At 36.5% G+C, this 72089-nt stretch overlaps 3 protein-coding genes and 1 long non-coding RNA gene across 4 annotated transcripts; 1 reads left to right on the top strand and 3 right to left on the bottom strand.

The window, feature by feature from the left end:
• Nucleotides 1–5561: 5561 nt before the first annotated feature.
• Nucleotides 5562–16148, bottom strand: LOC121420581 (protein sidekick-1-like). The gene is made up of 6 exons (XM_041615245.1): nucleotides 16136–16148; nucleotides 15039–15389; nucleotides 12119–12457; nucleotides 8438–8725; nucleotides 6685–6705; nucleotides 5562–5845 (listed from the first exon to the last, which is right to left on the bottom strand). Exons 1-6 carry the CDS (start codon nucleotides 16146–16148, stop codon nucleotides 5562–5564), a joined length of 1296 nt encoding a protein of 431 aa, XP_041471179.1.
• Nucleotides 16149–24134: 7986 nt separating this feature from the next.
• On the bottom strand, nucleotides 24135–44424 carry LOC121419804 (calcyclin-binding protein-like). Its single transcript, XM_041614266.1, is given in 7 exon segments — nucleotides 24135–24520; nucleotides 26039–26090; nucleotides 26093–26132; nucleotides 34123–34219; nucleotides 35161–35257; nucleotides 36031–36343; nucleotides 44329–44424. Coding segments are annotated over 7 exon segments (771 nt in total). The 5' UTR covers nucleotides 44341–44424; the 3' UTR covers nucleotides 24135–24360.
• On the bottom strand, nucleotides 30402–31432 carry LOC121419805. Its single transcript, XR_005970628.1, has 3 exons — nucleotides 31421–31432; nucleotides 30912–31031; nucleotides 30402–30441 (listed from the first exon to the last, which is right to left on the bottom strand). It is a non-coding gene; the product is annotated as an uncharacterized LOC121419805 (long non-coding RNA).
• Nucleotides 44425–55395: 10971 nt separating the features above from the next.
• Nucleotides 55396–70801, top strand: LOC121419803 (coactosin-like protein). Its single transcript, XM_041614265.1, has 4 exons — nucleotides 55396–55678; nucleotides 64230–64312; nucleotides 67722–67879; nucleotides 69653–70801. Exons 1-4 carry the CDS (start codon nucleotides 55599–55601, stop codon nucleotides 69758–69760), a joined length of 429 nt encoding a protein of 142 aa, XP_041470199.1. The 5' UTR covers nucleotides 55396–55598; the 3' UTR covers nucleotides 69761–70801.
• Nucleotides 70802–72089: the final 1288 nt, after the last annotated feature.

Here is a 72089-nt window from a genome sequence, read left to right as displayed (position 1 = left end):
AGTGCAAGAACTGCATTACCACTTTTGATACACAAATCAAATATACAATTAAGCTGACTGAAAATATCTAAGAGTGATTAATTTTTTAGAGAAAACTCCCCAATAACTTCGCAGTCTTTTCTTCATCCGTGCCTTGCTGCATTGAAACAGGGGCAGCTCCATGGGTGGATGGCAGGGAGGCCGCCTAATTGCCTTTCAAATAGTGACAAAACGGTGAGAAGTCAAAGAAATGGGGACATTGGGTGGAAGGAGAAAGAAGAACATAAAATAAAGAATTGGGTAGTAATACCTAATGATAGCTTTACGATCCTTATAAATTATTGGAAACAAAAATGACGTCACATTTGTCTTCACGCCACAAATTTCTGTAGGAAAACCCTCCCGTTATCCCTGTGGTTAGCCATCCTAAAGGCATTTATACATCGTAATCCCCGCCTTTGTTTTAGCGATCTTCATGCTGTAGCCACTGCTGTCTTCGACTGTATCTGGCGCAGCCTGCAGGGCGCCCTCTTGGTAAGAATGCTTTGTTGTACTGTACAGGTCGTTCGTTGTGTAGGCGTCCTGGAGACGATCATCCACATAGTTGTACTCCGGTGAAGGGTTTGTCTGAGGAAAAAAAGGAGACCACACCACCGTATTACTTAATTACAATTCGTTGGATACACATTAAAAGGTATGCACAATACAACGACCAGTAGGTCCCTCCGTTCTGCAAATCAAAATTTATCAACGGTCAAAAAGGCAAACACTAAACCTTTTGGTGGTAGGTCCTTTTAAAGCTCTGCCCAACGTCTTGGGAATACTCTTCCAGCTTCCCTTGGTTGTATCCCAAATATTACACCGTTTAGATAAAATTCAAAGACGTATCTCATGAAGAAAGCATATTTAACATTTATAGAACTAACATCCAACAAGCTATTACTATAAATACAAAAACACGCTTTATTTAGTATAAATTTTGTTGTATAGGAGAAAAGGAGATAGCGAGCATGTGTATATGTGTTTTATGTTCCATTGAAACGCAGTGATGCGAATGTATATACACGTCCTAATAACAGACACGTACCCTTCGCACGTTACGTCTCAAAATATTAACAGAAATCAATTTCTTTGGTATACCTCTCCTTCATCCTTGGCCGGTTTGGGTTGTGCCGGTAGCTGTCTCATTACTCGGGCCTTTTGCATACCACTGCGTCCTGTCTTAAAATAACATTAAAAAAGAAAATAGGGGCAAGTGTATTTACAATGTCAATGCCACGTGTCACCATATATTTCATCCACCATACACGCGAACACCGCCACACATTTTGTTAAAACACATGTACACGTTGGTTTTAATAATGTTAAGTTGTATATCATTTTCATTTTATATTTGATGCCATGGCCCCGTCTTACAAAGAGTTACGATTGATCCATTCAATCGTAACTCTATGGAAATCCATCAGTGTCATAATTTTTCTACAGGAAATTCGCAACATGTCCTCTGTACAAAAAGGAGAACACACCATATTGTCAAGTAATCAATGAATTTATGGATATACATAGTATGTAGAGACATTTTGAGCGAACATGCATTTTGATATGTTGACTTTGCTGGCTTTCCATAGTTGCGATTGATCGGATCAATCATAACTCTTTGTAAGACCGTCACGGTCCCCAGATTGAAGAGAAACGTAGATAAATTGCCTTGCTAAAGGGCCATGTCGGAAATCAAACCCCGGACTTTTCACCTTACGCACCATTACACACGCACGCACGCATCCAACCACACACCTTTACACAACCTCGCGCACACATGTATCCACACACCTACTCGGCGGTCGAGTGCTACAGGGCGATTTTGTTTTTATTTGTTAAATCATCCATTCATTCTATTATTTTGCGAGTGCTAATGAATATGACGATAAAAAGGTTGAAAATTGTATGTGCCTCTCCAATTTAATACGGTAGAATACAATATTTTGCTTACGTTTCTTCATTTTATAAAGAATGAAAATAGCAGCTATGGAAAGCAATATCCCTAAGGTGAGACCAACGATGAGACCGGTCCTCGCTGTAACAAGGAAAGAAAAAAAAAATCTCAGAGTGATTCTTGGCATTCATGGCATTGAAACATGACATGGGTAGGATCGAACAGATGAAAAGACAAGAATAAGTAAAGACATACCAGAATATCACCAGTGACATTATTTTGTACACTAACTTTTAAGGATTTGAAATAAATCCAGATCAATTGTGATTCATAGTGACCAGCCGCGTATGGGATTCATTTTTTTATCTGAAGGATTGAATTTTAAATCCACAAGGTTTAAATGTAAATCATATTATTCGGCTGGTCTCTATTCGATGTTGATTCATCTAACATGGCTTAAGTTCATTGACCCTTAATGACCTATAACCTTGATCATGTGACCTGAAACTCAGGTAGAATATTTATAATACCTGATTGACCTTAGGGGCCTATGTCTAAGTTTTTTTTATGAACTAGATATATATTCTTTCTTAAAGGCCCCACTCACACCCAAAGGCCCCCTCAAACATAACCGAATTGCCTGAAATATGCCTTGCGTTGGCTGGCGAAAGGCATTTTAAAAGATAACAAATTGCTGTCAAAGGTTCCTGATAGTAAATCATTACTATTTAAATTCGCGCGGAAATTTTGAACATGTTTAAAATTCATCGACGAATAAAGAAACGGTTGGTCATCTGTTTGACATATCGTAGAGGCCCCCTCACACCTAACCGAATTGCCTGAAATATGCATTGCGACGACTGGCGAAAAGCATTTTTTTTTCGTTTTCAATGGGAACTGATAGTAGATCGTATTTACCCTTCGTGCTCGGGTTCGTACACCTTCTGAAATAACTGCTGCGATTATTCAAATTCGCGCGGAAACTTTGAACATGTTTAAAATTTTCCGACGAATTGAAAAATCGTTGGTCATCTGTTTGAATTCGCATCTCTTATTTAGTCTGCGGTAATCGTTTGTTTATCGTTCGTGTTTTATTGTCGCGCATAGTCCCTTATCATGCGTATCGCGCTTTTGCCAAAGTGGACCGATCTCAAAAGAACCCTTAAAGGACAAGTCCACCCCAACAAAAACTTGATTTGAATAAAAAGAGAAAAATTTAACAAGCATAACACTGAAAATTTCATCAAAATCGGATATAAAATAAGAAACTTATGGCATTTTAAAGTTTCTCTTAATTTCACAAAAACAGTTATATGAACGAGCCAGCTACATCCAAATGAGAGAGTCGATGATGTCATTCACTCACTATTTCTTTTGTTTTTCATTGTTTGAAATATGAAATATTTTAATTTTCTCGTCATTGTCATGTGAAATGAAGTTTTATTCCTCCCTGAACACGTGGAATTCCATTATTTTAACATTTTGTGCTTCAGGCAAGGAGGTCCCAATCGTCAAATTCGTAAAAATTGAAATATTGTATAATTCAAACAATAAAAAACAAAAGAAATAGTGAGTGACATCATCAACTCTCTCATTTGGATGTAACTGGCTCGTTCATATAACTATTTTGTTAAAAATAAGCGAAACTTTGAAATGTCATAACTTTCTTATTTTACATTCGATTTTGATGAAATCTTCAGCATTGTGCTTGTCTGATTTTTCTTTATTGATTCAAATCAACTTTTTTCTGAGGTGGACTTGACCTGTAACGAAGCAACACGATGACGCAAACGTACAAGAACGCTCTATTCTCTCGTCTTCGCTTCTAATCGCACGCCATATCAGACAACTGCTCACTGTTCGTTCGTCTTATTGGGTTATATCAACCCTTTGCTCGCCTTCGGCTGCAGTTTACCCAAAGAGGTGAACCGAAAAATCCTTCATATGAGATCCTTCACATGATAAATTAACCCCTCGCTTACCGTTCGTTGATACAATTTGACAATAGTTACTGAGCGCATGATTTGACGGAAATTCGTTGATTTTTCGTGCATTTTTCCCATTCGTCACCCTTAGTCCGCCTACATTCAATCATGTGTGTGGGGGATTTAAATATTACAAAAACCTAACCTTGATTAAAGGGATGGTCCGGGCTTATAATATTTATACCTTAATACATAGAGTAGAATTCACCGAGCAAAGTTCCAAAAAAAATCATCAAAATCGGATAATAAAGTTATTTAGCAATATTTTGTGAAAACGGTCGTCATGAATATTCATTAGATGGGCTAATGGTGTCCCATCTCCACTTTTCGTTTTCTTATGTTATTACATAGAATCATATTTTTTCTCATTATTTCATACTTGTGTGGATAATATGTCTCTCTTATAATGAATAAGTTGCAGCAATGCACTAAATCAGTTGTCAATCCAATTTTCCTATTGCTTTGAGGAAAAAATTGAATGAATCTAATTTCATATAATAAAATGCAAAAGAACAAGTGGAGATGTGACATCATCAGCCCATCTAATGAATATTCATGACGACTATTTTCACAAAATATTGCTAAAGTCTAACATTTAATAACTTAATTTCTTATTTTTTTATCCTATTTTGATTTTTTTTGTGCATTTTGCTTAGTGAATTCTACTGTATTTATTAAGCAATACATACTTTCAGCCCGGACCATCCTTTCAAGATTTAAATGCTGGCGATGCCGTCATCCGAAAAGCGGCGCCTATAGTATCGCTCTGCTATTTAGTCGAGACAAAAAAAATTGTAACGATTAATTGACAGAACAAACAATCCATTTATGTCAACATAATGAAATATTTTCGTTACTTCCGGCGATACCGGATAGAAGAAGCTTTATCTATGATGGCATTTTCCTAATCGTTTTAGCATTACACCTACAATTGTCACCATTTTCATTAAGATTCCATTTCTAAATTTATATTGATTTAACAATAACATAATCTGTAATTTAAGGCCTGGTCACACCGCCCGAGTGTTGTTGGAGAGGTCGTGGAGCGGAGAGAAAAAAAATCATCACCGCTCGCTACCGTTCACCACCGTTTAACCAAAGCTGGCCTCCGTTAAGGCAACGCCGATGGTCTCTCCTACCGCTCCGAACGTTTTGAGCTGCTCAAAATATTGCGAGCGGTGAGGAGCGGGCAATTTTCCGCCCCAGCAAAGTTGACTACCGCTCTTACAACGCCTAGTCAAATTTTGGCACCGATAGACGAAAGTTCGTGAACGCTTGGGTCCGATAAGCCAACGCAGAAATCTTGAACGCCGGTAGTCTTGGTAGATGTACTTTTTTCTATCACAGTAATTGTGGCGAGTACAATGAGTAGCTGCATAAATAGTATACTCTCTTTGTCATCATGATCATAGTGTTAAACCCCATCAAACCGACACCCGCATGTGCAGAACTCCACTCTATCAACGCTCGAGTCACCGCTAAACCAACGCTCGCCATCATTAAACCAACGCTGGCTCCAGTGGTGCACCGCTAAGGCAACGCCCATGTTTTCCATTTTCCGCTCCCAAATTGTTAAGTGGTGACGAGCGTTGTCGAAATTCGACCCTCTCTCCCTACCGCTCCACGACCGCTCCAAACAACACCCGGGCGGTGTGACCAGGCCTTTAAAGATCCTTGCCTTTTGAGATACCAAGTATCTCCGATGGGGCACTCAGCGCAGTGTTGCCAAAAGTGACAATGGCCAATTTGTTCAGAGTCCACCCAGGTGGAATTGGTACGCTCTCATCAACGCCCACACATTCGCTTTCTTCCAGAGTAGGGTCGGCAGAGTTTGAAGACGGTGTTTGGACGAGTTGAAAACAGATACCTATGGGAAGTGGGTCGAGTTCACGGTGTGGCCGAGTCACGTCAACACTCATGTCGCTTGGATTGTAGATAGCCTTGATACCTGGTACGATGGTGGCCACAATCAATATTCATGAAATTTATTTTTTATGACGAAAATTATATTATATTTTTTTTTTACTTCACGACACAGGGGGTATCTGTTTTCATGTCACGTCACAAAAAAAAATCTTATTACTTTTTAATCTTGGATTGATTTTCCCTTGCAGGCGGCTTCTAAAGCAGGTCTTAAGGGTTTTTGAAGTGTGTCACGGATAAATAAAAAGAAGGAGTTAGAAAGGAAAAAAAAATATGTAAAATAATTAAATTTGATTAAGAGAATGGTAGGAGAAGGAAGAAGATGTTGACTATGAAGATGAAAATGATGAAGAAAAATATGAGAGAAAATTGTAAGCTAGCGGAATGAAAGAAGGCATAGAAAGATGGTAAGGATGATCAAGAACTCATGCACATACACACACATAAAAATCTAAAATAATGTCAGGGGCAGTGATGCAGGGGCGTTTCCGATCCCTCCATGATTATAGGTGAATGAAAAATAAAACTAATCAAGGGAAAGGGGAGGAGAGGGTATTACAAAAGAGATGTATATTCAAGTTAAGTTATCACTCCGAAATGGAATTGCCATTGGGACGTCCTGTGACCTACAAAATGATAATAAAATAGCTCTGCACAATACCATATCACATTTGTAAGAATCGGTATTTAATTTATTTTGTGTAGTGGTCAAAATTGTAGGGATTAATATTATATACGATATTGGGCGTTCATCTAACGTGGACGGCTTCCCTTCTTTAACAATAACAAATGTTTTCTTCGTTGTAGTCTTCTATTCATTTGAGGAATGTTTGGATGTTTTGGCATTCTTTGTTGGATACTTACCTAGTTCGGTTGGAGATAAGGCTATAAGGAATATAAAAGGTTGAAGATAATAGAGATAAATAGTAGTATCTGTAGGTTTTCATAAGAATACAAATCTTAAAGAACAAAGTCCACTATGGTTTATGATATTTTGATTTTTTATATTTCATATCTGGAGATAGATAGAACGAGAAAAAGAAAGAGAAACTGAGAGAGCACTGACACAGTAAAAACGCTGTTTAAAATCTTATCCAATGCTAACAGTAGTTGTTTAAAACAATTCAACAATTTTTTTTATTATTGAGAATTATATTCTAAGAATGTTAACGTTAATAGTTAAACTAATAAAATATCTACCACATTTAAACATAGGTAGGCTTATGTATCTGGAAGTGAAAGCACAATAAAAAAAGTTGGCCTTCGATTCCTCAGTTTGGCAAATCGCCTATGGTATCTTGTCCGCAAAATTGGTATGAATTGTACGGAAATATTTTTTGATCTTGGTGCTAAAAAGTTAGTGTACCCCACAAACAAGTTTTTGCCATCTTTTACCAGCTTAATTATGAAATCAGCCTCAGATTATAGAATATTTCATTCAATACAGTGCGTATCAAAAAAAAGTTTACACTTTGAAAAAGCCCTGGGAATTAAATAATACTCAACATGTTGGTATTATTTTCACATATATTCTTGGGTTTGAGTCTCATCTATCCAATGAAAGTAAAAGTTTTGACAGAATGTTACACTTTAGTGAGCACTATAAAGCTCGCAGAAGTACTCGTTTTTATGCTGTGTCAAGGGGAAAGGGCGAAATCAAACTAACCCCTCAACACTTAGTAAGCACAACTTTTACCCTTTTTTGTGCCAGCTGGATCTGAGAACATAACTGAATCTGAACAAAATTTTATATCAGACATCTCCAGCATTTTTGCACTAAGTTTTATCATTTGAAGTGGGTTTACATTTCATTTTTCATTTAATACTTGCTTCTCCACACTTTTCCCAAGCTTGACAATGATTAGCAAAATGAATATCAAGCCCAAGCCATTTCATGTAAATCACAGCTCAGTGTAAAACAAATATCGTCACAATGGCCTTGGTGTGTGGGGGAGTGGGGTGGGGCGCAGTACACTCTAAGAGGTGCTTTTAGCAAAGAAACAGATTAAAAAGGTAAAAGATATCTTCAAATCAGTTTTACTAGCTAAATTCCAAGTCTTCTTCATGATTAAGGTTTACCTTTATTCGCATATTTTTTTCAAAGCTCTGCACAAATCATTTTTCACTAACTTTTCAAAAGTAAGTGGTGCTCACTCAAGCGGAAATATTTTCGACAGTTACATCGTCATTTGCTTAAAATGGATCTTAACCAATGTTTAAATGTGGAAAAATCACCAGGATATTACCAATGTATAATTTTACAGGATTTTTTCTAAGTGTAAACGTTTTTTTGATACGCACTGTATTGTTTGTTTCTCTGGGCTTGCCGGACACTGTAGCGTTGCTGTTTACGTTTTACACTCTGCATAAGCTAGTAAGTGTATTTTCTGGTGGGGCTCACTAACTTTTTATCTCATTTTTATTTATTTAATGGTTACATGATCACAACTCAGCAAGACGAAAACAATTGTTGAAAAACGCCCATTGAGAAGGGTTATACAATGAGGGCCAGTCCAAATTAACGGTTTAGGGTTGTTTTAAGATCACGAGAGTATGGAGCAATATAGTTGAATAGCTCCCCCCCCCCCCAACCCTCGAGGTGAAGATAAAGTCTTACGTTTGGTCAACTGTATGACGATGGCATTATCTTCACTGGAGCCGAATATGCTCTCGCTGCTAACTTCAATACGGTACGAAGTGAACGGCCGAAGATTGTCGATCTTGACACGAGTAGCGACGATTCCGGAAATATCCAAACATTGTTCGAGCTCGTGGGTTGAGCAGTAAACGACGGTGTAAGTTTCTTGCTCGCCGTCAAAGGAACCTCGAAGCCATGCGAGAGTGAAGGAAGTCGGCGTGACAGACGCACCAACAACCTTGACATCTTTGGGGCTGTTTGGTAAACCTGTCATAAGTAAAATAAGATTAGTTGTTGCAGTAGTACTGTGGGCATATAAGTAGTTATTTTTTTCAACAGTAGGTATTTTTTCGACAAGAGCTTATCCAATCGTTATTAATCTCATCAAACCGCTAAAAAAAATCGTCAAATTACTATTTTGACAACATACGCATTTACATCATCTGAACGTTGGTTAAGATTAACTAATGTGAAAGTATCAAATGCTTTGGTGTCATAACTAAAAGACATCTACTGTGGGGTGAGCATGTTAATTCTGAAGGGGAAAGTGGGCATGGTGGGGAAATCCCGAACACGGGGGAAATCCAGAATACCTGAATATATACGAGAAGTGGTGAGGTGGCGCTCTCACGACAAAATAGCCGTAACACAGAATGTTGTCTGACCTCCAGTGCACGGATCAGTTGACTTGACTTGCCTCTTCCAATGAAAGAATAGCATGCAAATAACATATCTTCACTTTTTTTATTTATCCACAAACGGCTTTTGAGATAGCCCCGTGGCGCAGGAGTGTGGGGGTATTCTGCGTTTTGTATACCATAACTTCTCAAGGAATGTTTGATGTTGAATGTTGTTACAATCAATATTATTAGGCCATATCTGTTTTATCGAATTATGTACTAGTCTTGTAATAATGCTCACTTTCACTCTCAAGAATATAATTAAAAATTTATATATATATAGTTATGTAAAGTACATACTGAACATACGGGCAACCAGCGAGACACTGTCCGGTTGTTTGAAAATTTAATTTGAAACATGTTTTTCGTTTTACCTCGACATTTTGCATCTTTTGATTTTTCTTGATTTGATTTTATTTATTTCTGCATTCAAGATAATATATGCAACATAACAATAAGGTGATACATTTCAGTTTCACAAAGTAATAAAGCAATAGTCATAGTAAAGCAATGAAAAATAAATATTAACAAGAAGCAATATTCAATAAAAAGAAAATAACAGTTTAAATGAATGCAGGAGACCGCCATCGTGAGCGATTAAGCTTAAAAATGATGGCGGCCTCGTAAAATGGTACATAAATTTCTTTCTTCATTGATCAAGTGGGTGCAATGCACGTGCAGGTGCGGGTGCAGTAAAGGGTAGTTGAATAATTAACTTGAAGAGGGGGATGCATATGATTCAATGGTTTTTCTTTTAATAGTGGCTTTAAATGAGTATATTGTTGAACATGACTTAATATTGTCTGGAAAGTTGTTCCAAATATCAGGACCATAATGTCGAATTGATTTATGAGTTATTAATAACTTAGGGTTGGTGAGATGAAGGTTTCCTGATGAGCGGGTTGGGTAGGAATGAACAGACCTGTTAAACCTAAACATATTATTAAAGGACGGAGGAAGTTGATTATTAAAGTATTTGAACATAAAGATGGCTACTTGAATTGTATTGATATCAAATATTTTTAAAGTTTTGAGTTTATGAAACAATGGGTCAGAATGAGCCAAGTAATGTGACCCTGTGCATATACGGATTGCTCTTTTTTGTAATTTAAAGATAGAATTGAGTTTAAAAGAACCACAATTTGCCCAGACGACATTACAATATGTTATATAAGGGAGGACTAACGAATTGTATAACAAGAATAAAGTACTGTCAGGAAGAGTGAATTTTAACTTGGAAATTATCCCAATACTTTTGGAAACGGACATCGTAACGTGGTGTATGTGTTGATTCCAAGTCAAAGATTCATCTATAATTACACCTAAAAATTTAGATTGTTTTTTCTGTTCTAGAGGGGTGCCGTCAATATTAATGTAAATCGGTGTGTTAATGTTATGGGAATGGTGTCTGAAGTACATAAAATGTGTCTTTTTTGTATTAAGAGAGAGTTTATTGGCTTTGAACCAGTTTGATACTTTATTAATTTCACAATTTACGATATTGTTTAATGAATTAAGGTCTCTATGAGAATAAAATATGTTGGTGTCGTCGGCAAATAAAACGAAGGATAAAATAGAGGAGGTTCTAATGATGTCGTTAATATAGAGTAAAAATAAAAGTGGGCCTAAAATGGAACCTTGAGGGACACCACATCGAACTAAAAGAGAATCAGAGTCGAAACTGTTAAAATTGACATATTGCCTTCGATTATTTAAGTAGTCTTTAAAAAATGAGAGACATTGACCTCGTATTCCATATTGGTTGAGTTTGAAGAGTAAAATATCATGGTTAAGGGTGTCAAATGCTTTACTAAGATCGCAAAAAATGCCAATTACATGTTCTTTGTTTGCTATGGCATTTGTTATTTTGTCGTAAATTTGAAGTAATGCTAAATCTGTTGAGAATTTTTTTCTAAAACCATATTGATTACAATTCAGAATATTATATTTGTTAATGAATTTATAAAGTCTTGTGTAAACTATTTTTTCTAGAATTTTTGATATTGTTGGAAGTAAGGAAATGGGACGGTAATTACTTATTTCGTGAGGGTTGTCTTTTTTAAAGATTGGATTAACTTTTGCTACTTTTGATAAATCTGGAAAAACACCTTGAGATAGGGAATTATTAAATATGTGAGTGAGAGGGCTGGCAAGAGGGTGAATTATTTGCTTAAGAAGAGACATGTTAATGCCATCACAACCAGAAGATCTAGAATTATGAGGGGAACGAACAGTATTGATTATTTCGGAGGGTTTGTTGGGGTTAAAAAGAGAGATTCTTGATTTGGATCTGAGAGGTAATCTTTAAAATGTGCGTTGGGACTATTAATTTTGTTTGCAAGCTCGGGCCCAATATTGGTAAAGAAAGAATTAAATGAGTTTGCATAATTAGTTGGATCAAGTATTTCAGATCCATTAAGAGTGATTTTATCATTAGGTGGGGTGTGTTTTTGTACCCAACACTTCTTTGATAATTTTCCAAGTTGTATTTGTATTTCCATTGGCATCATTTATTTTATTAGCAAAATGCAATTTTCGGGATAATCGAATTAATTTTGTTAGTTTATTACGATATATTTTACATTTTTTTAAAGAATCATCAGTTGGATTGCGTAAGTGATATTTATTTACATGTAGGCGATTACGTGTCTGTATGGATTTCAGTAAACCTTTCGTTATCCAAGGATTTGAGGAAAAATATGAAAAACACAGACAGAGGAGAATCAGAGATTTTATTAATTTATTTTGACAAACAATTCTGACACTTTGTTTCGGAAAAAAAAATGAAAGCATTTTTTTTTAAATGCACAAAAATACACTGATTTGGAAGGGTAGCATAATGCTACTCTAGGTGGGGAAATTAAATTTAAAGTGAGTTCGCCATTGGTCCAGCGCACATCGATTCCGCATGAAAATGCATATATTGTATCAGAATTATTTGTCACTACTAAAGGGACAAAAAACAACAACAATTACTTACTTCCAACATTTAGAATGACATTCTTCTGAAGCGCTGTCGATAGTCCATAATGCTTTACAACGCAGGAGATTTCACCACCAGTATCGTCTGCAGTCGGGAAAATATCGAGAGCTCTGGTTGACGTCACAAACGGGACGTCTGATCCTACGCTCCGATTGGTCTGTTCGTGTACGGTGACATGGACGTCACCATAAGTCCACTTGATATTCGCCTCGGGGTTGGATGAGGGAACCGTGCAATTGATTCTGTTAGTGCGATCACGTACAACGTTCATCACATCCCTTTCAGTCAGTGCAAGTTGCTTGTTGATATCTAGAAGAGTTATATCAGTTGGCGGTCCTGTAATAAAAAAAAGACATTTCAAAATGACCACCCGTCATCTCTGTTTTATAGTCATATCAGCATCATTTTATACAGGCCTAAAATTTTTTTTTAGTCTATATTTGAAGCAAATGTCCCATGCAGTTGGGGGGGGGGGGAATAACACCTCATAATAGACTCAGGAGTGGGAGGTTAGTCAGGGACCTTTTCATGATAAGACTTTTTGGAATTTTCCCCTGACAATTAATGTTTTATTTGACAGTGAACATGTTGGGGAAAATAATACCAATAAAAAAGAATAAATGTTGATGAAACACTCATAGTCGCCCGACATAGTGAGGTCTGGTCACGCTTACGCCGTATCCATCCGTTAGTAAGCTATATAGGCTTACAGTGAGAAACAGTCACATGCATGGATGTCGATCGGTATTCTTGGTTGGGGGGGGGGGGGATGATCGACACAAAAGTTCTTGTGGATGGGGATCTTTCAACATTACCCCCATTAAAATCACAAGTTCAATCATGTTACAAGTAAGCCTATTCTAAACTCATACGAAAGAAAAAATGACAAAAATTGTCTTGACCATGTACAAGTGATCTGTTTATTGAGCATAATACACAGGGGTGTCGATCCATTTTTCAGATGGGGGGCAAAATCATGAATCAACGTTCCAAAGGCGCTCGATCATACAAAACGAACAAACTCACCCACACACCCCCCACACACATAGGACTATATTTTATATATATATATATATATATGACTCATGAAAAAGAGACACATATCTCACTCTCACCAACAATGCGAGCGCGAAGCGCGAGCTGAAACTTTTTAGTATGACATTAAAACAGGAAAAATGTACGTGTTTATAGTTTTGTTTGTAGTAACTCATGAGGAGCATAGATACATGTATCTCACTAGAGAGCGAGCTGAAATTTCTTTATATGACGTGAAAGCTTGATATTCTAAGCATTTTTGTTACCAGTGATTAAGATGTGTATCTAGAAGAACAATAGATGCGAGCACAAAGCGCCAGCTGAACATTTTGATATTTCGATCTGGAAAAAAAAGACAGTTTAATGGACGCTTTTAATAAAGAACAAGATATGTATCCAACAAAAGATTGAAAATCTAAGCGGGAGTTCTTTTGAGGTATAGAACTGAAAACGGGACATTCTATTCACCTATTTAATCATGAAAAGTATGGGGTTTTGGTAGAGAAATGATGCGAGAGCGAAGCGCGAGCTGAAATTTTTTTAGTATGACATGAAAACAGGAAAAATGTACGTGTTTATAGTTTTGTTTGTAGTAACTCATGAGGAGCATAGATACATGTATCTCACTAGAGAGCGAGCTGAAATTTCTTTATATGACGTGAAAGCTTGATATTCTAAGCATTTTTGTTACCAGTGATTAAGATGTGTATCTAGAAGAACAATAGATGCGAGCACAAAGCGCCAGCTGAACATTTTGATATTTCGATCTGGAAAAAAAAGACAGTTTAATGGACGCTTTTAATAAAGAACAAGATATGTATCCAACAAAAGATTGAAAATCTAAGCGGGAGTTCTTTTGAGGTATAGAACTGAAAACGGGACATTCTATTCACCTATTTAATCATGAAAAGTATTGGGTTTTGGTAGAGAAATGATGCGAGAGCGAAGCGCGAGCTGAAAATTTTCATATTCCAATTTGAAAAGCAGACATTTAGAGCACGATTTTAAATCAAAATCGAGTTGGTATCTCAATCTCGCTTGTTTCAGTGTAGAATTACAATCTTACTTTATTTTTTAGTTGCACATGCTTAATTATTGGGAGGGGGGCAAAACGATATGTTCCCCCCAAATATTTTCATTGGTGGGGCGATCGCCCCCCTGCCCCCCCCCCTGGATCAACGCCTCTGTGTATACAACTTCTCTCTTAAATCTAACCCGACTGGTTATATTTTTTTCTTAATGCATGATGATAACATGCAGATTCGGACCAATTAAGACTAGCACAAATTACAAACTGTGTGGCTTCTCGTGCGCCATCGGGCTTACCGTCATTCCATAGAGCTATCACAGTAATAGCTATATGGTCATTCCTTAGACTAATTTATCTTGCCACCCTTTTACTCCCGTTTATTTTTCCACCCTTTCGAATTAATTGATTTATTAAAATTAATTTATTCACCACTGGAGGGATGGAACACCCTATCAACAAAAGTTGTTTTTCATTGGGGTCCTTTTATGTCATGTTTTAAAAATATCATATACATAAACATTTCATTCTTTTTCATCTTGAACCTCCACCCATCTGTTTAATAGTCCTGAAAAAGAATGTTTTTATGTAATAACAATATACACAAATTGCGAGGGAAACAAACTGATTGATGGCATACTATAATCATCACTATAATCATTATGATCAAACTTTTCATTTTTTCATCATCATTATTATAATTTTTCTATCCTAAATTATTGGGGGGGATGATAATACAGGCCATCCCCCACTTGAAATATTGGGGGGGATATATCCCCCCATCCCCCCGTGATCGACACCCATGGTCACATGTCAGAACAAATAAATGGAACAGGCTAGTATTTATAAACTTACTCAACACTGCAAGCCTAATGCACTTGGACGGACTCCCTCCCAAGGTGATTGCTTTACACGTGTAAATCCCGTCATCATCTATCGTCACATCTCTGACTCTTAAAATGATATCAGACGCCAGATCGCCTGCCACGGAGTACTTTCCCGGTGTAGAAACGGAGATGTTGCACAAGGAGTTCGATATTTGAATACCTTTACATTCCTTGATAAGGGCAATCTTCTCTGTAAGATCATCTTTCGTCCATGATAGCCTGTCGAACTGCTTTGGGTTGGTACTGATATTGCACCGCAGCGTGGCTGTTTCACCGTCATTCACCGGGACAATTTCATCAGGAATATCTGAACCACGGGCTGAAAAAAGGAACAAGGAAAAAAAAAGTATCACTGAAATGGGCATATAATGGAGGAGTTCATTTGTTTAGGAGCTAGAACTTTATCGGCCATTAGATACTAGTCATACCTTCATAGTCATAATTATGAGGAAATTGGGAACCAACGTACAATGTAACAGGTAACGTTACAACATCAATAGATCACGATACAGTCCATTCACCTTGTGATGGTGCAACATTGTCCAACAACAAATGCCCCCAACGATGGTTGAAACCATCAATTGAGGCCTTGATGCAATGATGAAGCACCGATAGAGATGCATGCCACGTAATACATTGGGACTTATTTCTTCATCATTGTCAAGGAACATCTTTCAAGCGTTGCGCAAATGCCTTGCCAACGGTGTTCCAAATTTCGGCCAACATCTCAAACTAATACGTTTCATAAGGTTCGCAAGGCAGTATTTATTGTCAAAATGAACAAATAAATGAATGAATAAATAAATAGATAAATAAATAAATGGGAATTAACATTTTTAAATGGTATTGAACATACAAAACATAACCTAGAAAATGATCATATTTACAAAAAGTCAAACACTGACATATTGATAATTATAATAAAGTAGGCCTAAATGACTTTAACAAAGTCTATCCCCTATTTCTGTTTCTGTTTATGGCAACTCCCGTAGGAACTCGGCAGGGCAGCGTTTTGCTGGTAAACGCCAAGGTGATATATAAACAATTACCGAGAAAACATTTTACGTCGAGTAGTCATAGTGGCTGTCGTTATAGACTACGTATATTACTCTTGGGCCTTTTTATAAAAGTGGAGACAATGGCAGAGTGGGGATTCGAACTCACAACCTTCTGATTATGAGTCCAATGGTCTACCACTGGACCACTGGAAAAAGAACCCATTTCTCCTATCATCTGCAATTTTACATCCTTGTCATTGTATCATATATATATCCCATGTTACGGTTGATCAATTTAAAATGTTCCACCGTACTATTAAAAAAAAATGAGTTGAAAACTCGAAAATTATCGTAAGTTTGAAACAACGCTTTGTCATCGTTGGGGGTAACGTTTGAAACTGGTAAATTGGAGGGGTTCTATGAAACAGGAATAGAAGGACGTGATTAATTTGGAAAATTGTGAGATTGAACAGGTAATTATTGCACAGCGTTGTAAAAAATATTCATGGAAAATTTTTGGACTAAGATGTTAACATAAATTGTTTAGTTGAAAACTTGACGGCGAATTGACAATGGCACAACATTTAAAAGTGGTCGAATGGAGTGTGGTAATATTGAACGAGCCAATGGTAGGCTCTATGGCGTTCTGTCGTCGACAGACCCCCCCCCCCCTCAACGTTTCAACCTAATAAGTTTCCCACCTCGACATCATAGTTAGCTGTCCAACAATTATCAATCAAACAAGTTTTTAACGTCATTTTAACGTCACCCGTGCATCAACTTTCGAATCTAACCAGTTCCCAACGTAACCAACGATTTGCCACTGTTCTTTTTCAAGGCCCTTCCAAACTTATACATGTACTTCTACCAGTGATCAGACCTTCAAAACGCTGTCTACCAAAGTTCAGTTTACGGCATTGCGAGACTACGTTGGTTTGCTACCCCTTAATCCCTTTAAAGGGGAAGTTCACCCTGAAGAAAACTTTGTTGTAAAAATAGCAGAAAAAATAGTAAAAAATATTGGTAAAGGTTTGAGGAAAATCCGTTAATGAGTAGGAAAGTTATTAGAGTTCAAAGTTATGGATTTGTGACGTCATAAACGAGCAGCTGCCCCATGTGTTATTTAATATAAAATGCATGAATTTCAAATTTTGTATGGTTCCTGATGACTTAATTTTGTTTCCTCTTCATGATCGGGTGTGAAGTGATTTGTCTATTGATATACAAAAGGTGCAGTGAAAACCATTTTCAATTTTCTGAGAAAATGACATTTCATTGATTTTTTACCATTCGCTATGTAGGAATGCTGCTCGCATATGACGTCACAAATCAAATAATTGAAATTCTGATAACTTTTTGATTATGTGATGAATTTTTCTCAAACCTTCGGAAATATTTTTAATTATTTTTTCTGCTATTTTTACAATAAACTTTTTGTCAGGGTGAACTTCCCCTTTAAAAGGAGGACAAGAGCTGGATGGATCGCTTTTGGGAACTTCAATGACATTATGAAGAGCAATTATTTGCCTTGAAAGAAAAGTCTTTAATCAATGTGTTAAACCAGCAATGACCTATGGTTCTGAAACCTGGTCTGTAACAAAGAAAATGGAACAGAAATTAAAAACCACTCAACACAATATGGAACGTATAATGCTAGGGATATCGAAACGTGACAGGAAAACCATACAATGGATTAGGAGCCAGACTAAAGTAATAGACATAATCAAAGCAATTAAATCAATGAAATGGAGATGGGCTGGCCACCTTGCAATAATAGGTGGACCAAACGCATCACAGAATGGAGACCATGGCTAGGATCACGAAATCGGGGTAGACAAAAATTGAGATGGAGTGACGAGCTCACGAAATTCTTTGGCATAAATTGGATTGCATCAGCACCTTTGGCACCAACCTGAGGAGGCCTTCGCCCTGCAGTGGGCTGAACAGGGCTGGTATGATGATGAATCTGTAGCCTGATGAACCAAAATCTTTGAGGGGACCAGATATGGCCTACCGGATCAAATATATGAAAGTTTGCCTGCGAGCGAAGCGAGCAAGCAAAATTTCGCCTTTTAAAAAATCCGATTTCGTGATACATTTTTGACTAATATTCAGAATATCACATTTCACTCTCCTCTCTATCCCTTTCTTCAATTTTCCCGATTTCTTGGTCGTAAAAAAGTGGGGGAGGGGGAGGAAGCCCCCCCCCCATCTGTACGCCACTGCCTTCAATTTAGTAGTTGCAAATAGGAGCTTGAAATGAAAATACCCCCAAACTGCTTAAATGTTTCCAATACTAGTATATCAAAATGTTACCGCTCGATCGCTTTTCCCGTGAAAAAAAGAGAGCTAGAACAGATGAGAATACAAACAAAATTGAGAGGATGAATTTAGAAGAGCTAAAACAGTATAGAGAAGACAAGTGAAGATAGGAAGGGGTTGATAGAGAAAGAACTATAGAAGAGGAGGTAATAAAAAAAGAGGGTCGAGAGAAAGAATAAGAGCCATCAAAGCTGATCATAGAGAAGGAAAGTGTGTGTTTGTGTGTGTGTGAGTGGGCGAGAGAGAGAGAGAGGGAGGAATGTGAGAGAGAAAACAAACCAAGAGCAATGATCGATAGTGATTGATTTTCAACTTACCAAATCCAAACTGGAATAAAATAAAGATTATGCCAAAGGGCAAACAATTCTGATAAATATTCCGGAGCATGTTAAAGCAAACACGAACAAGGTCCAACCTTCAAGCGTTATAGATATTGTTCAAATGATGAATATCATTCGATAACTTCAAGTTGCACTGTTATTCAGTTGTCTAGGCATGTGCTGTCGAAATTGAAACTATGATAACTATCGCGAGATATTATGTTTTATTTTTTTTTGTATGTGACCTACGAACACTAGCTCGAAACTCTATAACTGTTATTGATTGATAAGGAGAACATTAATAGTGGTAATACTTCAGAATGATTTCAAATAGTTGAATAGTCAACTGCATCGCAAGATATTGTCTTTCTTGAATCATTGGACTCTAATAATGTACCATAATGACCTCTCCTAATGTTATCATTCGATACTTTAACACGTTTATAGTGTTACTTTCTGTCATTAAAGTCGTTGTATAATGACAAATTTGAACATTAATTTGTGAAATATCTGGACATTGTCTTACATGCAATCGTTTTACTAAAGGAAGCACGGTGGATCGTATTATATATGTGTGTGCGTGACTGGGTGTGTATGTATGTATGTATGGAGAGAGCGAGGAAGGGAGTTGGGCTTGCAATAATTTGCAATATGGATACAGGGGTCGCAATGAGGTGCAGATCACAAGTCTGCCCAAATGCAGAAATAGGGGGGTATACAGATTAGCTACAGATACAAGCGATGATATTTGTTAAGATGACACTTTTTAAGATGATGATAATGATAATCATAATGATACTACCATTGGCGGCGGAAGCCCAAAATTTTTGAACAAGCAAAAAAAAAGGTTATCAACCAACGATTTTAGGGGGGGGGGGGGGGGGGGGCGCAGGAAACAAAGTTGACAAGCAAAAAAAAAAAGGTTATCAATAAAAAATTTAGGGGAATCGCCCCCAACTCAAATTTAGGGGGGGGACACGTCACTCCCCCCCCCCCCCCGCCTATGGATACTACTGCTCCACCTACAATGATCACAATTTTAAGGAAGAGATAAATAGTAAGATATTTTTGTGATAGCTCCCCTGCAAAAACACCGGTGTTGATTTAACACCAGCCCGCTATCTTTATTGGTACACACCAGAGAAGCATTGAAACAACACCAGTTAAGAATTGAACCTGTACTGGTTCAACAATTATTGGGGTTGCTTAAATGCAAAATTGGTGTTAGCCTAAAGCCAAACCGGTGTTGTTTGAACACCTCTCTGGTACCGATATAGATACTAGGCTGGCATTGAGTTACACTGGCGTTTTGCAGTCTCTTAAATGAACAATTACAGGTATAAATCATGTCATTTGATTAGATTAAAAATAATTTTGTGTTCCAAACAGTTACCACTGCAGCAGAAAGTGGGGTCCTATGGGAATGAAGAGAAAGTAGCTGTGATCCTCTTGGTTCACATATATCAGTGTTTGAATTTTATGTCTGCTGTTATGTACAGTTACATACAGAAATATCCAACCTCTCATAAGAGAATGTATATGTTTGCAAAATTTGGGATTATTACGGGATGAAATACTCATGTACCATCAACCAAATGATGTTTCAAATTCAATACAAAACAATAAGCTTTGATTTAATAAAGCTCAGAAAGGTTGATTCATTGATTTAGCTCATTTTGTTAGGAAATGAAATTAATTTCCAAGTGGATCATATGGTCAAACCATGTCCAAATTCAATGGAAGTATTTTCACTTGAAGTTTACTTCTCGAAATTAGTAACACAAATTAAAGAAGAATAGTATATCTAATGAAGGTATGTGTCATTAATCAGAAACCTGTATGAACATGATGAACAAGCCAATATCTTTAAGTTCTGCTGTAGTGATCATGTAAAGGTCTGACTATGTTGATATTAACAAAGGTTATTCATCACTTTCTCTTGAGTTGACATTATAATGAACCAAAACTTTCAAAATTCACAGACATATAATAATAATATAGGGTATTTATATTGCGCACGTATCCACCTTGTATAGGTGCTCAAGGCGCTATATTACCCGGCTAAGCTAGGCGTTCATAGCGCACACAGCTTTTTAAGGAATTACTTCCTACCGGTACCCATTTACCTCACCTGGGTTGAGTGCAGCACACTGTGGATCAGTTTCTTGCTGAAGGAAATTACGCCATGGCTGGGATTCGAACCCACAACCCTCTGTTTCAAAGTCAGAAGACTAATCCACTGGGCCACAACGCTCCAATATACAACTGCTATGAAATAGGGATTTAATAGTTTCTGCATGAAAGAGAGATAAGATACCACTAACATAAATGATATGGTGTTGCTGTGCTATTAAACCACACAATAAAGATAAAAGGTAATTACTTTTACAAGGGTATGACAAGTTTAATCAATCATTTAATGACTGTAATGACATCTTAAAAAAAAAAACTTTGTTCCACCATACAAACATTCAACATGGAAGTGTACTGGAAACAGTATGGATCCATGCCAATTACAAGGCAAGATAAATGAAAGATGGAGAGAGAGCAAGAGTAAGAAGGGAGTTGTGCTAGTCACATCAGCTTAACTGACTAATGGTTTGGCATTGCCAATAACAGGGTCCTATTTCAATAAAAAAATATTCCAGTAATTCCTATGTAAAATTTACTATCATCCAATACGGAAGAAAGATTTCAGTAGCTTTTAACAGTTATTGACATTTTTTTTATTGTAACAAATTTTATGAAAACAGACCCCAGAATACATTTGGTGAGTATGGGCTGGGTTTCGCCAATGCTGCCGTTTTATAATTACAGCTTGTCTCTACCTCCCCTCTCCTCACAATGGAAATATTGAAAGGATACTTCACTAACATTTTCATCTTACAAAGACTTTCAAATAATACCATTTCTCATGAACATAATATAATAGTGAAGGGTAGATTTTAACCCTAATAGGACAGGGGGAGGGGGCATGATCCCCTCAACAATTTGCTCGATCATTCCGAAACGAACAAAGATTTAGCCGAGAAATTTTACAAATTTTTCATCAGAATTCTTGCACAAATTTTGAGACCACTTTTGATACGTAAATGTACAAGTATATTAACGCGACACCACGTGACCTATGAGACAATTTCATGCCAAAAATCTCTCGATCAAGGTCAGAAGGAGCTGTGGCATCATACCCCCCCCCCCTCCAGCCGTCAATACATCTCAAATAGCCCAGTCCTTTTAGGGTTGAAATATTGAGAATGATTTCTGTAGTTCAAAACCTGCTGAATGTATGAGATCCTAAAATCTGAGATGATAAATGATCATAAAATGGTGATACGGATCCTAATCTAATGCTTGACAGCATGTATTATGTTATCTGCCATTTATCTCAATTTTCAGGCTAATATGCTAATGACTAGTACTAATGAATCCAATATCAGTATTTCATAAAATATATCATACTACAGATTGGGTTGCTCGGGCATTAGCATAATCACACACACACATTTGTTACCTTTGAATCAGTCCAAACACCTTCAGCTACACCTTGGGCATAAAGAACTGTTCCAAAGGTACCTGGTGTTATAATTCTTACCAATGCCCTCGATAATGTGTAATATTTTTATACAAAGTCATGTCACAGAATTACAGCATTTTCTTGCGACTAATATCATGATAGAAAGGTATAAAAATATTTCATACAGTATACATATAATATCAAAACACTTCAGATTTCCAATTACATGCTGTGTGAAGGATATCCACAAACAAAATCAATTTCACAAATCTTTCGATTAATCAAATTCATACTATGGAATGACCTTTATAGGAACATGTACCTTGTCAAAAAGTCTGTATCAGGACTTTTAGCAGGAGCCCTGCTATAAAGGCACTATGCGTCTTTTCATAGCGTCTTTCATACATTCCCACTCCAAGTTTCTTTTTCTGTGATGAAATGCAAAAATTGGAAATGAAAAGCCATTTGCGGAATTCCAGCAAGAAATACGCGACTCTTTACTTTAAACAATTTATCTCATACACTCTAGTTGAGCTCTTATTGTGACATCACCCCCTTGGATATCCTCAAACTTTCCCTTATCCGATTTAGCCCAATCGTAGTGGTCTCTTTAATATGACAGAAGATAGGACAACTCTAGGGGGTGTTTCACAAAGAATGAAGTATGACTTAAAGTGATTGGTTAACATTGGTTTGACTTTTAAAAAATATGAGCTAGGTCACACTTGTCACCTGTGTCTGTGATATGTTAAAAAAAATGAAGCCCAGAAAAAATTGCGTTTGAAAATAATTATTTACATGTGTGCTTCAAAAATTGAAATATAAAGTGACCGGAAACACCATCTTACTTTCATCCCATACACTTATGTGTACTATTTAGGTGTCTATAAGATGCCTATTTATAAAATCAGGGTTTGCCTTGTAGTTTTAGCTTTTCATTTTCAATAATGGTTGTTTTCAGGGTTTATTAGTTCTAATACATGCACTTGTACACATGTTTCATCTTGGTTTGAGAATTTTTTAATCGGCTGCTCACAAAGTAAAACAATACCTTTAAAGTCACCTTAGTGCAGACGGAAACAGGATTATTTTAGCCGCAATATCATTTAATAATATGCAGTAGCGCGAGTCCTATTTGACCAATGCAGTGATGCCTTACATTCGGCAAGCTACTGTGCGACTCAGTCATACTGGAACATTTGTGAAACATCCCCCTGAAATACCACCCCTGGTTAACATGTATGGTTTATAAAATAGCTAATTCTAATAAAGCCCCCTTATTAATTCTTCATGACTCTTTACTTTCAAGTCTAATGCAACTTTTGAAATCGAATTTTAGATTAAATCAGACTCAAAATTTTTGACTTGTGAAAACAGAAATTGAGGGTTGATTTAATTGCATTAAATTCTTGGTGCCAAACACCTAAATGCAGCATTCATAAGAAATTTTCTTCATAATTGGAATAAGGTTAGTGCAAATTCAGTCTTGCTTTGTTAAAATAAAAACAGAGAAAGAAATTTGTGGCATATTACACAAGAGCATGTCACCAGTTGAGTATTAACCCATCAGGGACGAAACATGCATTTACATGTATGCAGGATGGAGTCTATGGAAATCATGTGTTATAGCCAGTATCATTCGGTCTTGACGGTTTCCATTGCATCTTACTGACATGACAAGGAGCTTTTGGGAATACCCCCCCCCTCACCAGGTCTATGCTGGTTCCACATGTATATGCACAGGTTACAAAAAGGTAAAAGAAAAATGCCCCCCCCCCTGAAGAGAAGAAAAAATGTCTACAAACATTATTTGCCCTTACATGATACAACAATGAAAGATACAAAGCATAGGAGTTTATAACTCTATGACACACATTCTGTTAGCCTGTTAGCTTTTTTTCCATTTCAAGTCTACTTGTCTACAGTCCAATACCAATAGGGGTAGTATGAAAAGGGTCTGCAATGTAAGACTAGGAATCAAAGAAATTACACGTATCCTTGCAGGCATAATTGTTTCTCCTGAGAACTCATCCAGAGGCGTACACATTTAGGCTTGATTCAAAGCTTCATTTATAATTGTTCAGTCGACTGTCTCAAATAAAGTCTGTAGGCTTAGACTATATTGGCATGGTGTTATCATGGGAGCTCCATCGTGTCTTTTTTCTCGCGAGCTTGCGTCCATGCCTGGGCAATCGTTCGCTTCATGTCATCGTCGCCGTCATCGTACATCTGCTTCATGAGATCCATGATGCCCGCTGAGGGGTCTGCGGTGTCTGTTTTAGGGGGCGTAGGTTTCCTATGAAATCGAAGAAAAATATTAAAATCAATATAAAGAACACAGCTAAATCTTATTTTATTTGTGCCACTAATAAATTTCATCCAGCCAATCCATCACTTCAGACGAAGGTTTCATGAATTTTCTGCGCAAATCACGGAGAACGTCATAATCTATTTGATACACCCAAACTTTATTCACTGTTTGTAAAAAATACATGTAGGGACTAAAATGTTGCAAAGCCAATAGCATATTCATAAATTCTGTATGCATGGTCAGTATAGGAAATTTTTGGAGAGGGAGAGAGCGAAGGAGACAGATATTCAAAGGAGTGCTCCAGGCTGAAGATATTTATATCTCAATAAATATTGTAAAATTCACAGAGCAATAATATGCTAAAAATTCGATCAAAATCGGACAACAAATAAAGTTATTGAATTTTAAAGATTTGCATTATTCCAGTGAAACAGTTCTAGGCATGTCTTCATAAATATTCATTTGGTGGGCTGATGGTGTAATATTCCCACTTATTCTTTGTATTTTATCATATGAAATTAGGTTTATTCAAAATTTTGCTAACAAACACTAAAATAATTGGATTGACAAGTGATGAAGTGCATTGGTTATTTATTGCCGCAACTTATTTCATCATAATGGAGACACATCATTTACACATTTATGAAAAAATGAAACAATTATGATTGAATGTAATAACATAAGAAAAAGGAAAGTGGGGATGTGATGCTCTGGCTCTGTGAATTTTACTAGCTATTTAGATATAAATATCTTCAGACCGGAACATCTCTTTAAGCTTCAAGGTTTCAACAACAAAAAATAATACAAATGCTGCACTTCACTATCTTAAAGTTAGAAATCATATGGGGGGTGTTGGGTTAAGAAACAGGGGGAGGGGGGGAGTTGAAATGGGTTCTATAATTCGAACATGAATCCGTGCTAGTACACATTCTCTCAAGATACACCCTAAACCATCCTCCAAAGTCAGGGTTCCCTAAACAATATTTAGTCAGATTTTTCTCTAAAAGCACCTTGAATGTTATATTTTCATGATGGGTGGAAAAGTATCTTATCCAGCCTATTGAAAGTGTATCATCATCTGCTGATTTCGGTGATTTTCATACACTCTTCACTGTACGTACATCCAGTGTCAATTAAAAACTATGCTTTCCAATTTTTTTATAGTGTTGTATGAGGGTGGTATTCAGGTCGCAATGATAGTGCCCCACTACAGCATTCATACACTGGTGTGTTGGCTCAGTTGGTACAGCGCCCGTCTCACAGCCGGGAGGTCGGGGGTTCAAACCCCGGTCGCGTCAGACCAAAAGACGTTAAAAGATGGTAGTTGCTGCTATCCTGTTTGGCATTCAATGATTAAAGGGTTAGAGCCTTGTTGATCTGGCGCTGCACAGCAGCTGCTGGGCCCACGGTAAATTTGGCAAAGCAAATATTCAGAGTACATGTATTTCATTTTTTTCCTATTTCCAACAATAAAATATCGAATTTCAATTTTCATATACATACCCTTTCTGTTTGGCCTTCTTTTCAGTTTCTGTCAAATATGCCCAGTTCTTTCATCTCTCTTCTTTAATAGGATTACTAAATTATCTGTCTTGACCTGAAACAAAAAGAGACAAATGTATTTTTTTAAAACAGGACTATACAATGACTATACGTGTATGCAGGTGCGGACCCAGCCGGATCTAGACACAATACCATGGGAAGGGGGCACATTGTTTTTGAACAATACCTGCCTCCATAACTATTGTATCTAACCCAGCTAGATCCGTGCTTTCATGTATGCCTGATAGTGCTGCAACGATTTGCATCATAAATTTTGATTCAGTTTGATTTGGGATTGCCTTATATTTTTCTTTCCAATATTTGTTTTGATTTTGATTTGGGATCATTTTGATTTTGTTCGTCAGAATTTGCCTCAGCATGCTTGTTTCTATGTTTCTACTTCTTAAGCACACAACATGAAACAAATATACAAAACATATCAAAAGAAATTCTTAGGTGGGAATATGATCATAAACCAAGACTCTCGCCATTATTTGGGTTCTGAAGTTTATATACAATACAGGTTACATTTGTAAAGGAAACCAAAACCCAAGAAGAGAAACAATCTTATTGGAAAGAGTAAAATGACAGGACAATTTGAAACAAGTTTCTTCAAAATCGGTTATAGAATAAGCGAGTTACGGAAGTTTGAAAAATCTTTTGTGCTTTCGATGGGGATTCTCAAATTGGTTAACATGCTTCAAAATGGCTGATTTTGTGGACAACACTCCATTTGCTGTGTACACATATTTTCAGATTTTCCCCTTTATTTTACATATTTCACAATATCTCCTCCTGACCTTGACATGTGGTGTGAATTATATTTTCCCATGACAAATGTTATGCTCCATTTGAGGCAATATGCAATTTTAAAGATAATAAGGAAATCTGAAAAATTATGTATGTATACGCACATCCTAGTCAGTATGCAAATGAGGAGACTGATGACATCCACTCACTATATCTATTGTATTTCATTGTATGAAATATTCTTTTCCTCACTGTCAAGTGAAACAATGATTAATTCATCACTGAACATTTTGAATTAGAATTGTTTGATACTACATGGTTCAGTGAAGTTGGTCCTTTTGTCAAATCTGTAATAATGATATATTTTATAATTCAAACAATAAGAAACAAAAGAAATAGTAAGGGACATCATCAACTGTCTCATTTGCATACCACTGAGTTGTGCATATCACGGTTTTGTGAAAAATAAGGGAAACTTTAAAATGTCATAACTTTCTAATTTCACATCCGATTTTGATGAAATTTTCAGTGTTATACTAGCTTGATTTTTCTTTATTTATTCAATTCAGCATTTTTCTGATGTGGACTTGACCTTTAAATATATTCTGGTGGGTTGACTAGCTTTAGAGCACCACTGTACATGTACATGCAATACATCCAGCCCCGATCTAACCCCATCTTAACTTTCCGTTCTTGGGCAACTGAATCAACACAAGACACTTGTCTCTGGATCAAAGACAACAATTTCAGAACCCGAATAACATCAATATGATTATTCAAATTTTGAATTTAATTTTACCGAGCATGGTGGCCAGGCCCCCGAAGCTACCGCCATTTTGTTTAATCCATTAGAAGCTAAAATAAGCCCCCATTAATATTAATTTCGTACGATGCTCCCTCGTCAACTGTGGTTTTGTACGTGTATTAGACAATACGCACATCAGCGCAATGACAAAGGTCAACTTGGAAAATTCATTAATGTATTCATTTTGTTACGCGCTCGTGACGCGAAGGATTCAGCGAATCAAGCAAGCGCAAATCTGAGACGATACGTTGCGCTTTATAAAGTATCGATATCACAAGCGATATCACTTAAAAACAAAACAATGTTTTTATTGCGTCTTATAGGCCTATATGCTAATTCTAAAAGGGAAGATGAAAAGAGTAGATCAAGTCGCGATTAGGTAAAAAGGTGGGGGTGGGGGCAAATCATGGTTATTACAATGATTGTATTCATTATCACTGGTTGAGTATGAATACTGAAAAAAAATAACTTTTACCACTAAAAGAGCCATTTCTTGTTACAATTTTCGAGAAGTGAAAAAAAAATCTTCATGGATCCCCGTGCCTGCTTTCTTCTGGCGTCCGTTTCATAATGAATTACACTGAGCTATTTAAACATCGCTATTATTGTGATAACCGTGGGAACCTTGATTATGATTGGTATTCGTAGTTACCATACTTGTAACTCATGATGAAACGGGCCCCAGTTTATCATGTTCAATATGTTTCCTGTCTCCTTTATTCTCCAGCATTTCTTACTCTGTTTTTTTTTCATTTAATCATTTTAACATGATGTTTTGTGCCGCCTTTCTCCTACATATGAAGAGCTCACTTTTAAAAGGGGTTAGGTCCATTTTTAATCAAATTTGATTTTTATGTCTTAATTGATTTTTAGTAGCTCTGTAAGATGATACCATATAGAAAAGTTGAAATTCCCATAAAAAAAGTGAACTAAAAAAAGAAAATTCACTTTTTTTCAAAAGGGGTTAGGTCCATACATAATTTTTCTGGAAAATAATATCTTAAAAAAATATGAAGATAAGTAGATTTCTTTTATACCCAATTTTAAATTTCTAATGGTAGGGTATCATGAAAATTCATTTTCGCATAAGAATATTGCAATATGGGAGAATAAAAAAATGATTTTCTTGGAGTGGCCCTAGCCCCTTTTGCAACTTAACTTTTCATATATTTCCTTCTTATTTTCCCACTTGTTATCTGTCTCCTGGTTTCCAAAAATCTCGTCTTATTTCTCTTCCACCCTTTTGTGCCTACGTCCAACATCAGCTCTCTCACCACTCCCTCTAAATTATCTCTTCATAATTATGTGCCCCTCCATTCTTTTCTCATCACTCTTTCCCTCTCTCGATCTCATTTTGAATTTTGCCAATTCCAAATCCCTTTCATTTTAGCTCTGTACAAATACTATATGAACACAAATGAAAGACATGAAGGAATTCTCTGGTTAGTGGTGAATTTTATTAATTATCCAGAAAAAAAAATCACATTATCAGAGGATTAAGCTTTACCTTTTTCTTAAGCGTATGTTAATACTTTGAACCAAAAGAAATTTGTTTTTGTATGCTGGGGGGGGGGGGGGGCGGCACAATTCCCCCTACTTTTTGAAGCACTGAAAAGTGCCTTTTTATGCAAGAAAATGCCCCCTCACGAACGTGTACTGTGTCCCTTTCACCTGATGAGAACCTGTTTTAGGTAATACCAATTAGTGCTCTTCCTTATATGCAATTTTTTACCCAAAAATGCCCCCCCCCCCAACGTGTTCTGTGCCCTTCCATCTGAGGGCCCGTTTCACGTGTTACAAAATGCCCCCTCGCCTTCTTGAAAGTGCCCTTTCTTGAATCACTGCCCCCTTTTACCAAAGAAAAGTGCTCCTAAAGAACTTGTTCTGTGCCCCTTTCACCTGAGAAGGATCTGTTTTATGGTCACCATGACAAGTGCCCTTTGAAACAAGAAAACAATATTTTCATTTCTATAATATACTTCTGAAGGAAATCCTTTGTGCATTAAGTTTAATAATTCATGTGAGTGGAGTATATAAGCAGTTTCGTACAGATGGAGGGGAGAGGGGCTTGAAGGACTCTTGCCCATAGGCGGCGGAAGCGGGGGGATAGGGGGACCTGTCCCCCTAAATTTGAGGTGGGGGACAGTCCCCCCTAAATTTTTTGTTGAGAATCTTTTTTTTGCTCATCAATTTTTTTTCCTGCGTCCCCCCTAAATTCAGGTAGACCCCCCTTAATATTGTTGTGGCCCCCCCTAAAATTGTGGTTGACAACCTTTTTTTTTTGCTGGAAATTTTTGTGGTCTCTTAAGATTTAGGTGGATAAATTCAGGTGGACCCCCTAAATTTTTTGCCTTCCGCCGCCAATGCTCTGCCCCCCCCCCAGAAAAAAAAAATCACGACTAAGAAAAAAAAAAAGAAAAAGGAAAGCAAAGGGTGAAATATATCATTTTGAATATTTTGTCAAAATCTATAACAAAATTGGATATTTGTTTTTAAAATGTCAAAATTTTGCTCGCTCGCAACTTTTTTAAAAATTTCACATAAAACAGCATTTTCCCTGTGCCCCCCCCCCCCCACTTTCAACTTCAATCCGCCGCTCCTATTTGTATGTTTATAGCTTCTCTTTTTGCAACCAGTTTTAATAAAAATCAATAAGAAATTTCATACGTCATGAATTTGGGTTGTGATAATATTTTTTTTTTTTAAATTGGACTTGGAAAAAAACCTTTTCCATCTTCATCACGTGGTTCCCAAGTCTTCAATGTTGACTTGTTGGATTTCTTGAATGAAAACATCTGTTACACCAGTCCTGCAGATTGAAAAAATAGAGAAAGAAAATCAATTAAATTGTCATGATTAATAACACATAAATGTTTTAAGAAAAGTGAGACTATGCATATATATGTTTCTTCAACACATAACATAGGAAATCTTACTTCTACTAATTATAAACTTGTACTTCTATAAAGCATATCACTTAAACATGTTCTCCGCAGTTTACATACCACTCTCCATTCTAACTACATGTATACTTTGAAAAAATGTCAGAGATTTCTTGTAAATATCAATATATAAATTAACATATGTAAATTATATGAATTGTAAGAATTAAAGTTGATATGTTTTGTTGCACAGAATATTTTGATCTGTAATTAAAAACGACACTAACTATAATCTAAAAACAAAATTGAAATGGGTTTTTCAAAGGCAGGTCTATTTGTTGCCAAAAAATGTGAACAACCTCCATTATCAAAAATAATCACTAACTAACTCACTCACTCCTATAACTGCTGTAGTTTGTATTTCTCTTTGTGGTCCAGTCACTGTTCTATTAGGCCTACTTCACCAATTATTTATCATCATCAATCACCTCCATGGAAATTGTCAAACTGCATCATCCTATTAGACAAAATGTAAAACAAAAAAAATCATAAATCTACAAATATGAAATATGAATATCACACTAAAGAATCAATAAAATGAATTTTATAAAATGTAACTCATGAAAAATAAATATTGCTCTGTTCATAAACAAATAGGAAATAAAAAGGCAATTTAATTACTAGTAGATCAAGGACATGACCTTGTTTTATAAATTTGCCCAAGGTACATAACTTTTGACATTGGTTCTACTTTAGACTCGAGAGCCTGTATATTTAAGAAGTGTATATTCAGTACAGATCCTACCTCTTTGTGACTCAGGTTATTTTTATTTAATGTAAACATGGTTAACATTCAATGCATGTAATGTATCTGTAATTTTGAATGGGTTAGTTTAACTTTTATACCTGGATGAGAATCTGCAAATGATGCATGCACTAATGATCATCATCTTGAACCATATAGGTAGACCTCTATACTGTTTTTCTTGTCCTTCAAACTCAACCTGTTTTTCTTGTTCTTCAAACTCAACCTGTTTGTGAAAGAAAAGAGAGTACAATAATAAGGAGTGATATTTTTCATGGCCGTATGTATAGGGGAGGGATTTGGGTAAGAGCTGAAATGTGAAAAACTTCATCAAAAAAAGAATTGCATGACATCCTTCAATTTTATTTTAGAAAATGCACAAAACGGCCATAGGTATTGGTTACTTCTGGCCCTGACTTTCTGAATTTTAGGTTTCTCTAAATTTTTTCACATGTCAGCCCCCCCCCCCCCAATAAAAAGAAACATCTGCATCTTTTTATTTCCGAATCTTATTTCATTTGACTTTAACATAATTTCATCTCATGCACTAGGTCTAGATCTATTTGTAAGAAAGTATAGATCTAGTCCAAGACTCAGAGCTGTGCAACAGCATTTGCGTATCTAAATTACTCGTAGGTCTAGATCTAGATAGTAACGATGGACTCTCGATCTATCTAGACCTACAAAGTAAAGCTTTGGTTCTAAACCGAGATCTAGGCCTATATGGATTTGATGTCTGACTCTGACTTTTATTCCAGGCTAAAAGTTTAAACTTCATTGCCATTATTGACCAAGATTAGATCTAGTCCTTGGTCCACTGACACTGACAGGCATAGGCCTAGGGCCTACTCGTAGTCGTACACGTAAATGGAGTCGTTTAGGCCCAGACCTACTTCTAGGCCTAAATTACAGACCTAGGCCTAGATATGCCCTGGGGGTAAGTGTCGCGGGTTGGGAAAGTATAATTTAGATGACTAGATTTGAATTAGGTTGGCCTAGAATTAGAAAGCATCGATGAATAAAAGTAAAGTACCGTAACGGCATAAGTCTAAAATAATAAGCAACACAAGATCCTCTGTTAACCAAGTTAGAAATTAGATCTAACGTTAGGCCTATCTAGATCCTAGATCTATTGATAATAAGACAAACATGCAGAGCTGCAGCATATTATTTCTTAGACAGGAATAACCGTCGTTTCTGGGGATTTATTCAACAATTTTTGACATTTTACTACGTTCAGCGGAACAACCAAAATAGAATGACTGAAGCTTTTGGTCTAGTTATTTCTAAGACAGAGTCTAACTATATTTATAAATAACAATAAGTTAAAATGGGTGGGGGCTTAATGCAGAAGCCTGAAGTTATGCAAAATAAATTTGATATCTGAAACTGAAAGTGAGGATTGACACAATGACAGGCAATATAAAAAAAATTATCTTCATCCACACTCCACTTCACAGTTTATTCCTGACTGGGTCTCGATCTACTGAAGATAGATGCAGATCTCCCTCCATCTCCCTCTAGATCTAACGTTACAGTGTACAAAAAGAAGCTTCATTCTTCTTGTTTTAATCAATCGTGGGTTGGTCCTTGTTAATTGGAGGTGAACCAAACCGGCCCGAATTTCTCTCGATGCCCAATCGGCTAGGAGCCCGTACAAAATACATGTGGTTAACACAGCGGCATAACCGCAACACTGCAAGCAACCTACAGGCTGCACTGGGCGACGATGACAATCTAACTTCAATTTCAAAGACCAAATTCTGCTTTCCTTTAACAGAAGAATGATAGCAAACTCTCTAATTTGGTAGAGAAATAACCTATGATCACAAAATACAGTGTGAAATTTGTAAATAGTCCACTGAATTCATGTGGTTATATCAGTTTATACGTACTCACCGGAGTGTTCGTAGGTCCTTTTTTGTGTGGAAAGAAAAGTTTCAGAATGAATAAATTAGATGACGTAATGAGGTCAAATGAATAATTAATTCTGTAACACGATACCACTAGTATCGATGACAGAGAATCGGGGAAATCGCGTATTAATGACGCTCTTAGCCAATTAAAAGGGTGGGTTATGAATATATTTACGCTCATGAATGTCAATGGGGGCTTATTTTTGTCTTCAAATGATCGCGGTAGGCGGAGCCTAATCTGATTTGTTTTGTGTTGAACGCGCGCGCAGCTTTCGGTCTAGTAATATATTATAAGGTCTTTGATGGTGGCTCAATGTTACAGCACCCGCCAAGTGAATCAGAGCTTGATTACCCGGCAAAGTCAAACCACAGACTTGAAAAATTAGACCTTCTGCCTTTTTATCAGGGACCTGACTTTTGAAAGTGGAGAAGGATAATAATAACATATATGATGTTAAAGCAGGACCTGCTTGAGATCAGCTATTAAGTGAAGTGGCTACTTTGGGTGAATAAGAATTATCATTATTATTTCATTTCTTTTCTGGAGCTCTCCCAAATCAAGCAACAGAATTAGATCAGGCAAAGATTTGTTTAAAAAAAGACAAATTCTGACTTTAATGTACACAGGGGCGGATCCAGGATTCTTCTAAGGGGGGGGGCACATTTTCCTGAGGGAAGATTTGACCAAAAAAGGGGTTTCAACCAAAAGTATATAAAAAAAAGGCTTCACTTTCGAAATGGGAGGGGGCACACTTCTGTTTTAACGGTATTTACATTACAAATCTTAATTGTGCCTCTCAAAAAGGGGGGGGGGGGGGGCACGCCCCGGCACGGGCCGGCTGTGCCCCCCCCCCTCCCCCTGGATCCCCCAGTGAATGTACACATACCTTATGATGACTTTTATCTGGAATGATTTGATGTAGAAGGCTATTGACAACAAGCTGGTGAATACAATCTGATTTCTTTACTCTCAAACTCATGGAACTGAAACAAAAAAACAACAAAATATTCATGTCATTTTTGCTTGCCAGGAGGGAAATACTTAAAGACAGGCTAAGCAATTTGCACGCCTAAAATTTCACTTGAAATAATCCCAAAGTAAAGGTCTACGTTCATAATATAAGCTGGAATTTCTAGCTATAGTGACGAAAATTCATATTACAATATAGTGCAAATCTAACATCATAGACCACTCAGATATATAGAAAACATTTGGTTTGATTACTAGCCATGGCATGCTTTCCTTCAGGAAGAAATTTACCCACATTGTGCTGCACTCAACCCAGGTGAGGTGATTGGGTACCGGATGGGTGTTTCATACAGCTGTTTGTAAGTTAAGAACGAACTGGTGAACCTTACACGCTAAATAATCACAAATGATCATTTAATGGTGAATATAATTTACCACACGACCAGTCATTCTTAAAGTTACTCTAAACTTGCAAACAGCTTTATAAAACTGCTCCCTGGTAGGAATTCATTCCTTGAAACACAGTGCGCAGAACAGCTGCTCTGCTTAAGGAAGGGTAATCATGCTGCGTCATTTTAGAGCGCACTTCTGATATAAAGTAATAATAAGCGCTATAGATATAAGCAGTATGATCATTCATTGTCATTATGAAAGTTCAAGTTTGTGGAGCGTTGTGGCCAAGTGGATGAGTCTTCTGACTTTGAAACAGAGGGTCGTGGGTTCAAATCCTAGAATTTCCTTCAGCAAGAAATTTATCCACATTGTGCTGCACTCAACCCAGGTGAGGTGAATGGGTACCTGGCAGGTTTAATTCCTTAAATGCATGAGCGCTGAAAGGCAGCTCGAGCTAAAGCCAGGGTAATAATAATAACAACGTGCCTCGGAATAGGATATTTCTAGATAGATGGCGCTATATAAATGCCTATTATTATTATGAAAGTTCAAAAACACTTACCTAGATGTATAGTTGACAGTGATGTCATCTTTAGCTAGAGATTGGACACCATTAAGCGTGACATACACCTTGACAAACTTAGGAGACTGATCCCAACCTACAAACAGAGGAAACAAATAACTACAAAGAAGCATTGCCACAACCAGTGTTTCATATTAAACACAGTGGCCTGTATTCTGAAGTTGGGTTTAACTTTTAGACCATGGTCTAACTTGGTGCTATAATTATGGGAAGCCAAAAGCGTTAAAATTTGTATTAAATTGTATGTTTCTTATTATATCATTATCATTATGTATACTTCCTATACAAGTATGAATGATTTGAGAGTCAACTGAGGTGAAATATTATATCTCTACTGTTAGTGATTTATGAACAATTGGCTATCCATACTTAAACCACAACTTTAAACCTGAGTTAAACCCAACTTCAGATTACGGGCCCGTATATATGTGTTTATGCTGTGTGACTTAGGGGGTGTAGCAAGAAAATATTTGTAATCAATTGCCAATTGCAGATGCAAATATACAAGTGATAGACCAATTTTAACTAAAGCATATGAATTTATATTTGTTGATGCAAGAAGCAGACCGGTGACCAATTGCAAATTTGCTATGACACGCAAGGTTTTCAATGGACTTTTAGACCTGAAAATGACTTGCTATCCATTGCAGGTTTCTTGCAAAGCCCCATTACACCCTTAGTTTGAACTTTGAAGTCACTCCTTTGCATAAATCCTGCAGCTGGGTGGGGCAAGAACACACCGTCCCGTAGGATCATAATGTACAAAATTTGAATTTCCTCCCTCCCCATATTTCACACCAAATTGATAATCCTTCTCACTGAGATAATACTAATCTTCTTAGTCCTTACCATACGATGTGATGGTCTTTGATGGGAGTTTGGAGACCAGTACCTTCTGAGACTCGCTTGGCTTAGGTATGTCTGGAGCAGTTGTACCTGTTGAGGATGCAACAGGTTTATCATCGTTGGATACTGCCCCCTGCTGACCCTGGCCCACCTCTTCTGTTACCGCATTAGCTTCCTTGTGGTCTTGCCCATCGGGTAGTTTGGAGGCTTCCAGTGGTTCCTTCAGAGCCTCAATCTGTTTGGATAGTAGGGTCCTCACTGAATCTCTGGTCGTCAGTGTTGACAGTCTTTCAAGCTCCAGGCAGTCAAGTTCAAGCTTGGAAAATATATTGAAAGAGAGCAACTGAATCCATACTATTCTTGATTGCAGGGTCAGCATGCGACCATTGGCCCGCATTCTGAAGTCGGGTTTATCTTAAACTCAGATTTAAAGTTGTGGTTTACGGTAAGTATGGATAGCCAATTGATAGAAAAATGACTAATAGTAGGGATACATGTATATTTCAGCTCATTTGGCTCTCAAATCATTCATAATTGTCTCGGAAGTATAAGTAGATGATTGCCTTCACCATCGATGAATCAGGAAGAGTAGAGTAAACATAAGAAACATACAACTTCAAAATTTTGACACAATTGGCTTCCCATAAGTTCAGCACAGAGTTAGACCATGGTCTAACTGACTTACTTCAGAATACGGGCAAATGTGTCTGTGTTCATTCTACATGTTTGCAATGCATCTAAACTTGCCCCATTGTGTTACGTCACCCAAACATAATGATAAAGTGCACCTATTTAAGTACAAAAATGATCATAACTCTAAAAATATTCACCTAATCTATATACAAAAGTATATTCTTTATGAAAGAAAACTTCATGAATCAAAAAATGGCATCAAAAGTGAGGTAAGGACAGCCATTCATTTATGAGTAAAAATATTTAGCTTTTAAAGACCCCCAATTAAAACATCCATATTTTTGTTTGTCTATTCCAATACCATTAACTACTTACCAGATTTGTATTGCTCATGAAATCCCCTATCACATGATACAAAACTGAAGCGGATTCAATAGTTTTGAGGTAATTTTGATAAGCAAATTTGTATATTGATTTAAAATATCCTAAACCAACATTTTAAAATTTTTCATCTTCTAATAAATCATAATAACTGAATGATGTGAAGAGAGACGTATTTGTACAAGTTATATTTAGCTGTAAATTGAGACCAAAATCAAAGGAAAAAAAAACCCCTTAAAAACCAAAGTTACCCAGCAATTCAACAATCCCATAGTGCAGTGTTTAGGGTTCAAATAGAAATTTGAAAACAGAATTCCATGATTTTTCCATGACTTCCTGTGATGTCCCGGGAGTTATGTAAAATTTGGGATGTCACAAAACTGGGAAAATTGGAAATCATGAACACCAATTATACTATAAGAGTATGATCACAGAGTATAAGAGCTGTGAGACACAACAAACTGGAAAACTGCCACAGCCAAGAGGTAAGTGCAATTCCCTGACTTTCCCTCACCACAAATTTTTACAGGATTTTCCATGACTGTGGTAACCTAGTCTGCAGGCACAGACCCTGATTGGAACTTTGATCAACAAGTGCGCCTCCACGCAAAGACTAGCTCATACAAAACTTGCTGTTCCAAGCGGCAGGGCCTTCAGTACACAAGGCATGAGTAGGCTGCACATTCAGGCCCTTAAACTCGAGTGAAGGGATTGCACAGCAGACTCGTGGGAACCCTAGTGTTACGCTTCCATCACCCCTCTATCACCTTTGTTTTTATTTATTTCATTGAGCAAAGTATGACAAATTGATATGCATATACAGTGCATATCAAAAAAAGGTTTACACTTTGAAAAAGACCTGGGAATTAAAAAATATACAACATGTGGGAAATTTTTTCACTTATAATCTTGGGTTTGGGTCTCACCTATCCTATGAAAGCAAAAGTTTTGACAGAATGTTACACTTGAGTATCCATTTTTGTAAAGCTCGCAGAAATCTGTTTGCGCAGAAATGCTCGTTTTCACTCTGTGTCAAGGGGAAAGGGCGAAATCAAACTTACCCCGCGAAACATTTCTCATACATTTTCCTGGTACTTTTAGTCAATTGAAATAAAATGGATACATTCAAGCATTTTGTAACAATTTTGCCACCCACATTTTTTACCCTTATGTGCCAGCTGAATCTAAGGACATACCTGAATCTGAACAAAAGTTTATATCAGACATCTCCAGCACTTTTTCATTCATTTTTATTTTCATTTAAAGTGGGTTTACATTTCATTTTTCATTTAATACTTGTTTCCCCACACTTTTCCTAAGCTTGACAATGATTAACAAAATAAAAATCAAGCCTAAGCCATTTCATGTAAATCACAGCTCAGTGTAAAGCAAATAACGTCTCGATGGCCTCGGTATGTGGGGGATTGGACTGGGGCGTTATGCACTCTTATTAGTGTTTTGGGCAAGGAAACAAGTTTTAAAATGTAGAAATATCTTTGAATCAATTTTACTAGCTAAATTCCACGTGTTCTTCATGATTAAGGTCTAGTTTTATTTGCTAAACTTTTTCAAAGTTCTGCGCAAATCATTTTTCACTAACTTTTCAAAAGTGGTGCTCATTCAAGCGGAAATATTTTTCGACAGTTATATCGTCATTTGCTTAAATGGATCTGTACCAATGTTAAAATGTGAAAAAATCTTCAGGATATTACAAAAGGGTAATTTTACAGGATTTTTTCAAAGTGTAAACTTTTTTTTTGATACACACTGTAGCAGGCCTCGAAATAGGATTTTTGGGGGGCAAGGCCACTTTTTTGAGGGGCACTTTTTCACTGAGGCCAGGCAGCAGAGGGCACCAAGGCCATACAGAGGGGCACCAAGGCCACTTTTTAAGGGGCATGTAATAAATTATTTGTAGGTGTTACAGTTTCGCGGCGTGGGGGGGGGCTTTCCATAGTCGATGTTATACATCAGATTCATTACCAAACCACATTATTTACTTAAGAAAAAATGAACTTTACGCACGACTGGTGATACCTTCTTGAGCTACATGTAATTAAATGTGAATCTGATTAGCACCCAAGAAAGTATCACCGGTCGTTCGTAAGTTGTTCGTAACTGACGAACAGCTTTATGAAACACTACCATTCAAAGTACTGTACTTACGCATCGCGCGCGCTCGCCAGGACAGTACAGCGTGCGCGACATTTGTGTAGTACACATACGGAGCTCGCGCTCGTCCATTCTTATGCTGCAGCTTACATAGCATATGTAAAGCGCGCTAGCGGCCGGCCGGCCAGCTGTGTATAGCTAGCTCATCGTTCGGCGCGGCTTTGGACTAGACTGCATACATGCACTGGACGTCGCTGGTAAAGCTAAGGTATTGAATACTTTTTGAGATCGGAGAAAAGTTTTCCTCGCTCAGAAAAAAAGGTGCAGACTTTCAAAAGGGGTACATTACATTGTACATATCAGAAAAAGGCCACATTTATGAGAAAAAAGGGCACCACGGCCATATAAAAAAGGGCATTTTTAGTGGCCGTAACTTTTAGCAAAAAGAAGAAGGGCATTACGGCCAGTAATGGGGGCATCGACGGCCATGGCCGTCGATTATTTCGAGGCCTGCTGTATCAACCCAAATACAGCCATTCCAGGGAACATTGGGATCTCAATAAGGTTGAAAAAAGCTGGTAGAGAAGTCAGACTGTCAAGCATGATCGTACAAAATCAAGGTATTTATTCAAAATTCTTACGTTGGATATATATTGCGATATCCACTACACTGAAATAGTCTACACAATGAATACCTAATGATTTCACACAAAAGAAAAGTTCATAAGGCTTTTGTTTGGCCTCATCTAGGGCTGTGTGGAATCCATACAAAGTAAAACATATTGATATACTTGAGAATGTGCAGAGAAGATCTAGTTGCAACGTCCCATCAGTTAACTTGAAAGGGCTCTCGTAGTCTCGTACTCTTTCTTTGGGTATGAGCCTACTCTTGTTGAGCTAAGGCTGACATCATTCTAAAAATGACTGCCCAAGGTTTTTTCCAATTTCATATTGTCGATAGCAAGTAGGCCTATTTCTTTCAAATTGTTATTAGATATTTGGCACACTAACTCATAATGATGTCCGGAACGGCAAGACTTCCATATGTCTAGCTAGGCGGCTTCTTGAGAGTAAAAATCATTTACTGCTTACTCTCACTGAAGCCAGGTATTCCCATACACGTGCATGTAGGCCACCAAAACCTGAAACTTTCGCCCCCGAGATTTCTACTTTCCTTCTAAAAGATCTAGCCCTTATGGTTGGAACTACCCCTTATAGACCACCTAATCTTCTAAGCATATTATCTGCGAAAAAATTCAATTTTAGCCAGTTTTCGTCTCATTTGTGCAGAAAATTGAGCAGATCAGATTCTCTTATTTCACTCGGCGACTGCGATTCAACCCGCGTATATATCGACGAACAAGGAAAACAACGATTTTACATTTGCTTATTTGCATCCGTCTTTTGAAACCAACCACCCGCGGTACACTAAGTTTACAGCCGATTCTAGTCGCGGTGGCAAAATATTTTTATTCTTCCAAATCATTTCTATGATGTCAACATACTAAATGATTGTCTCACTACTTCAACTGCGAGCTCCGGCACATGATTCGACGATTGACGAAGGATATTTGTTCTAAAGCCATTTCCTATCGTATTTCTTGGTTTTTCAGCAGGGTTTGGGTCTGGTCAATACAATTTTGATTAATTCTACTAAATTTTTTCTCTTAGTTGCTTCATATTTTTCTCGTAAAATCAATTCTTACCGTTTCTATGGACACTGCGCCTACTCTCCCGCACGTATCATTTGTAATAGGCAATAATTTTAACGCATGCAAGGTGGTCAATATGTGGAAGTCTCAGTCACTATACATGGCCACATGGGATGCAACTTCATCACTGAGCCAACCGGTGTGCTGGCTCAGTTGGTAGCGCGTCCGTCTCACAACAGGGAGGTCGGGGGTTCAAACCCCGGCCGCCTCAGACCAAAGGACGTTAAAAGATGGGAGTTGCTGCTAACCTGTTTGGCGTTCAACGAGTAAAGGGATAGAGCCTCGTCGATCTGGCACTGCAAAGCGGCTGCCGGGCCCACCATCAATTGGGCAAAGCAAGTTTTCGGAGTATTTCATTTCATGTCTAGGGCAAGTCCAAGAATTCGCGCGCGTTACGTATGGGACATTTCAGAGGCTTCAATGACCTGAAAAATAGTGTTAATTGACTTTGATTAGATTGAATACCCTCATGATGGTAGACATCTAGGAGAAGAATAATCATGGAAAAAATGGTGTTATATGACCTCGACCTTGACCTTTTAGAGAGAAAAGATGGGCCGTTACGTATGGGACGCAGAAAAAAGACAATTTTTAAAACAATTTTTACAAGTTGAGAATTCTCTGAAAGTATTTCATTTGACAACTTGTAACTCAGTGTGATAGAAGTCACAATACTCTAGTATATCTAAGGCAAGTTTCATGTCATAAGCCAAATCCCTCTAATTACAGACTCTAATTAAACAAATTAATGACATGTTACGTATGGGACAGTTACGTATGGGACATTTTGTCCCCATAGAGAATGTACACAATTTCCCCCATAATTAAAAAAATTGAAATAATTTAAAATATGGAAATAACAAAAGAGTTTCTGTCTTTTAAAATGTTCTATTGAGACATATTTGATATGACTGACAAGGAAATTAGCCATTTCCACATTTTTTCCTTGTTTTTCATGGTTTCATGAATTTCTTATGCATTTCTATTGTTTTTTATTTTATTCATATTTTTCCATTTTCACAATTTTTTCGCTTCAATTGTTTTCATTACTCAGTATTCATAACAAATCAGTCTTTAAAAACTAAAGAAAAGGTAAATAATCACTTTTTAGAGCACTCTTGAAATTTGTTTTTCTCCATTCACTTTGTACACAAATCTCCCCATTGACATTGTGTGTAAATGTCCCATACATAACATGTTGTCCCATACGTAACAATTATTTAATTAACTTTTAATTAAAAAGTAAACTCTATTTTTGAAACTTTTTGGGGTATAACATTTTCATACTTTATAAATTAGAACTTCCCAGAGATGCAACAATACAAGTATTGTATTATGAGAAATAACTTAATAAAAAACATCCTCAAAATGTTACGTATGGGACATTCCGTCCTTGGACAAGACCTAATTTGCATAATTAATTAGATGACATCACTTCTTTTCCCAAAAAAGTAATAAGATGTTAGGGGGTCCATGTCCCACCTATGACTAAATCTCACAAGTTTTGTTTTTATTTTCTATGAGTTTTTATAATTGTCCCATACGTAACGCCCATTTTACCAATTATGCAAATTAGGTGCCCCAAATTAGCATAAATATGCATATTATCAAATTTTTCTTAATGAAATTTTAAATTTCAACATTTGGGCTTTCTTACCCCACCAAAGATAACTTTTTAAATCAAAGATGAAATTTTGCCTTGTAGGGTGACCTTTTCTTGGACTTGCCCTCTATTTCGAACAATAAAATATGGATTTTCATTTTCGACATTTCTGCGCCATCAATTTTATTTTCAAATATGAATTCATAAAAAAATTGAGAAAAACATCATGACAAGACTGAAGAGACTTGCCTGATGTTTACGCCACCATCTTGTTTCCTATTGTTCTTCCCCATTGTTACAGATGCGTGCGTCGCGTAACATTGGCAGAGAACAATAGGTTCTAACTGGCGGAAGAAGAAGAAAAAAAGAAGAAAAAGAAATCGAAAGAAGGGGGTTTTGGAGAAGTATTCTTTTTAAATTAGTGGAGGGGACATAGTCATAAGAAAGTCTTGGAAAGACTTCAATATGTCCCCTCCACTAATTTTAAAAATACTTCTCCAAAACCCCCTCCTTTTCTTCTTTTTTTCTTCTTACTTCTGGTTGAAACTTAGATTCGAACCTCTCGCTGCTGATCGAGGCATCTTCTGTCTGTCGCCTTAAGTTACCTTGTCGCCAAGGTACGATAATACGCCAGTGGCGGACTGTACCAGACTGGAAGAAGAAGTTATCTCACTGAGCTAGCTGGAATTATTGATGAAAGCCAAGGCATGAGTTTTATAACGTTCGGTTATCTGTGTGTGTGTGTATTTGAGTTTTGTCAGATGTGTATCAATCAGATATGATTATTTACGTCTGGGACCGACCTTTAACGTCACCATCCGAAAGACGCAGAGCTACCAAGACCAAGTCTCACGCATTATGCGTGAGACTCAAGCATTTTTTACTCTTGTTCATCCCCTCAAATCTCTGTCTCACGCAACTATCACAGCCTATCCCCTTATATACATTTGTACACAATGTCTGTGATCTCACTCAGATTCACAAAAAATCTCACGCACATAATATCATAGCTGGTCTTTGAATTTGGCATCTCTGAAGACGTGACCAGGGCCGGGCTCGAACCTCTGCATCAATTTGTAACTTCCACACAGCTTAGATTACAGGCGCACGCCACAACGCCCAGTTGATATTATGACTAGTCTACTCTCCAAGACTAAGTCAGAGTACCGGTATTCGTATTGGGTATTTTCTGACCAAATAAACCGATGCCATTGGGAATTACACACACTCAAATTTTTGACGGAATAAACATAAAGCCATATTTTAGTATGTATCCAACTTTTCCTTCTTAAATCTTACTACCTGTATAGATCCTAGACTAGATCTAAGATCATCTAGAATAGATCAATGACAAGTCAATGTTTGAACTTTGATAATTCTTGAGAAACCTCCATATTTTTTTTTCAATTTTACAAAAGTTTTAGTGGAGCTCATGGAGGGGAAATATGGAAGTCTTGCCAGGGTGTTTCCTATTAAAGGAACATTATCAAGTGAAAGATTTTGTGAAATAAAAAAAAATTCACGTTAAATCTTAACTCAAATCGTTAGGTGCGTAGATTTAGGGACCATTATCATATGCATCCAGATCCAGAAAATCACGGAACCGTGATTACTAGCCATTCACTTGCATGCGTAATAAATCACACACGATGAAGATCAGTTGAGCCGACATGGCTCGGTGAGTGTGGGAATTCCCGATTATCCGATATATTGCGCAACGCGAATGCGTCGTGCTGAGGCATCGTGTAATAAAATCGATGCCCAAAATAACACCCTCAAATGAATGGACGCTCCTCTAAAAATACCTTTACTTTAGTCTCAACTAGCCAAATTGTAAAAGTAATATATATCTAGGCCTACCTCATTAGCCATCTTGACAAATACTTCTGAAGATTCGTACGTTTTTGTCGTAATTTTACAAGTAAGAACCCTAGCTCTCGAGATGCACGTTTCTATTCCAGTGTGGCCAGCGCTCAAAATGAAATTATGCTAGGGAGGACCGCAAAATTATGCTAAAATTATGCCAAATGAAATAACAACATGGAGCAGCAAAAAATACTAAATTACGCTAAAATTTATGCAAAAATGGGTGAGATGACTTAACAATTTTTTGAAATCAAATGAAATAAATAAATAGGTCTATATAAATAAAAAAAAAACTATTTAAAAAACAAAAAATTGAAAAATAAAATTTGATTTTTTTTTGAAAATTATAATATCAAATATAAAAAAAATAATAAAAAAAATTGACAATCTAATTACAATAAACAATTTGCTAAGTAGATACAAAAATGCAATGACTTGCACGGTTCTCATGCACTGGGAGAAGCCTGAAAGAAGGGGCGGGGGGTATGAAAACCTGTATGTATCTTGTCCAGATTGTGAAGACTTAAAAAAAAAAAAATATTGGCCTGAGCCCCCCCCACACACAAAATGCATCCAGCCTTGCATCGCCACTCACACCCTGCCTGTCTTTATTCTAATCTTTAATAAACAAAATAGTCAAGCTTGCTGAAAAGGGGTATAGTTCTATATTCAAAATAAGTTTTTTAGATCCTGCATGGGAATACTTGGTTGACATAGTAACCGAGGGGGGAAACTTTCTTGTCGTAAGCATGTAAAATTCATGTTATATCTTTTTTTCTGTATGATGCTGCAGGAATTGCTTCAAATCTATAAAAGACGATTAACAACATTATTGAATATTTCTGTCTCAAATTTTGTGACTGCTTAAAATGAAATTTTAAAAGGTATATTTTTTTTCTCAACCCATTTGTTCTTTAACTGCGATTATGACATCATGAATCAACACCTGTCATGCGCTATGCACAACTGAATTACAACCAGAAGCTTAGAACAACACAAAATGACGCATATATTTCCATATATGTCTGGTATAATTATTGGCATCTGCAGCTTATTTGTGAGGTATTTTCACAGAGACCCTGAGTCAACATAAGTATTTTGATATAATCTATAATGTGTGCATGCACAAAATGAAATACCTCAGACTTCTGACCTTTAAACTCATGACTTAATATCAAATCTATACAAGCATAACAATGCATCTACCAACATGTATAACAATTACATAGCTACCAAAATTCAGAAGCAGATAACAGTCTTACTTCATGAAAACAGGAGTACACATGTACTTGCCAACTGCATACATTTTACATGGGAATTGACCGACATATAAGCTCGATTCTGCAATTCGCACACTAACGGGAGGTACCTCTTTTTGGTTTTGAATAGAATTGGTTGTAAGGCTATGCAGTTACTTAATAAGGTATAACAAGGCATGTATATTTGTTAGTTGTCAAAGTTTGCAAAGCATATGAAAATAACTACAAAAGTAAAGTTTGAGGTATAACAAGTCATCAAGTTTGAGGTATGGCAAGGGATCTCATAGTAAAATTCAAGTGTAATGTATAAAAAAGACAAGTGGAAAGACAGCAGCAAGTTTCATGTATGTACCCGGTATATCAAGGTATCTGAACACACGAGTTTCAAGTTTAATGTATAAAAAGGCATGTGGAAAGTGAAAACACAGAAGTCAAGTCAAAGGTCCAAGGCATCTGATGACACATGTACCTAAACCATTCAAGTTTATAAGGTATATCAAGGCATCTGAAAACACCTACAACATTCAAGTTTAAGGTTTAACAAGACATCTGGAAAAAAAAGTTTAAACAAATTTCGAACATCAATTCTAAAAACATATAATTAGACTTGCCAGTGGCGTACCGTGGGTCACGGCATGGGGGGGGGGGGGCACCAGCAAAAATTTCGGGTCACTTAGGGAGCTCAGTTGTCAGGTATACTGACCTAATAGAGATATTTTAAGGACATGCAGTGCCATCAAACGAATATGTATCTCACTGATTAAATAATGCGAGCGTGAGCTGAAAATTTTATATATTGAGGGCTAAAAATTGACATTATAAGCGAATTGTTTTGTAATCATGATACTTAACTGTCTCGTTAAACAATGCGAGCGCGAAGCGCGAGCTAAAATTTTTGTATATACTGACCCTAAACAAGGAAATTTTAAGGATTATATGTTAGAATCCATTAAGAGTATAAATATCTCACCATAGTCATCTAATGCTATAGTGCCATCCTTTGCTGATTTAAATTGTTAGAAGTACATCTAAACACAGTCATGAAGCACCTTTTGTAGTCATGTAATCGTGATTATCATACGTATCTTACTAATCAAATACTGCAAGCGCGAAAGCGCGAGCTGAAAATTTAGGAAATATAGACCTGAAGAGGGGCATTCTAAGGACTATAGTTACGAATCCATTAAGTCAGAGTATACATATCTCACCATAGTAATCTAATGCAAGTGCCAAGCACTTGCTGATTTTGTTAGAATTATATCTAAACACATGGAGCACTTTTTGAAGTCATTGTAATCATGATTATCATACGCATCTCACTAATGAAATACTGCGAGCGCGAAGCGCGAGCTAAAATTTTTTGATATTCAGATTAGAAAAATTGACATTTAAGGACTGATTTTAGGAGTTCATGAAGAGCATAAATCTCACCAATCCACTAATGCGAACGTTAGCACGGACAGAAAATGTTTTATATTAAGACCTTAAAATAGGGCAATAACTTTCAGTAGTCATAAAAAAGAATATATTACTACTTAAAACAATAATAACTCTAATTGAGAGGAAATGTATTATTTTGTTGTACATTGATTTGAAAACGGGAGGCTTTAGTACAGCAGTTTTATATATCTCGTTAAAAAGTCTATGTGAGCGCCAGGAACAATGAAGACACAATTAAGCAAAAAAGTAAAGTTGTGAAAAAATGCTTATGTTACATAACATAATATAGTGAGTGATTGTATTACCGACCGCCTTGTATTACCGAACGCGCGCATCATATGCGTCAGAAAATAATCAAATACGCTCAAACCTTTGCAACTTCCTTCCAAGGGAACTTAAATAGAAAAATGATGAAAAATTATCAAAAACACAATTTCGAAGTCTTTATATCCTCAAAACAATAAAATATGGTCAAAATAGCTCATCAGTGACTTTGTTGTTTTCCCAACTTTTCCCATAGAAAACACACGTTCGGTAATACGATACCTTTTCAAGTGACCAAAATATTTCACTTGCGAAGAGGGGTCCGATTGGAAGCTGATGTCGTAAAAATGAAAAACAATTTTGGCAAAATTTCTGCATGTTTATATTTTGTAGGTATTTGTGTATTTATGGTGAAAGTTTGGTGAATTTTATTGGAATAATGTGTTTGATATGATCAAATTCATGAAAAGTGTTCGGTAATACGATCCACTACCATACTATGATAAACAATTTCTTCTTCCCCCACTACGTTTCTCTTCCTTTTTCCCTCTTTTTCTCCTTTTCCCCGTTTTTTTTTTTTTGGCCAGCCGATTGGGGGGGCACGTGCCCCCACATGCCCCCCCCCCGTAATTACGCCACTGAGACTTGCTATTGTATTTCATAAAGTTGAATTTCGCAGAATCAAAAAGAACGACACTTCGCACTGATATCGTAGGGAATTGTGGGACGGAAAATAATGTTTAATGCATGAGGACATGAATAAAACATTAGCGTTTTATCCAATCATACAAGTGCATTATGCGTATTTTGACGTCATTATCATGAATTAAACATTGACCTTCCAAAATCAACCTTCAAATTGGCCAAATGGCAGCCATGTTTGTTATGTATAAAACCTTTGGAAAATCAAAACCGCGCGAAAAGAGTTGCCTCTCTAGCTCCCTTCGGGAGCTTACGTACACGTAAGATCCATAGAGATGTTTTGGACAACTCACCCGGTAGACAACTCAGTCACCCCGAGACCGCTCATCCGGCCCACAGAAATACAATACACGGCCTCGGTTCAGCAAGGGCGAGTTGTCTCACATTTTGTAGGGTCGGGGAAAATGGTTTCACCAAAAAAGTCCAAATTATGCTAAAATTATGCTAAATTTTGTCAAATTATGCCAAGCATAATGCCAGATGCTGAAGCGGTCCAAATTATGCCAAAAAGCATAATTATGCCAACTCTGGCAACTATGTTCTATTCTCGATCGCTGATTAGTCTTTCTGATCTTCAATTAATATTAAGGGGCGCGCGCCGAGATTCCTGACAAAAAAGTTTACTGTAAGAATAGCCGGGGGGGGGGGCACTTCCATTCACGAGTGGATACCAGCGCGACCAAGGGGCTCGAAAAGCACCCTAAACACGTAATTTCCATATTCTGAAAATGCAACCCTTAACAAGTTTTGGCGTGTGAAACCCTACCCTTAACAAGTATTGGAAACAAAACGACACTCTTGGCAAATATTCCCTGAAATGAACCCTAAACAAGTACAGGAATGTTTTGTTGTTACGGGTCCTTCGGTCGTCGGCTTTACCCTATTTGGTTTAGTACGACCCCAACTTCTACACCTCGCGCAAATCGGACTCTAAACACGAAGTGTTGGGGCAAAAAGGACATCCTTTATAAAACATTTGTTAATTTTGATTTATCATCCCCGCAAATTCGACCCTAAACACGTAATTTTCCTAGCGAAATAGATACCCTTTTTTCATTATTTTTGTGTTTTTGACACCCTTATCACGTTACGTACGTAACGTGCCCTATCGTGAAAAGGACATCCTTTTTACGTGTTTTTTGGTCGCGCATGGTATCCACTCGTCAATGAAAGTGCCCCCCCCCCCCCCGGGAAGAATAGCAGGAAAATATTCGAAATATTGGTGCATGAGGATAGATTATAGATATATCAAATTCAATATGTATATATATTTTTTCATTTGTGACTTCACACAAATCACAGGTGAGCAGTTTCCCCCGTTAAGCTCCTGCAGCAGTAATAAGCCTAGTTCATATAGCAGTGAACCTTCAAACATTCATACATGGTAGCTGAAAAAATAATAAGATACAAATAGATTGACAACGGTAAACAAACATTGAAGGTGTAATTTATATCATCTACATTTCAGAGTAGAGAAATTAACAAGAGAAGGAAAGACTCAATACAGGCCTATAGGCCTATGTAGGAATTTGAATAAAAATGACGATAAAGGAAAGATAGTGATTGTGAAATGGCCGAGGAACAATATAGGCCTACAATTTTAATTTTTAAAAATGTTTTATTTTCCACTTTCAATTTCAAATTCATATGTACAATTATGATGAAGTATATACACAAATTGATAATATTACAACACTACATGGCAACTATCAAATTGAAATAATAATAATGATAATATAGAGTATTTCTAAAGCGCCAAATCCACGTTGATTATGTGCTCAAGTCGATGAAATATATTATTACCGAGGCTGTAGCTGAGAAATAGCAATACTTGAAAGGGAGGGAGTGCCAACTGGAAATTATGGGAAAAAAGTTGTTGTGAATGAAATATATGTGAAAAGCAAGGGTTATCTTTTCATTGTAGGCCTATAGTCCGGGTTATATATGAGCCAGGTGCCACTGGCAGAAGGAGAAATTTTCATATAGTGCTTCGTATCGAGACCAGTTTGTATTTTTATTTTTTATTACATTAGTGTCATATGAAAGACAAATAAATTTCTAACAATTTTATACTATCTTATGGGATAAGGCGCATAAAGTGACTTGGCTCAGTAGAAAATTTGATTTTATGTATTTTCCCCCAAACTTAAAATTGAAAATTTTGGAAATACTGCTATAGAATGAGTCCCTCAATAATACTTGATGCGAGCGACAGACGTGAGCCAAATTTTTCCGATTTTCTAACCTGAAAACTGGACATTCTAAGCATTCTAGTAAAAAAATATTAGCTGGGAGAACAGTTTTCAGAACTGAAGTGGCTTCCCTGGGTAAATAATATCTATATCATTATTATCATTCTAGGCATACATGAAATTTTCAAAAGTTGAGCACGTGATTCACTCGCAACATTTCACAAGGATGCCCTTTTAACAGTAATTTTTTTCCCAAAACCGCTTGCTCGCTACGCTCGCAGAAATGAAACGTGAATATATAACTTATCAATCAGTGATCACTTAAAAAAATTTGCTCGATTTAATTACTACAAAACACACAACCTTTTTACACAGATGATAATCTCATGGTGAAAATATCCGTTTGCACCAAATTGCCCCTATTGGCCCCTTTTTTGGCTTTGCCCCCCCCCCAAAAAAAGGAAAATACGTTCCGCCGCCACTGATTGAAACACGCATCGTCTTCATGGCTAACTGGAAAAAGTTCTTCAAATGTCCCCTTCAGATCAGGTCAGAGCTTTATATATTTAAAATTTCTGTTCGCGCTTCTTGCTCGAAGTTATTATCTAAATTTAGTGACATTATAGGCATCTCGTTTTAAAGATCACAAACATATTACCCATCATACTAAAAAAAACATATATAGCTCGCACTCGCATTATTTAAAAAAGGGTTTATGATGTTATTACATACTTTATTTTATAAGTATAACGCTAATCATTGACTGTTAGGACTACCCTTTCAAAGAGACAAACAAAAACCAACTTTAAGCTGCCGATCGAGGAAAATATGGCTGAAAAAAAATTTGCCCCTCCCCCTATTTGACGAAAGTTGGATCCGCCGGGAGGGAGGCAGGGGGCACCTGCACCCCAAAAATGAAATAAAAACAGGGAAATGAATATTTTCCCAAAATGGGAAAGTTCCTTTATCAAAAATAAATATGCCGTTTTTCATGTTTTTTCGAAATAAAATACTCTTTTTAAAGTATACAAGTTAAGTTAAGTTTTCAGGCTGGAATATTGCAAATTTTCAGCTTCCGCTTCGCACTCTCATTCGATTGGTGAAATATGCATCCCTAAAGAGGTCACTAAATGCTTTCTTTAACATATATCTTTTCTGGTCAGTATGTTTAAGCTCGCGTTTTGCGCTCGTGTTAATTCTTTACTAAGATGCACATCTTTTTTTAATGACAGCAGAAATCTGTTCGGATTTTTACAAACTTATTTTCATTTTTTATTTGAATACCCTAAAGTTTTAGCTTGTGATTCACGCTTGCAACACCTCGCAATAATGCCATTTTAAGAATAATTGACCCCCCAAAACGTGTTACAACTTTACCTTTGAATTTGTTTTACCAAGCCGCTCGCTCATTATACTCTCTCCCGAAAAATAAAGCCTAAATGTACATTTTGCCATAATAAGAAGTCACCTCAAACAAGTTTTTCTCTACTTAATTCACTATCAAACACACAATGACTTCAAGAAGATGATAATCTTGAGGTGAAGATATCACCAAAGTGCCCATTTTGACGTATGTGTTTCATTATTTGGCTTTACCCCCAAACGAAAATTCTTTCGGCAGCCCTTGCCTTCCCATCCTCATAACAATTGAACGGCAACAGTGTCCCCCGCCCCTCCCTTGCCTCTGCCTCTGCTCTCCCGGTTTTCATTTTTCGGATTAACGAACCTTATTTTGTTTTCGGATTAACGAACCTTGGGAACAACGAAACTTATTTCGTTTTCGGATTAACGAACCTTATTTCGTTTTCGGATTAACGAATCTTCGGAACAACGAACCTTATTTCGTTTTCGGATTAACGAACCTTCGGAACAACGAACCTTATTTCGTTTTCGGATTATCGAACCTTCGGAATAACGATCCGTCGGAATAAAGCCACAAATGTTCGGATTAACGAACCCTTTTTCGTTTTCGGATTAACGAACATCGAGGTATAGGCAATTTACGTGTTTCGGAATTACGAACCTTCGGAATAAAGAACCTTCAGAATTACGAAGCTTCGGAATTACGAAGTGTAACCAACATCAGTACCCCAAATTTCAGATTCATAAAGTAATATCGGTTGTATCATTGCATCGAAAAGATGCAACAAGGGTTTATTGCTGGGAGTATAGGAACCAAAAGATTTGTACAATTTGAACAATGCTCTTCTCGCTTTATCAGCTAAATCCCTTGCGGCCACTTTAAGTGATCTTTTATCATGATTATTTGCGAAAACAATACCAAGATATTTCATTTCCTTAACAGTGCATAGTTTTTCTCCATTCATATCAAATGAAACCCCTTCGTTCGATCTAAATTAAATACCTTTGACAAAACTGGTGACAACACAAATTTTCCAGCTTTCACCTTGTCGTTCAAAATAGCATAATTTCCTGGTGCTTTCTTTCTCTTCAAAGTTTGAATGCACAGTTCATTGGGAGTGATCTTAAAATCAAGAGATGAAAACGTGCCATGCAGTTTCGGTTTATGTACATGATTCTTAATTCCATTTTAATCTTTTGAAAGTAGGGGTTTGTGATTCATGAGTTCTTAAAAATGCTCAAACCATTGCTTTTGTTGTATGTTATTTACTGGACTTTTTCTATCAGTGTGCAGTTTTTCTATAGGTGGTTAATTAGATCCCAATAAAGTTTAGGGTTCTCACTTTGAAGATTGTTTAGCTTGTCAATTATATGATTTCTCTTATTACGTACAATTTCTTTTAACATTCTTTTCAACCTTTTCTTCATGGTGTAATATTGCTGCCTGAGGCCTCTATCAAATGTATTTTTACACACTTGTCTACACAATAGTTTAACGCGACGCCGAAGAGCAAGGCATTCAGCATTAAACATTTTCTTTCTGTTCTTTTTCTTTGTGCTTTTTGCCCGAGGCATTTGACTTTAATTATCGCTTTATCTGCGACAGTTAAGATGCAGTTTATTACATCATTGACTGTGTTTTTAATACCAATGGCATTTGTACAATATACCTTTTCCTTTATTTCTTTTATTATGGTCAATATATCAGGTGTTTGTAGCGTTTTAGCAAATTAAGGCTGCGTCACTTATATGCGGTTCCCATATATAAGCTTTAGGATGGGGGTTCAAAGCTTTTTTTTTTTTTTTATTTCACACGGTCTTTGACGTTCAAGTGTGGGTGATATTAAAGATAAGACAATTGGGCAATGATCAGAAAATATATTGAGATCATCAACATAGAAGTATAATATGTCATCCAAAGCACCATTTTCAACAAGAGCATAATCTAATACAGAGGGAATTCTGGCATTCGCCTCATAGCAAGTAAATTTCCCAGTCAAGTTTACGTCCATTTACTATTCTTAGATCACATGCTTCATAAAGTTCAATCACGTCTTGCCTCTTTTGTTCACGGGCCTTGTCTCGATTTACCCTTGTATAGATATCTGAACAGTCGAACGTGAAAGGCACTTGTAATACCCATACCATCACGTTCTGAATCGTATTCAATTTCGTCTGGCAAGGTATTAGTATGAGCGTTTAGATCACCCATTATTATGCATTTACCTCGGTTCTTATAAGTTACGATATCTTTCATGATAGCATCGATTAAATCTACTTTTGACGAAAAGGTTGAGCTTTCTGGGCTTAAGTAAACAAAACAGATATACTGCTCCTCAAATGAGTCATGGATACTATTACCTATCTTTATCCAACAAATTCGCTTGAGGTATTATTGATAATTGTAACCTGGTGCTTAATAGATTCTTTGATGTACAAGGCCAAGGCCCCCGAGTCAGCTTTAGCATTTTTGACATATCCCTGTAAAGACATATTTTCCTTCGGCCCTATTTTTATTTCTGCCAGACAAAACAATATCATACAAATTAAAAACATTGACAAAATCTTCTAGTTTTGAGGAAGATTTAACCCCGTCCCAACTCTTGTGTATCCATTTACATTCCAATAACAAATTTGAATATTTTGTTCTTTCAGTCATAAGGTGCATTCACGTTTCGTTCCTCAGATACACCTTAAACAAGAAGTCTATCGTTTATTATTTCTTGAAGAGCTCATTTCAATTCCCCATCCATTTTTGCTAAAGTGATAACGATCATCACTATACAGATGAGTGTTAATTGTTCCACGGTAGAGCAGGTTTCTGTGATGAACAGTTTTAACTCTTCTGTCACATAATGCATCAGCCATCAACATGCACGCTGCTGATACCATTGGTTATCATCTCGGGGCGTGCCGAGAATGTAACTATCTTCATTGATTTGAAGGACACTTTGATCTGACCAGTGAGGTTGTTCATTTTACAAGCACAATCAAGTGCACTAGACCGTTCAACGTCATTGCCCCACTAGATTTCAACCAAGACTCAACATCATCCATTGTACAGTATATTGAATTACTTTATGTAACTTAAAATTTTGGGAAAACTTATCCGGATCAATCCCACTTATCTGTGAATTTCCAACTTTAACAACTTTTCTCATTTTATTTTCGTTTCTGTCATTCATTTGCCCTCTGCTTCCATCATACTTTTAATGTTGCTCTCTACTCATATCACATTCGTGTTTCTTTCTTTCCTCATGTATTTCATTCATCCCCTCAGCGGGAAAATCCTAGGTACGCCACTGATGTAAAATAAGAAAGTTATAACATTTTGAAGTTAAACATTATATGCACAACTCAATGACATGCAAATGAAAAAAAGTCGATGATACCCCTCACTCACTTTATTTTTTTCACTGTTTGAATTATATAATATTTCATTTTTTCACAGATTTGACATTAAGGACCAACTTGACTGAACCATAAAGTGATAAAACAATTACCATAATACGTTCAGGGATGAATGAAAATTGATTTCACATTACAATGAGTATGTGATATTTCATACTAAATAGTAATTCAAAGAGTGATTTCACCAGTCCCCTCATTATTATCTTTATTCTTGTGAATAAACAGCGGGGGTTTTTTTTACTGCGCAAGCACCAGACTGTTTTGATAGGGGGGGGGGGGGGTGCTCGATCCATGCTAATCCACTTTGACCTAAGGTTGTTGACTTGACATTTATTTTGAAATAATTTTTTTTACCGAAGGTTAGTTTAGGCATGGATTGCTGGGGAAATCGTGTACTGATTGCTAGCTGCTAAAAACCATTGAAATGGTTGCGAGGATGATCAGCCTTTGAATGTCTGCTTTACTGATCTAACGAAGCATTAAGCATTATATGCAACCGATAAAGTTTAAACCTTTCGCACATTGCCTCGAGCTCATTCTAGAGTAGTTTGTGATCTGTTAGGTCGGATCCCGGGGTCGGATAATATCCATACCATACCAGACTTTTTGCAGCTCATTGAGAGGAAGATTCAAGATGAGTTCTGTTTTTATCGACGAAGGAGCAGTTCGAGATGGATACGAGAACGTCAGGAATGACGAAACCCCAGAGAATTGGTAAGAGATTATATTTAGTGAGTCAATTTTCTGTTTTCACAAATACTGCGTGTGGAACTCTGCACCTCGCCTTTGTGTGACTGAGTGGGCGTGTCCTCGATCGGTTTGAGACGACGAGAGGCGTTCTAATAGTTTCTCCAATGTTCGAATTTATTAGTTTTATTGGTGCAAACGGTGTGATATCAGTGGATATTATTAAAACTTGTGATTATACTTTGGCTGAAGATATGCATATATTTACAGATTTAGGGCCAATGGCCGTATGCAGAATTGCTTTTCATGGGGGTCAGGGGGGGGGGTGGTGTTACACCCACAAATGCAATAGCTCCCACAAATTATGTAACAACTTATCCACACATGTGATAACGCCCATAAATGTAATAACACAAGTAGAATGCATTGTTATTCAACGCTATTTACGGAGACTCAGTGCAAAATGCCGCCACCCAAAATCTCACGGCCTTTTCCCACGTGAATCTTGAATCATCATTGTAATCATCGGATCGACCTTTCACACGGAAAAGTCGTACCGAAATTCAAGTGGCTTTTAAATCACCTCCGGAGTAGAATTTGAATTCGTAATTTTGATTAGCGTTCGTAATTCTAGTTAGGTTTGGTAAAAAGTCGTCATTAACCCTATGTTTCACTGCAATCATAATTCAAATTACGATTTACTTACCCTGTGAAAAGTTGGTTACATTGATAGGATCTTGCCCCCCCCCCCGAATCTATTGAACCTTAATATTCTTAAACGCAAACTTAAAAAGATTCTCATCTGTCAATACTCCACACCAACAAGTCTAGCTAACACATAACCTAAACTAAAACTACATAATAACTTAACCTTTAACTAGCAATAAATTTGTCAAACTTTACTTATAAAAAAAACAACACTACAACATGATACAATACATTACGACCTGTGCACCTGCCATGTTCCTCTTTCATTTGCACTTTTTATTTGCACCTCTCTTATCTCCCTCTTTCTTTCCTTTGCCACTTTACCCTCCCTATTATAATTTTTGTAAGTAGTTTTTTTTGTGTGTGTTACCACTGTAATTATTATTATTTGAACTACTTTCTCTTATTTTATTGTCGCTTATTCGTTTTATTTTGACATTTTGCCGATAACTTGTTTTAAGTTTGTCTTCTGCGTCCGTCTCGATTTTTGTATATAGTTGTATATATAGTTTGTTTATAATTAGCATTGAAACTAAGTTTAGGGGCTTGCCTTCTCTACAAGCTTTTGCTTTTCTTGGCAAGTCCCTCCGTTCATTTCTTGTTTCTTTTCATTGATAAAATTACTGCAACAAATTGTACTTTTGTTTAATTTATATTCAATATTTGTGACGAAATTTCATTGATTTGTCTTTATTATCTATTATATTGAATATGTATTGTTACTTTCATTGTATTTTGAAAAAAAATTGTTGAACGGAAATAAATAAATCTAACTCTAAATCTAAATAAATCTACATATGAGGGATTCGACGGTGTCTCGCACTCATAATTTAATTTGTAATTCATGATTATCTATTGATACCATTAAAGGGCCTCAACCATATTCACAGCTAATGTGTTGATGGTAATTTCTGTGTTCCAAGATGATTAAGGAATCATACCCCGCCCCCTCCCGTTTCAACCTCACTCCCTAATACTCCAAACCTCCATTATCAGCGACCGTTAACATCAGCCGTTGCTTTACTTCACGAGAGAAATGTATAAAGAAATGTCTATGTCATGTAATAGTACACGAAATAAAACGAAATGAATATTTGTTGGTTTTTGTGTGATAAAATGCAACTTCAATTTATCTGTGTATACATTCTTCTTTTCTTTCCGATTAACATGAAGATGAAATCTTTTCACTGTTTTTATTGTTGTTTTTTGTGTGTCTTTTCTTCAAAATCAAGGTTTCATCGGGTTGGACTTGACTTAACACTTAAAATTGCTCGAAATTCAGATTTAGATTATTCATTTTCCGTTCACAAAGCACAACAAAAGCAAACAATCAAACAAATTTAAAGTACAACATCAATCGGAATAATGCATAAGAATTAGAATGTATAAACAATGACAACTAATGCAAGCTAAAGTAGCTTTGACTAAAAACTATATAAAACAGAACGGAGGGGCTTGCCAAGAAAAAGCAAAGCTTGTATTGGAGGCAAGCCCCTGTAACTTTAATACATATATTACAAAAATATAGTATAAAGGAGAGACGGAAGACAGTTTAAAAGGAGGCTATACAAAATATCGAAGGTAATAACGAAAGAGTGACACAAATTAGAATAAATGATAAAAATAATAATGATAATAATATGGTTACAATAACTGTGATTGCGAGGGAGGAACAGAGAGGCAAATGTATGAGAGAGGGGGCGGGGGGTGCAGGTAAAATTCAAGGTGCGAATTCTCCAACGCGCAACCAGAAAATAAAAGCATTTGCTTTCGTATTCAGACCGAAACCAAACCACCACGTTTACATTCACAGGTAGGCCAGTATTTGAAAACATCAATCACAACGAAATAGAAGAGATTTGGTAATGTGAAGAGGAGAAAAAAATAGACAATTTCAATATCAAATTGATATCAATTTCATATTACCTAACTCCATGGAAATATTGACAGACCACCTAATTCGTCCATATGACGAATCAAAATCCAGGTATTATTTTTTTAATTGTTGTTGTCAGTAGCGGACCGTGACCCGGAGGAGACAAAGCATGGGGGGGCACAGCATTGTTCACAGACAATGCAGTGCCCCCCCAATGCTTTGTCTCCTCCGGGTCACGGTCCGCTACTGGTTGTTGTTGTTATCAATATTGTTAATAGCAGTACTATTATTATCGTTATTAATACTACTACTGTTGTTGTTATTAGTGTTATCTATGGTAAATGTATTATCGTTGTTATTATTGCTATCTCAATATATTCTCCTCAAAAAAGTTTGGAAATATGAGTTTGGCCATTAATTTATCCCAACTGCTAATTTCACACAATGCATCTTTCATAAGATTCTAAAGATCTTTCAATATTCTTTAAAATGATACAATAATAATGATAATAACAATAATGATAATAATATAGGTATATTTACGCAGGGTAGCCACTTCAGTTTCGATATGCTACATGATATGATTATAATTCACATGGAGGTGCATTGCCTTGAAAGGCAAGGTAAAAATTCAAAAGTTGCAAATCAAACAATATTGAAAGTCACTGTTTTTGTTTTTTTTTCCGTGGTGACGAGTGAGTTTCTCAGCGGTTTCTTTTAATTGTTTTCATGCACCTTAACATCAACATTACCATGGAATCAAACATACCTCTGCACAAGCAAACATATACATAACAAACAAACATGAATGGGTATTTGAAACCACGACTCAAACCATGTTATCTCACAGATCTCCACTATAGATGTTGATATTAAGGTGCCTAAAAACAAAAGAAACCGCTAAAATCACTCATAACCACGGGGAAAAAAAGAACACTGACTTTAGATATTGTGTCATTTTGCAACTTTTGAATTTTGACCTTGCCCCACATTTTAAGGCACTGCACCTCCATTTGAACCATAATCATATCGTGTGAGATATCATTATCAAGAAAATTAAATGAATTTGTAATTGGTATCAATCGTGACACATTAATACTTACTAAATATTAATGTATTAATATATAATTCTAACAGCTCTTTTGCTGTTAGACTTGTTCTCTGCCTTCGACACGGTAAATCACACTATCCTTTTTAATACACTTAGTTCAATGGGTGTTAAGGGTGAGGCTTATGGTTTGAGTCTTATCTCTCATTCCACTCTCAGATTGTTTGTATCAACGGTTGTAAATCTGATGTTCTGCCTCTCTCTTGTGGAGTACCACAGGGTTCTGTGGGCGGGCCAACTCTCTTTTCGATTTATTTATCTGGCTTGCGACAAGTTCTGTTGAAACACAATATAAAATACCATATTTATGCAGACTACATCCAACTCATGATTTCCTTTAATTCGGATCAACTAGCTTCAGAAAGTTCCATCCATCGTCTTGAATGTTGCATGGTTGATGTTCACGATTGGCTGACTTCTCACTCCCTTAGGTTGAATCCAGCCAAATGTGAATTTCTTCTTTTTTGGCTCCAAAGTACAGCTTAGTAAAATCCACATCGACTCCATCTCATTTTCTGGCCTCGCTGTATATTTGTCAACCTCTTGTCGCAATCTCGGTATAGTTTATGATTCTCACATGACAATGTCGAATCACATTTCTTTTATTTGTAGATCAGTTCGCTACCAATTGCGAAATATTGGTTTTATTAGGAAATACTTGTCTCGACCGGCCACAGAAAAATTGGTTCACGCTTTAAAGGCGAAGTTCACCCTGAAGAAAACTTTGTCGTAAAAATAGCAGACAAACTAGTAAAAAATATTGCTGAAGGTTTGAGAAAAAATCCGTTAAAGAGTAAGAAAGTTATTAGAGTTCAAAATTTTAGATTTGTGACGTCATAAACGAGCAGCTGCCCTATGTGTTGGAATATAAAATGTATGAATTTCAAATTTTGTATGGTTCCTGATGACTTAATTTTGTCTTTTCATGATCGGGAGTGAAACGATTTGTCTATTGATATACAAAAGGTACAGTGAAAACCATTTTCAATTTTCTGAGAAAATGACATTTCATTGATATTTTACCATTCGCTACGTAGGAATGCTGCTCGCATATGACGTCACAAATCAAATACTTGAAATTCCAATAACTTTTTAATTATTTGATGATTTTTTCTCAAATCTTCGGCAATATTTTTTATTATTTTTTCTGCTATTTTTACAATAAACTTTTTGTCAGGGTGAACTTCCCCTTTAATTTCTCCCGTCTCGATTTTGGAAACTCCCTTTTGTTTAATCTACCCCAGAAACAGTTAGTCAAAGTTCAGAAACTTCAAAATGCTGCCGCTCGCATCGTTTCTCTATCCACCAGGCGCACTCACATTACTCCTATTTTAAGATCCTTACATTGGCTCCCTGTAAAACAGCGTATTATGTTCAAGATTTTGTTGTTAACTTTCCATTGTGTTCATGGCTCATCTCCCCAGTACCTTATTTCACTGATCAAAAGTTATACCCCTTCAAGATCCATACATTCCTTCCTTTCCAATTCTCTTGTTACCCCCAAAGTTTCCAAAACCTGGGGTGAAAGATCATTTGTTTATTCATCCTCGAAGCTATGGAATAGCCTCCCTCATAACATCAAACAGTGCTTGACTTCTGATACTTTCAAAAATTACCTCCAAACATTTCTGTTCAATTCTTCTTAATTTCTTTTTTAACTTCCTAAAAGGCGCCTTGAGCACTCTTCAGAGTGGATTTGACGCGATATAAGTCTAATTATTATTATTATTATTATTATTAAAACCGAGGAGCGATTATCGATCAAAGTCAGATTTCCAAACTTTTTTGAGGGGTTTGTTTTACAGGGGCGGATCCAGGATTTTGAAATAGGGGGGGCGCCAGCGGCGAGGGAGCGAAGCGACCGAGCGGGGGAGGGTGTGGGAGGGGGGATACCCCCCTCCCACGGCAAGGACTTTTTCAAAAAATCATGTCCAAAAGTCGTATTTTGAGAGCACCTTTAGAAGAAAAATGCACACTTAAATCACTGTAACTTCATGAATAAAAGACACATACTGACTCATTTAGGAGCTGGTTTCCAGTCACACACCGTATAAGCGGTCATTCAAAACATACATTTGGCAAAGGCTCTTCACTTGCTTGCATCGTGTGATTGAAACGTCAAATTTAAATGATTCGAAACTGAGACTTGTAATCGATAAGTTCCGAATAATCCATTCTGTTTATTGTTATTTGTGTATTTACATTGTGTGTTTCAAACGAGAATTGTTTAGTCGTATGACAACATGCATAAAATTTGGTTCTTTTTTCCCCAAAATGCACAGTAAATTGTTACAAACTACAGAAAAAACGACATCATCTTCTGGTAATCAACCTTTTCCCTCGTATTATTTTCAAATCATCTTCAATAATCCAGTCATTCTGCACAACCTCATTAACCTATATCAAACATTAAAAATGGGGTAAGGGGGGGGGGGGGTTAATGTCACAATTTCTACTTTTTAACAATACACAATGTGTCCTCGGGACGTTTTTCCCCAGCACGAAAGTATTTTTATTCTCCCCCTCCCCCCCACGGTCCAACCGCGTAGCCAGGATTTCATTTTGGAGGGGGCGGTAAATGCACGCGAAGCGTGCCAACACTTACAGAGCGCGCTCCATAGGGGGTGGGTGCAGGGAGGGGGAGATTCCCCCTCCCGCGCGAAGCTTTTAGTGTTTCATAAATTAAAATGAAAAGGAGCCGTTTCTCTCGTCTCTAGTACCTCCAATTCGGTTGACTATATTGCGATTTTGAACCTTGTTTTCAAAAGTGATTGTGAACGCACAAAAGAGGTATACAATGGATGAAATTAAAATGATAATAACTCCGCGCGAAGCGCGGAAGCTAAAGCGTTTTATCAATTTTTCTTGCCATAAAAAGGGTCCAGAGAAAAGGGTATTCTCAAAGATATATTGAATACTTTCTTTGGAAAGATCAGATTTGATTACAAACAATTGAGCAACAGTGCATATTTTTAACTCGCAAAACAGAGAAGATTGGTAGAGGAAGATATTCCTCCCCGCGCAGAGCAATGAAACCATGAAATTTCAAAGGGCTGACGTTTCATCAAATGTAGATATCTCTAATACCCAATCAGCTCTAATTCAATTGATTTTCTAAGATTATTGAACTTCATTACAAGGAAATTAGTGAGCAAAAAGTTGAAACTTCTGTGATTTATTGAAATTATCTATCTATATAAAAAAAGATGCCTAATTTTTTTGACTTATCCTGAAGCGCTTCATTTTGAATATGAAGAAACTTAAGTGTCATTCAAAATTTCAAACTGAGGGCGCAAAACAGGACAGGAGATGAATGTATACAGGGAAATGACATGAAGATTAATACAATTTGAGTAAAAAGTATTGTACTTTTTTTATTTAATATGACACGAATTTCATACCTTCCTCTTTTTAAATTAGGAACCTGTTTGCCCCAAAATTATGGTTGTTTAATAATGAGCTGAAAAGCGGGAGAAGTTGACTTTATGGAGGTGACGGCAGAAACTGATATTAAGATTTTACCCGCTCGGGGCCGACCAGACCAGAAGTTGCGCGATCAATTTAAAAAAAAAGATAACTTCATATATTTACTTCGGCCTAACCTTATATACCCAAATTCATGCCCTAATGTATACAATTTTAACTTTAACTGGCAAGAAGCACATAGCTTAGGTGGAAAAACAGGGTTAGAGAAAAGGTGGGGGAAACAATGGAGAACTTCAATATTGTCATTTAACCGCGCGCAGCGCGGAAGCAAAATTCATATATAAATTTAGAGCAAGAAGAGTGAATTAAGGAGTTTCTCTTTTGAGAAAAAAATTAAGAATCAAAAGAAACAAAAAAAAAACACAAAGCTACCTTTCTTTCCTTTCCTCCCTTCCCTTCTCCTTTTCTCCTCTCTTTTTTCCCTTCTTTTTTTCTTTTTGGGGACTTTTTTTGGGGGGGCGACCGCCCCCACCGCCCCCCCCCTGGCTACGCGCCTGCGCCCAACCCCCACCCCCCGTCACATAAAATCTTCGCTCCTTACGCTGACATATAGCTGCCTATACACAGCAAACGCGGAGTGGGGTCGACTGGTGATTGAGAATATACAATTTTGCTCCTTTATAATTCGTTGGAATGATTGCTTCGGCGAAACTTAGTTGGGGCGCCCTGGATAATATGCCTCTGAATCTACCAGAAAGTGTAAAAGTTAGTTTACATTAAATACAAATATGTCTGACCTATACATTTCAGTGAAAACGTACATGACCAAGGCAGAATGATAATGCTGCGCACGTGGCGCCCGATATAGGGCTTCATCTTTGAGTGAAGAATAATCTCGGGGATAGACATTATCATTCGCATCGTTGACACTTTCTCTCGCGATCTGTTACTTACAATTTACATGTATTTGCCATAAAGACGGACAAACGCATGTTACAAAAAACACAAAATTTCGGAAAAAAATGATATCCAATCCAACATCTTCACACTGGTCACTGCACTGCAACTCCCGATTACAAGTGGTGCAACTTTCCAACCAATCGACTTGCGCGCCCTGGAATTCCGGAATTTACATATTGCAATACAGTATGACAGAGGTGCATTTGTGCGAACACAAAGGCCATGAGCGTAAGTTAAAATATAGTTTTGACTAGATCTAGCCCTTGAAATTGACTACATTGTACCAATCCAGTAAATATAACCATCCAAAAAAAAAAAAAATCCGGCGAAAATAGGGGGGGGGGGGGCGCGCGCCCGGGGCGCCCCCCTCTGGATCCGCCACTGTTTTATTAATATTATTATTATATCATCAAGCCTTAATAATCACCACCATCATCATCGAATGTAACCATTGTTTTTCTTCTCTCTCTCTTATTCTCCTGCTTCAATCTTACATTTAGGGTGGTCCTGAAGTATGATGGCAAACAGATATTCGTATATGAAAGTGGTATTAACTACGAAGATTTCTATGCACAATTTGGAGGTATGTAATCCATTCTGCGTTTAATTCAGAAACATTGGCTGGGCTTATACCCTATATATTCCAGCAAAAATATGAAATAACTCGAAGCATAATTATATACAATAAAATACGGTGGATAGCCCACATTGAGCGTGACTGACAATAACAGGCAGTCTTGGTGTAAAAATAGATATTATTGTATAGGCTTATACAATAATATCTATTTTTACACCAAGACTGCTTTTTATTGTTCTGTTAATTGCGTCTTTAACATCATGTGTGATTTTATTCGTACCAAAGTATAAGTTGATAATTTTTCAACCTAAGTCATATCATTTTCCCCTTAAATCCCTTTAGAGATATGCTACAATCAATGAACGACTATATATATATATATATATATATATATATATATATATATATATATATATATATATATATATATATATATATATATATATATATACAGTGCGTCCCAGAAAAAAAACGAAACAGAGATTTAGTGACGATTAATCATAACTTAATCATAAATAAAATAGACAAATGACCTACCAACGTAAAGCTTAGAATCTCCTCTTTCATCTGGTACTACTTAGATTATTCATCATTCACGCATGAGCGAGCAAAAACAATTCAAAGAAAGAATGCCAAAAACTCATTTGGCGGGGTGTATCTAAATTTCCCCATGACTAAACATTGCAATATCTGCTCTTTTATTCACAAAAAATGGAAAACAAGTAAAAAAAGTTATGATCCTCGAAACAATGCGTGTTTTTCCCAGTTTCCCACAGAAGCTATCGCGCGGTAACAAAAGAGTTAATGCATGGTTGATCGTCAACAAAACGGAGCGTCGAGAGACTTTGAACGCTAGCCTGTAAAACCTCTTCATTTTATGAAATTATTGAAATTCAAGCCTTATTTCAAATAACCAAAACTTTGTTATTCCTTGACTATTCTCTGTATTGGGTATGTGTGGTTTTCTTTTTTAAACCCAGATACGGCCCGCCAAGTGACTTTTTAAAATCCCTTATTCAAATTGTTTTTGCTCACCCATGCGTCAATGCGGAATAATCTGAGTAATATCAGATGAAAGAAGAGATTCTAAGCTTTACAATGGTAGGTCATTTGTTTATTGTATTTGTGATTAAGTTATGATAAATCATCGATAAATCTCGGTTTCGTTTTTGTGGGGCGCACTGTAAATATACGTATATATACTTAAATTATTTATTTTAAGCTAGTTGCATGCACAGACTGTTTCACGCTAAGGCTCATCAGCGACTGACACACTTAAAATAAGAATAAGCAGTAGAGTATAACATTGGGTTAACATAGCATGTATTTCTATTACGTATTGTTGAATGGGGTTCCTGAAGGGGTACATGTGTATTGTTTATTACATAATCACGATAATTAGGGGTCATTACAATATGTATGGGGGTGGGGGGGGGGGGGCTGGTGGGGCTATCGATATAGAGCAAGGAGGAAGTTTTTCTTATGTCTACAGGTAGATGAGTTCAGTTCGAGAGTTCAAATTGTTGTTTTTGTTTGCGGTGATGATGGAGTATCTCTCCCATAGGCAGATGTTAAACCCAATGTTGAGCTTTAAAATTGTGCATAGAATGGAGAAGAAATTTAGTGAGAACTTCGGAAAAGGAGAAAGCAGATTAAGAAGTACGGGAAAAATAGTTTCAGACATAATACTAATAGTAATGATATGAATAATATATTAAATTCTAATTGAAGATGGAGTAGTAAAGTTCTTTGAAAAAGAACGACTCACAACTCAAGAGATTTTGCAGGTAGGTGAATTCCGCCAGGAGGATAGTATAAATCTTGCTAAATTGCTTATTAGCATAGGGCTCTGCAGTATTGCTGTTCTAGAGCTTGATTTTTGCTATCGAGCGTTGAAGTTCACCAAATAAGTAGCTCACGAGATTTTCGCATTGAACAGAATAGGCTATTTTTTCAGACTTCACAAGATCAGTACGTTGAGCTTTAACCTTTATTACTCAGTCCAAATCCATGTAAAATTTTACAGTATATTTCAGGTTTCTATATTTAAGATGATTAATCCATTCATGCCAATATTCCTTTGCTCTTTTGAGGCTAGCAGCACATTTATTTTCATTTTTTTTAAGTTTGAAAGATGACGAAAACATAATTTATTAAATAAATTTGACATTTCTATAACAAATTTTAGAAATAGCTGCACTTTATTCAAAATCCATGTCACTATCACCAAAACTTGCGAAGCTTCAGAGGAATGTATGAGTTCAATGATATATTTTCAAACCTATTAGCACTTTTGTTGGGGAAATTTTTGAATGAAAAAATTACGCTAAAGGCTTCGTATCTATGTGAGAAAACATCCTAAGCCACTCAACCCTCCATATTTTGCAGCATTGCAAACTAAAGCTTTATTGTGGAGGTATTAAAAAATGGGCCCATGGATTTTTTTCCGGTAAATATAACGTGAAATATCGAATAAGCAGTCAGAATGCGGGTCATGAGGCAAATCAGCTGAAACCTATAGCTTATTAATCACATCAATAATCATGACGTCAATGCGCATAGCATAAAGTATGCGCAGATCATGATGGGCACAAACATAACTGTGGACCTCCTGAAAGGTCAAGTCCACTTCAGAATAAAATGTTAATTTGAATAAATAGAGAAAATCAAACAATTATTATGCTGAAAATTTCATCAAAATCGGATGTAAAATAAGAAAGTTATGACATTTTAAAGTTTCGCATATTTTTCACAAAACAGTGATATGCACAACTCAGTGACATGCAAATTAGACAGTCGATTATGTTTACCACTCACAAATTCTTTTGTTTTTCGTTTGAATTATACAATTTTTTTTTTTTACAGATTTGACAATAAGGACCAGCTTAATTGGACCATATAGTATTATACAATGCTTATTGCACATGTTCAAGGAAGAATTAATCGTTGTTTCACACGACAACGGAGAAAATTTGAATATTTCATATAATACAATACAAAAGAAATAGTAAATGAGTGATGTCGTCAGTCTCCTCATTTGCATACCGACATGAAAGTGAATATAACTGTTTTGTGAAATTAAGCGAAACTTAAAAATGTCATAACTTTCCAATTTCACATCCGATTTTGATGATGAAATTTTCAGTGTTATGCTTGGTGGATTTTTTCTGTTTTTATTCGATTCAACTTATTGTTGGGGTGGACTTGTCTTTTAAGGTTTGTACTGCCAATTGTCTGCCAAAATATTCGTCATGAATGGATATTTGTTAATCTTTGTATATGTGATTTCATTTCATCATAACCTTAACAGGAATGTAAAAAAAAAATTGCATAACATATCTTTTCTGTTGGAAATGAATTTGAATTCGAGTTTTTATGGTTTTAATTTTAATTCGAATATCTCTGTCTTATTTAGATGAAGAAGCAGTGTATGGATACGTTAGAGTTGAGACTGGTGACGAAATGAGTAGACGGGCAAAGTTTGCTATGATTACGTGGGTTGGGTCGAATATCTCTCCGCTAAAGAAGGCGAGAGTTAGCACAGACAAAGCCTTCGTCAAACAGGTCTGGATTGTAAGTATCTGTTGCACCATTTCTTGTTATTAATCATTTTTTTTCTCGCCTGCATATCAGAGCGATATTATAGGCACCGCTTTTCGGACGGCGGCATCGTCAACTTGAAAATCGTTACCAAGGTTAAGATTCTTAAATGTCATCATAACTTAAGAAGTATATGGACCTAGTTCATGAAACTTGGACATAAGAGTAATTAAGTATGTCATAAGACTAAGGTCAAAGGTAAATTAGGGTCAAACTTTCACCATGTTGGGGTATTTGTGGAATTGTCATCATAATTTTAAAAGTTTACAGATCTTGGGATATAAGAGTAACCAGGTATCCATGATTGTCTTGTATGTGTTTCAGGTCACAGACTAAAATCAGAGTACTTATAATACAACAGAATAATAAAAATAATATAAATTGTAAAATAGTCTTAAAAATAACAGACTTAAAGGGGAAGTTTACCCTGACAAAAAGTTTATGGTAAAAATATCAGAAAAAATAATAAAAAATATTGCAGAAGGTTTGAGAAAAATTCATCAAATAATTAAAAAGTTATTAGAATTTCAGTTATTTGATTTGTGACGTCATATGCGAGCAGCATTCCTACATAGCGAATGGTAAAAAAATCAATGAAATGTCATTATCTCAGAAAATTTAAAAAGGTTTTCTCTGTACTTTTTGTATATCAATAGACAAATCATTTCACACCCGATCATGAATAGAAAACAGAATTAAGTCATCAGGAACCATACAAAATTTGAATTTCATGCATTTTATATTACATAATACATGGGGCAACTGCTCGTTTATGACGTCAAAAATCCAAAACTTTGAACTCTAATAACTTTCTTACTCTTTAACGGATTTTCCTCAAACCTTCACCAATATTTTTTATTATTTTTTTTGCTATGTTTACAACAAAGTTCTCTTCAGGGTGAACTTCCCCTTTAAGATTTTTGACTTTGAATATTAACAAACCGCTGGAACGAAACGAAATATGAGAGAAAGGAAAGAGAAAATAGACGTTAAATGACGAGCTGGGATTGGCTAAACCAAGAGTGAACCACCTGATTCACCCGATTGAATGTTTAAGTCACAACCTATCTACGAAAATTAGGATTTTCTGAATATTTGGCGGCCATTTTGAAAAAGCGCCCTCATGATTTAAGACATTTGAGACATTCTTATTCAACGTAAAAAGAAGAAGAAAATATGGTCTTTAAGGCTCTCTGTGATATAACCAATCTCTTGATCATTTACATATGCTAAGTAAAGATTATTGAAGCTAGCCTGTGTAATTGTTTATTCTGACTGAGTGAAATTTTGGCTGTTCCCTTGTAAGATTTCTTTCGGAACCCAGTTTAGTATGCATTTAAAGTTTTTAAATATACAGTCGAATGATTTATCACAGAATGTTGTTTGGCGCTAGATTTAAAGGGGCCTCTTGTCTCAACCCACCTGTATGCTTGCAAGGCAAACGACTAAGAAATTCCGTTAATTATTGTCAGATAACACTTGGGCTGTACAGTTCTGATTGTTCCGTTTCTTTATGGCATTTGTCTGATAGGGAAATTCGCATTAAAATACACCAAAATACATATATTCTTTATTTTTTTATCTTCTCTTTTTGTTTCTGTCTGTCTTCTGAAATGTCCCGTCTCTCAATTTCACATATTCTCACCTTTTTTCTCCTAAACTGCAAACCTCCATCAACATCACCCCCCTCTCTCTCTTTCTCTCTCTCTCTCTCTCACCTCATCTCCCATTTTGTTCCTAATGCAGCAATTTGGCAAAGAGATTATTGCTGATGAGAAATCTGAGTTGGCATACGACAAGATAGCAGACATACTTGAACGGGCATCAGGAGCCGCCTACGGGACTGGAAAATAAACTTGATATTACGTAAATAAGCTTAATCGTTCATCATTTTACTTCTTAATTCTATTCTAAGTAAATTTAGGATGTTTTTCTTTTTAACTTAACTTTCCCTTTTCTCGTAAGCTACGGTCGCAAAGGTTGAACAACGCACCAAAATGAATAAGATCTTCTTTAAAACGAAACGATTTTGGCTCTATAATGGGTTTAGAATACGTTTTTCATAAGAATGCCTCCAGCTATTCTTTCGTCATACTTTCGGCCATCTGACGGTTTTTGTCGTCCCAAGATGGTGTTATGTGTAGTTCATGGCAATCTCAAGTCATTCATGAGAAAATATATTTTAAATTTAATTCATTTTAAAGTTGCAGAAAGTGTGTAGCTACGCCTCACGAATACCTTACGAACGCCTTAAAAGAAGAATAGTTCGTTATAGCACCGTACGAATTTTCATTCAAAGAACGTGTTACGATTTACGAACACCTTTAAACACCGTAACTCAAGGTGTTCATGCGATCATGATGGGAATGTAAGGCTTTTAGAATTGGCTCTCGACCCTACAAAATCATGTGTGATTCTTACGATGTTCTTACGGCTGCCATATACGAACAGAGATTTTCGTATGACGTTACAAAAATCAATAAACAAGACCGTCGACCAAGCTGCGAACTTCCTACGGCCTTCTTGAGAAGATCTCTTGAAATGATAAAAAAATTGTTCGTACGGTGATTATAGCAGTTCTTAATGGTATTGTATTGATGCAGTCATAGATTGGTTATAGATTTATATAAATGTTAAAAAGATGACTTCGTTTAGTTTAGTTTATATTACTTTTCGAATGTAAACTTTTATATGGTGTAAATCTTTGTATAATTTGCGCTCCCGTTGAAAATAATTATATAATGATCGTAATATCATCATGTTATTCAGTTTATGGGGCATCAAAATTCCCGTTTTGGTTTATATCACTTTGTCAACATTCACGCTGTAACTGTGCATTAACGCTCCCTAGAAGAGAAACAAACCCTGTGTAGGCCGGGGGGGCCTCGGACCCCCCCCCCCCCCCCTCTCAACGATTCGGGCAATATTTTCGCCGCACGAATTTATTTGACCGCGCCGCTCGCTGACTTTTTACTTTCAAATCTTGCGCAACTTTTGAGACCAATTTACGTCACCCGGTTACGTGGTTCCGAAATTACGCATGTCAGACCAAAGATTGCTTAAAAACGTGATTTTGTGTACAAAGCGATGCAAATTGTGTTTTCAACCCAAAATCATAAATGTATGAATATTTTTAGTTTTGCTGGTCTAAATGTATTAATTTTATGTTTTTTATGATCTCAGAAGAGCTCCCAACAAATTTCATTGAAAAAAAAAACAATTAAAAGCACAGAAATGCATAAGAAATTGCAAAAAACCCACAATATAATACATAAGAAAATAATTATATATCATAATTTTGTTCATGTACACTTGCTAAAAACACCGTAAAGAGTTTCTATACCAAAATTTGAAGATTTTGAGGTTTAGGGAGTTAAAGGAAAAATTACGATTCGCATACTAATTACGCATAAATCAGCATAATCACTTAAAAGCAATTCACATGAAATAAATTACTATACAATTTTGTAAATTATGTCCCAGACAATCCGCGTGCCAATTTTCGGCACGATCGCGCGGTCGACGGCCGAGATCTCAAGAGGGGGAGGGGGCATGGGAGCCCCCCCCCCCGCCATATGAACTCCCAAAATACCCCCGCCTAGATAGGGTTAAAGCAAGTAGAATTTTAGTCAGAATGAATATATTTCATATTGATATTGATAAGGTTGCGATCGTGAAACTAGTATAGCAATAAAAAAAATAATTCTCATAAAACTAGTAAAGCTATCTGTTTCCTGTATAGTTGATTTATTTCTGTATCAGTTGACCAGTCTTTAAGTTCAAACTAAACATGAATTTTATGCCTTAATTAAAAGAGAAGTTGGTACGTTTATAAATTAGAAATAATGATTTCATCCACAAATGGTTATATCCCCTACATCAAAATGTTCTAGGGCTTCCCCTGATACACTGTAAAAACTCCAGGGTTGATTTAACACCAGCCCGGACTCTTTATCTGTCCACACCAGAGAAGTATTGAAATAACACCAGTTTGGAATCAAACCGCTGTAATTGGTTTTGTATATTGAAACACATATCAGGTCCCCGTCTTACAAAGAGTCGCTCCGACATTCTCTTCCACCGATTCTTCACCCTTTATGTTCCTGAGCCCCCGTTTTTATAAAGAGTTACGATTGATCCGATCAATCACAACTATGGAAGGCCAGCAACGTCAACAGTATGC

This window comes from Lytechinus variegatus, chromosome 8 (genome assembly GCF_018143015.1).
Source record: "Lytechinus variegatus isolate NC3 chromosome 8, Lvar_3.0, whole genome shotgun sequence".
Lineage (NCBI taxonomy): Eukaryota > Metazoa > Echinodermata > Echinoidea > Temnopleuroida > Toxopneustidae > Lytechinus > Lytechinus variegatus.
Note: the sequence above shows the minus strand (reverse complement) of the source record. Positions and strands in the feature narration are given on the sequence as shown.

Coding starts and splice junctions, on each gene's coding strand:
- LOC121419803 (XM_041614265.1), top strand. CDS start 55,599: ATGAGTTCTGTTTTTATCGACGAAGGAGCAGTTCGAGATGGATACGAG. Junction 55,679..64,229: donor GACGAAACCCCAGAGAATTG/GTAAGAGATTAT, acceptor TCTTACATTTAG/GGTGGTCCTGAAGTATGATG. Junction 64,313..67,721: donor TTTCTATGCACAATTTGGAG/GTATGTAATCCA, acceptor TGTCTTATTTAG/ATGAAGAAGCAGTGTATGGA.
- LOC121420581 (XM_041615245.1), bottom strand. Junction 8,726..12,118: donor TGTCATTCTAAATGTTGGAA/GTAAGTAATTGT, acceptor TACTTATGACAG/GTTTACCAAACAGCCCCAAA. Junction 6,706..8,437: donor CGTCATACAGTTGACCAAAC/GTAAGACTTTAT, acceptor TATTCCTTATAG/CCTTATCTCCAACCGAACTA.